Here is a 72,089-nt window from a genome sequence, read left to right as displayed (position 1 = left end):
ATCTCCCTTTTCCTTATCTCTCCATTCTCTCCCTTTTCCTTTCCCCTACCCTTTCCTTCGCTCTCCCTCTCCCTTCTCTCTCTCTCCACTCCCTTCTCTCTCTCCCCCTGCCTTCTCTCTCCCTCTCCCTTATAACTCCCTCGTCATTCCCTCTCCCTCTCCCTTCTCTCTCTCAACCATTCCTTTCTCTCTCACCCTCTTCCTTCTCTCTGTCTCTCCCTCTCTCTTCTCTCTCTCCCTTCTCTCTCCTCTCTCCCTCTCCCTTCTCTCTCACTCTCCCTTCTCTCTCCATTTTCCTTGTCACTCCCTCATCTCTCTCTCTCTCTCTCTCTCTCTCTCTCTCTCTCCCTTCTCCATCTTCCTTCTTCTCCATCTCCCTTCTCTCTACATCTACCTTCTCTCTCTCCGTATCCCTTCTCTCTCTCCCTCTTCCTTCTCTCTCTCCCTCTTCCTTCTCTCTCTCCCTCTTCCTTCTCTCTCTCCCTCTTCCTTCTCTCTCCCTATCCCTTGTCGCTCCCTCTCCCTTGTTTCTACCTCTCCCTTGTCTCTCCATTCTCTCTCCCTCTTCCTTCTCTCTCCCTCTTCCTTCTCTCTCCCTCTTCCTTCTCTCTCCCTCTTCCTTCTCTCTCCCTCTTCCTTCTCTCTCCCTCTTCCTTCTCTCTCCCTCTTCCTTCTCTCTCCCTCTTCCTTCTCTCTCCCTCTTCCTTCTCTCTCCCTCTTCCTTCTCTCTCCATCTTCCTTCTCTCTCCATCTTCCTTCTCTCTCCCTTTTCCTTTCCCCTCCCTTTTCCTTCTCTCTCCCTCTCCCTTCTCTCTCCCTCCTCTCTCCCTTGTCACCCCCTTCTCTCTCCCTCTCCCTTCTCTCTCCCTATCCCTTCTCTCTCCCTTTCCTTGTCTCTCCCTCTCCCTTGTCTCTCCATTCTCTCTCCCTATCCCTTCTCTCTCCCTCTTCCTTCTCTCTCCCTCTTACTTCTCTCTCCCTTTCCATGCTCTCTCCCTTTCCATGCTCTCTCCCTTTTCCTTATCTCTCCATTCTCTCCCTTTTCCTTGCCTCCCCTTTCCTTCGCTCTCCCTCTCCCTTCTCTCTCTCTCCACTCCCTTCTCTCTCTCTCCCCCTCCCTTCTCTCTCTCTCCCCCTCCCTTCTCTCTCCCTCTCCCTTATAACTCCCTCGTCATTCCCTCTACCTCTCTCTCTCCCTCTCCCTTCTCTCTCTCTCCCTTTTCTCTCTCCTCTCTCCCTCTCCCTTCTCTCTCCCTCTCCCTTCTCTCTCCCTTTTCCTTGTCACTCCCTCATCACTCTCTTTCTCTCCCTTCTCTCTCTCTCTCCCTTTTCTCTCTCCCTCTTCCTTCGCTCTCCCTTTCCTTCTCTCTCCCTTTTCCTTCTCTCTCCCTTTTCCTTCTCTCTCCTTTTCCCTTCTCTCTCCCTTTTCTTTCTCTCTCCCTTTTCTCACTCCCTTCTCTATCCCTCTGCCTTTCTCTCCCTTCTCTCTCCCTATCCCTTCTCTCTCCCTCTTCCTTCTCTCTCCCTCTTCCGTCTCTCTCCCTTTCCATGCTATCTCCCTTTTCCTTATCTCTCCATTCTCTCCCTTTTCCTTTCCCCTACCCTTTCCTTCGCTCTCCCTCTCCCTTCTCTCTCTCTCCACTCCCTTCTCTCTCTCCCCCTCCCTTCTCTCTCCCTCTCCCTTATAACTCCCTCGTCATTCCCTCTCCCTCTCCCTTCTCTCTCTCAACCATTCCTTTCTCTCTCACCCTCTTCCTTCTCTCTGTCTCTCCCTCTCTCTTCTCTCTCTCCCTTCTCTCTCCTCTCTCCCTCTCCCTTCTCTCTCACTCTCCCTTCTCTCTCCATTTTCCTTGTCACTCCCTCATCTCTCTCTCTCTCTCTCTCTCTCTCTCTCTCTCTCTCTCTCTCTCTCTCTCTCTCTCTCTCTCTCTCCCTTCTCCATCTTCCTTCTTCTCCATCTCCCTTCTCTCTACATCTACCTTCTCTCTCTCCGTATCCCTTCTCTCTCTCCCTCTTCCTTCTCTCTCTCCCTCTTCCTTCTCTCTCTCCCTCTTCCTTCTCTCTCTCCCTCTTCCTTCTCTCTCCCTATCCCTTGTCGCTCCCTCTCCCTTGTTTCTACCTCTCCCTTGTCTCTCCATTCTCTCTCCCTCTTCCTTCTCTCTCCCTCTTCCTTCTCTCTCCCTCTTCCTTCTCTCTCCCTCTTCCTTCCCTCTCCCTCTCCCTTCTCTCTCTCCCTTCTCTCTCTCCTCTCTCCCTCTACCTTCTCTCTCCCTCTCCCTTCTCAATCCCTTTTCCTTGTCACTCCCTCATCACTCTCTCTCTCTCCCTTCTCTCTCTCTCCCTTCTCCATCTTCCTTCTTTCTCCATCTCCCTTCTCTCTACATCTACCTTCTCTCTCTCCCTATCCCTTCTCTCTCTCCCTATCCCTTCTCTCTCTCCCTATCCCTTCTCTCTCTCCCTATCCCTTCTCTCTCTCCCTCTTCCTTCTCTCTCCCTATCCCTTGTCGCTCCCTCTCCCTTGTTTCTACCTCTCCCTTGTCTCTCCATTCTCTCTCCCTCTTCCTTCCCTCTCCCTCTTCCTTCTCTCCCCATCTTCCTTCTCTCTCCATCTTCCTTCTCTCTCCATCTTCCTTCTCTCTCCATCTTCCTTCTCTCTCCCTTTCCATTCTCTCTTTCCATTTTCCTTTTCCCTCCCTTTTCCTTCTCTCTCCCTCTCCCTTCTCTCTCCCTCCTCTCTCCCTTGTCACCCCCTTCTATCTCCCTCTCCCTTCTCTCTCCCTATACCTTCTCTCTCCCTCTTCCTTCTCTCTCCCTCTTACTTCTCTCTCCCTTTCCATGCTCTCTCCCTTTTCCTTATCTTTCCATTCTCTCCCTTTTCCTTTCCCCTCCCCTTTCCTTCGCTCTCCCTCTCCCTTCTCTCTCTCTCTCCACTCCCTTCTCTCTCTCTCTCCCCCTCCCTTCTCTCTCCCTCTCCCTTATAACTCCCTCGTCATTCCCTCTACCTCTCTCTCTCCCTCTCCCTTCTCTCTCTCTCTCCCTTTCCCTTCTCACTCACCCTCTTCCTTCTCTCTGTCTCTCCCTCTCCCTTCTCTCACTCTCCCTTCTCTCTCTCCTCTCTCCCTCTCCCTTCTCTCTCCCTCTCCATGCTCTCTCCCTTTTCCTTATCTCTCCATTCTCTCCCTTTTCCTTTCCCCTCCCCTTTCCTTCGCTCTCCCTCTCCCTTCTCTCTCTCTCCACTCCCTTCTCTCTCTCTCCCCCTCCCTTCTCTCTCCCTCTCCCTTATAACTCCCTCGTCATTCCCTCTACCTCTCTCTCTCCCTCCCTTCTCTCTCTCCCTTCTCTCTCTCTCCCTTTCCCTTCTCTCTCACCCTCTTCCTTCTCTCTGTCTCTCCCTCTCCCTTCTCTCTCTCTCCCTTCTCTCTCTCCTCTCTCCCTCTCCCTTCTCTCTCCCTTCTCTCTCCCTTTTCCTTGTCACTCCCTCATCACTCTCTCTCTCTCCCTCTCTCTCTCTCTCTCCCTTCTCTCTCTCTCCCTTCTCCATCTTCCTTCTTTCTCCATCTCCCTTCTCTCTACATCTACCTTCTCTCTCTCCGTATCCCTTCTCTCTCTCCGTATCCCTTCTCTCTCTCCGTATCCCTTCTCTCTCTCCCTATCCCTTTTCTCTCTCCCTCTTCCTTCTCTCTCCCTATCCCTTGTCGCTCCCTCTGCCTTGTTTCTACCTCTCCCTTGTCTCTCCATTCTCTCTCCCTCTTCCTTCCCTCTCCCTCTTCCTTCCCTCTCCCTCTTCCTTCTCTCTCCATCTTCCTTCTCTCTCCATCTTCCTTCTCTCTCCATCTTCCTTCTCTCTCCCTTTCCATTCTCTCTCCCTTTTCCTTTCCGCTCCCTTTTCCTTCTCTCTCCCTCTCCCTTCTCTCTCCCTCCTCTCTCCCTTGTCACCCCCTCCTCTCTCCCTCTCCCTTCTCTCTCCCTATCCCTTCTCTCTCCCTTTCCTTGTCTCTCCCTCTCCCTTGTCTCTCCATTCTCTCTCCCTTTTCCTTCCCTCTCCCTTTCATTCTCTCTCCCTTTTCCTTCTCTCTCCCTTTTCCTTCTCTCTCCTTTTCCCTTCTCTCTCCCTTTTCTTTCTCTCTCCCTTTTCTCACTCCCTTCTCTATCCCTCTGCCTTTCTCTCCCTTCTCTCTCCCTATCCCTTCTCTCTCCCTCTTCCTTCTCTCTCCCTCTTCCGTCTCTCTCCCTTTCCATGCTATCTCCCTTTTCCTTATCTCTCCATTCTCTCCCTTTTCCTTTCCCCTACCCTTTCCTTCGCTCTCCCTCTCCCTTCTCTCTCTCTCCACTCCCTTCTCTCTCTCCCCCTCCCTTCTCTCTCCTTCTCCCTTATAACTCCCTCGTCATTCCCTCTCCCTCTCCCTTCTCTCTCTCAACCATTCCTTTCTCTCTCACCCTCTTCCTTCTCTCTGTCTCTCCCTCTCTCTTCTCTCTCTCCCTTCTCTCTCCTCTCTCCCTCTCCCTTCTCTCTCACTCTCCCTTCTCTCTCCATTTTCCTTGTCACTCCCTCATCTCTCTCTCTCTCTCTCTCTCTCTCTCCCTTCTCCATCTTCCTTCTTCTCCATCTCCCTTCTCTCTACATCTACCTTCTCTCTCTCCGTATCCCTTCTCTCTCTCCCTCTTCCTTCTCTCTCTCCCTCTTCCTTCTCTCTCTCCCTCTTCCTTCTCTCTCTCCCTCTTCCTTCTCTCTCCCTATCCCTTGTCGCTCCCTCTCCCTTGTTTCTACCTCTCCCTTGTCTCTCCATTCTCTCTCCCTCTTCCTTCTCTCTCCCTCTTCCTTCTCTCTCCCTCTTCCTTCTCTCTCCCTCTTCCTTCTCTCTCCCTCTTCCTTCTCTCTCCCTCTTCCTTCTCTCTCCCTCTTCCTTCTCTCTCCCTCTTCCTTCTCTCTCCCTCTTCCTTCTCTCTCCCTCTTCCTTCTCTCTCCATCTTCCTTCTCTCTCCATCTTCCTTCTCTCTCCATCTTCCTTCTCCCTCCCTCTTCCTTCTCTCTCCCTTTTCCTTTCCCCTCCCTTTTCCTTCTCTCTCCCTCTCCCTTCTCTCTCCCTCCTCTCTCCCTTGTCACCCCCTTCTCTCTCCCTCTCCCTTCTCTCTCCCTATCCCTTCTCTCTCCCTTTCCTTGTCTCTCCCTCTCCCTTGTCTCTCCATTCTCTCTCCCTATCCCTTCTCTCTCCCTCTTCCTTCTCTCTCCCTCTTACTTCTCACTCCCTTTCCATGCTCTCTCCCTTTCCATGCTCTCTCCCTTTTCCTTATCTCTCCATTCTCTCCCTTTTCCTTGCCTCCCCTTTCCTTCGCTCTCCCTCTCCCTTCTCTCTCTCTCCACTCCCTTCTCTCTCTCTCCACTCCCTTCTCTCTCTCTCCCCCTCCCTTCTCTCTCCCTCTCCCTTATAACTCCCTCGTCATTCCCTCTACCTCTCTCTCTCCCTCTCCCTTCTCTCTCTCTCCCTTTTCTCTCTCCTCTCTCCCTCTCCCTTCTCTCTCCCTCTCCCTTCTCTCTCCCTTTTCCTTGTCACTCCCTCATCACTCTCTTTCTCTCCCTTCTCTCTCTCTCTCCCTTTTCTCTCTCCCTCTTCCTTCGCTCTCCCTATCCCTTCTCTCTCCCTTTCCTTGTCTCTCCCTTTTCCTTCTCTCTCCCTTTTCCTTCTCTCTCCCTTTTCTTTCTCTCTCCATTTTCTCACTCCCTTCTCTATCCCTCTGCCTTCTCTCTCCCTACTCTCTCCCTATCCATTCTCTCTCCCTCTTCCTTCTCTCTCCCTCTTCCTTCTCTCTCCCTTTCCAATCTCTCTCCCTTTTCCTTGTCTCTCCATTCTCTCCCTTTTCCTTTCCCCTCCCCTTTCCTTTGCTCTCCCTCTCCCTTCTCTCTCTCTCCACTCCCTTCTCTCTCTCTCTCCCCCTCCCTTCTCTATCCCTCTCCCTTATAACTCCCTGATCATTCCCTCTACCTCTCTCTCCCCCTCTCCCTTCTCTCTCTCTCCCTTTCCCTTCTCTCGCACCCTCTTCCTTCTCTCTGTCTATCCCTCTCCCTTCTCTCTCTCCCTTCTCTCTCTCCTCTCTCCCTCTCCCTTCTCTCTCCCTCTCCCTTCTCTCTCCCTTTTCCTTGTCACTCCCTCATCACTCTCTCCCTCTCCCTTCTCTCTCCCTCTCCCTTCTCTCTCCCTATCCCTTCTCTCTCCCTATCCCTTCTCTCTCCCTTTCCTTGTCTCTCCCTCTCCCTTGTCTCTCCATTCTCTCTCCCTCTTCCTTCTCTCTCCCTCTTCCTTCTCTCTCCCTTTTCCTTCTATCTCCCTTTCCTTCTCTCTCCCTTTTCCTTCTCTCTCCCTTTACCTTCTCTCTCATTTTGCCTTTTCTCTCCCTTTTCTCTCCCTTTTCTCTCCCTTTTCTCTCCCTTTTCTCTCCCTTTTCTCTCCCTTTTCTTTTCCTTTTCTCTCCCTTTTCCTTTTCTCTCCCTTTTCCTTTTCTCTCCCTTTTCCTTTTCTCTCCCTTTTCCTTTTCTTTCCCTTTTCCTTTTCTCTCCCTCACCCTTCTCTCTCCCTCTCCCTTCTCTCTCCCTCTCCCTTCTCTCTCCATCTCCCTTCTCTCTACATCTACCTTCTCTCTCTCCGTATCCCTTCTTCCTCTCCCTATCCCTTCTCTCTCTCCCTATCCCTTCTCTCTCCCTATCCCTTATCTCTCCCTTTCCTTGTCTCTCCCTCTCCCTTCTCTCTCCCTTTTCTTTCTCTCTCCCTTCTCTCTCCCTTTTCTCACTCCCTTCTCTATCCCTCTGCCTTCTCTCTCCCTTCTCTCTCCCTATCCCATCTCTCTCCCTCTTCCTTCTCTCTCCTTCTTCCTTCTCTCTCACTTTCCATGCTCTCTCCCTTTTCCTTGTCTCTCCATTCTCTCCCTTTTCCTTTCCCCTCTCCTTTCCTTCGCTCTCCCTCTCCCTTCTCTCTCCCTCCTCTCTCCCTTGTCACTTCCATCTCTCTCCCTCTCCCTTTTCTCTCACTATCCCTTCTCTCTCCCTTTCCTTGTCTCTCCCTCTCCCTTGTCTCTCCATTCTCTCTCCCTCTTCCTTCTCTCTCCCTTTTCCTTCTATCTCCATTTCCTTCTCTCTCCCTTTTCATTTTCTCTCCCTTTTCCTTTTCTCTCCCTCTCCCTTCTCTCTCCCTCTCCCTTCTCTGTCCCTCCTCTCACACTTGTCTCTCCCTGCTTTCTCTCTCTCCCTTCTCTCTCTCTCCCTTCTCTCTCCCTCTCTTCTCTCTCCCTCTCCCTTCTCTCTCCCTCTCCCTTCTCTCAATTTTTTTCTCTCTTACTCCCACTCTATCTCTTTCACTTCAACCCGTCTCTTGCTCTCACACACATTTCTTTCTTCCACTTCTCTCTCTCTCTTTTTCTTTCTCACACCCTCTCTTTCTCTCCCTGCTCTCTATTACTCTCCCTGACTAGCATCCCTGCTCCTTCTAAATCACCTGTATTTTACTCTCACAAATGTCCTTTCTTTCTCTCTCTCTTTCAAGGACTACCACTCTCCCCTCTCTCTCACAAACCCCTCTCTCACTCAGTCTAAGCATTGTTTATTTAGTCCATCAGTGAAAGAGGGTCCTCAACTGCATTGCTCTAAAGGGGATTGCATTATATTTTTTCACTTATCTTGGGTAAAATTTATTTGCAGTATGAAAATAGGTAAGTTCGTCTATCAAGATGATGTTCACAAAGGACATACTAACAAGGAGGTAAGTAGTTGAGGTAAGTGAGTACACCTACACAATGCATTGCTTTTATCTCTCAGGATATAAAGCTTTGAGTTGATTTCTCTCCCTTTACACGAGTGTGCCCTTTTAGAGTCAGGCAGTGAACTCTTTGCTACTGTCCCATCTGCAGCGCTAGCTCGACTGTAAATTGGGGGAAGAAAGCATACCCCTTTACGGACGATAGACAGTAGTGCTTCTTCACTCCTAGCATACGGCAGAGGAGAAGCTCCGCTCTGTACAAAACGGATCTAGTCCTCAATGTCCAAGTACTTAGTAGTGAGGTAAAAGCTAGCTCTTTACCTCTAAGGGTGCCTCTCGCTAACATGCAACGAATGCAAGAGTTTTCAAAATTTTGAATGACTAACTGCATATAAATGCAACATGTCAATTGGATAGGGAATAGAATATATACAACAAAATAGAAAGGGCAGGCTCACAGACTGATTCCATGCCCTCCCTCACCCGCTCTTGACCCATGTTCACTATCACCCACCACCTCATCAACCTTCACCCTCACACTCATCCACCTTCACCCACCCACCATTGCCCCCTCACCAACACCTTCACTCACCCACACCTTCACTCATCCCCCTACCTCACCTACATTCACCAACCTTTAACCCCACTTAAACACACCCTCCCTCTTCCACCTTAATCTTCACCCTCCCTCACCCATGTTCACTCTACCTTACTGGCCTCAACCTTACCTACAAAGCCTCCTATACCCATATTAACCATCCCTCACCCACCTTCAACATCACCTTCCCACACCCTCCTTCACCCAACCTCCCTCACCCACCTTCTACCCTCATCATCCATATTAAAATTCACCTTCACCACCCTTACCTGCACACCAATACCCAGCCTCACCCTTGCCCACTCACCCATACCTGAACTGACCCACACTTTTTTCACCCACCTTCATCCTCACCCTCCCAGACACATTTACTCACCCTCCCTAATCCACCTTCAACACCACCTACCCACTCTCTTCATCATCCACCTTCCCTCAAAAACCTTCAACCTCCTTACCCACACCCACCATACATCCCTAAACCTCCCTCACCCACCTACCCACAACCTCCCTCACGTTCTTACCCACTTACACTTTTTCTTACCACACTTTCAACCCCAAACCACACCCTCCCTAAATTGTTCAGAACTTAACTCTCATTGGCCAAGTACCTAAATGAGTCACATAACTAAAAATGTTCTATTCTTTTTTCACCAAACACAAATACAAAAATAATCGTAAGGGTCAACCCTAACCCTAACTTTCAACGCTAACCCTAACTCTTCTCTGATTGGTTAGTACCCAAATGAGTCACATACCTAAATTTTCGTATTCCCCTATAACCCTGGGCCAAACAAAAATAGAAAAATAATCCTAAGTGTCAACCCTAACTTTCAACCCTAACTTTCAACCCTAACTTTCAACCCTAACTCTTCTCTGATTGGTTAGTACCCAAATGAGTCACATACCTAAATTTTCGTATTCCCCTATAACCCTGGGCCAAATAAAAATAGAAAAATAATCCTAACTTTCAACCCTAACTTTCAACCCTAACTTTCAACCCTAACTTTCAACCCTAACTCTTCTCTGATTGGTTAGTACCCAAATGAGTCACATACCTAAATTTTCGTATTCCCCTATAACCCAGGGCCAAACAAAAATAGAAAAATAATCCTAAGTGTCAACCCTAACTTTCAACCCTAACTTTCAACCCTAACTTTCAACCCTAACTTTCAACCCTAACTTTCAACCCTAACTTTCAACCCTAACTTTCAACCCTAACTTTCAACCCTAACTTTCAACCCTAACTTTCAACCCTAACTCTTCACTGATTTGTTAGTACCCAAATGAGTCACATACCTAAATTTTCGTATTCCCCTATAACCCTAACCCTAACCCTAACCCAAATAATCCTAAGTGTCAACCCTAACTTTCAACCCTAACTTTCAACCCTAACTTTCAACCCTAACTTTCAACCCTAACTTTCAACCCTAACTTTCAACCCTAACTTTCAACCCTAACTTTCAACCCTAACTCTTCTCTGATTGGTTAGTACCCAAATGAGTCACATACCTAAATTTTCGTATTCCCCTATAACCCTAACCCTAACCCTAACCCTAACCCTAACTTTCAACCCTAACTTTCAACCCTAACTTTCAACCCTAACTTTCAACCCTAACTCTTCTCTGATTGGTTAGTACCCAAATGAGTCACATACCTAAATTTTCGTATTCCCCTATAACCCTGGGCCAAACAAAAATAGAAAAATAATCCTAACTTTCAACCCTAACTTTCAACCCTAACTTTCAACCCTAACTTTCAACCCTAACTTTCAACCCTAACTCTTCTCTGATTGGTTAGTACCCAAATGAGTCACATACCTAAATTTTCGTATTCCCCTATAACCCTGGGCCAAACAAAAATAGAAAAATAATCCTAAGTGTCAACCCTAACTTTCAACCCTAACTTTCAACCCTAACTTTCAACCCTAACTTTCAACCCTAACTCTTCTCTGATTGGTTAGTACCCAAATGAGTCACATACCTAAATTTTCGTATTCCCCTATAACCCTGGGCCAAACAAAAATAGAAAAATAATCCTAAGTGTCAACCCTAACTTTCAACCCTAACTTTCAACCCTAACTTTCAACCCTAACTTTCAACCCTAACTTTCAACCCTAACTTTCAACCCTAACTTTCAACCCTAACTCTTCTCTGATTGGTTAGTACCCAAATGAGTCACATACCTAAATTTTCGTATTCCCCTATAACCCTGGGCCAAACAAAAATAGAAAAATAATCCTAAGTGTCAACCCTAACTTTCAACCCTAACTTTCAACCCTAACTTTCAACCCTAACTTTCAACCCTAATTCTTCTCTGATTGGTTAGTACCCAAATGAGTCACATACCTAAATTTTCGTATTCCCCTATAACCCTGGGCCAAACAAAAATAGAAAAATAATCCTAAGTGTCAACCCTAACTTTCAACCCTAACTTTCAACCCTAACTTTCAACCCTAACTCTTCTCTGATTGGTTAGTACCCAAATGAGTCACATACCTAAATTTTCGTATTCCCCTATAACCCTAACCCTAACCCTAACCCTAACCCTAACCCTAACCCTAACCCTAAATTTTCGTATTCCCCTATAACCCTGGGCCAAACAAAAATAGAAAAATAATCCTAAGTGTCAACCCTAACTTTCAACCCTAACTTTCAACCCTAACTTTCAACCCTAACTTTCAACCCTAACTTTCAACCCTAACTTTCAACCCTAACTCTTCTCTGATTGGTTAGTACCCAAATGAGTCACATACCTAAATTTTCGTATTCCCCTATAACCCTGGGCCAAACAAAAATAGAAAAATAATCCTAAGTGTCAACCCTAACTTTCAACCCTAACTTTCAACCCTAACTTTCAACCCTAACTCTTCTCTGATTGGTTAGTACCCAAATGAGTCACATACCTAAATTTTCGTATTCCCCTATAACCCTGGGCCAAACAAAAATAGAAAAATAATCCAAAGTGTCAACCCTAACTTTCAACCCTAACTTTCAACCCTAACTTTCAACCCTAACTTTCAACCCTAACTTTCAACCCTAACTTTCAACCCTAACTTTCAACCCTAACTCTTCTCTGATTGGTTAGTACCCAAATGAGTCACATACCTAAATTTTCGTATTCCCCTATAACCCTGGGCCAAACAAAAATAGAAAAATAATCCTAAGTGTCAACCCTAACTTTCAACCCAAACTTTCAACCCTAACTTTCAACCCTAACTCTTCTCTGATTGGTTAGTACCCAAATGAGTCACATACCTAAATTTTCGTATTCCCCTATAACCCTGGGCCAAACAAAAATAGAAAAATAATCCTAAGTGTCAACCCTAACTTTCAACCCTTACTTTCAACCCTAACTTTCAACCCTAACTTTCAACCCTAACTTTCAACCCTAACTCTTCTCTGATTGGTTAGTACCCAAATGAGTCACATACCTAAATTTTCGTATTCCCCTATAACCCTAACCCTAACCCTAACCCTAATACCCTAACCCTAACCCTAACCCTAACCCTAACCCTAACCCTAACCCTAACCCTAACCCTAACCCTAACCCTAACCCTAACCCTAACCCTAACCCTAACTTTCAACCCTAACTTTCAACCCTAACTTTCAACCCTAACTTTCAACCCTAACTCTTCTCTGATTGGTTAGTACCCAAATGAGTCACATACCTAAATTTTCGTATTCCCCTATAACCCTAACCCTAACCCTAACCCTAACCCTAACCCTAACTTTCAACCCTAACTTTCAACCCTAACTTTCAACCCTAACTTTCAACCCTAACTCTTCTCTGATTGGTTAGTACCCAAATGAGTCACATACCTAAATTTTCGTATTCCCCTATAACCCTGGGCCAAACAAAAATAGAAAAATAATCCTAACTTTCAACCCTAACTTTCAACCCTAACTTTCAACCCTAACTTTCAACCCTAACTTTCAACCCTAACTCTTCTCTGATTGGTTAGTACCCAAATGAGTCACATACCTAAATTTTCGTATTCCCCTATAACCCTGGGCCAAACAAAAATAGAAAAATAATCCTAAGTGTCAACCCTAACTTTCAACCCTAACTTTCAACCCTAACTTTCAACCCTAACTTTCAACCCTAACTCTTCTCTGATTGGTTAGTACCCAAATGAGTCACATACCTAAATTTTCGTATTCCCCTATAACCCTGGGCCAAACAAAAATAGAAAAATAATCCTAAGTGTCAACCCTAACTTTCAACCCTAACTTTCAACCCTAACTTTCAACCCTAACTTTCAACCCTAACTTTCAACCCTAACTTTCAACCCTAACTTTCAACCCTAACTCTTCTCTGATTGGTTAGTACCCAAATGAGTCACATACCTAAATTTTCGTATTCCCCTATAACCCTGGGCCAAACAAAAATAGAAAAATAATCCTAAGTGTCAACCCTAACTTTCAACCCTAACTTTCAACCCTAACTTTCAACCCTAACTTTCAACCCTAACTCTTCTCTGATTGGTTAGTACCCAAATGAGTCACATACCTAAATTTTCGTATTCCCCTATAACCCTGGGCCAAACAAAAATAGAAAAATAATCCTAAGTGTCAACCCTAACTTTCAACCCTAACTTTCAACCCTAACTTTCAACCCTAACTCTTCTCTGATTGGTTAGTACCCAAATGAGTCACATACCTAAATTTTCGTATTCCCCTATAACCCTAACCCTAACCCTAACCCTAACCCTAACCCTAACCCTAACCCTAACCCTAACCCTAAATTTTCGTATTCCCCTATAACCCTGGGCCAAACAAAAATAGAAAAATAATCCTAAGTGTCAACCCTAACTTTCAACCCTAACTTTCAACCCTAACTTTCAACCCTAACTTTCAACCCTAACTTTCAACCCTAACTTTCAACCCTAACTCTTCTCTGATTGGTTAGTACCCAAATGAGTCACATACCTAAATTTTCGTATTCCCCTATAACCCTGGGCCAAACAAAAATAGAAAAATAATCCTAAGTGTCAACCCTAACTTTCAACCCTAACTTTCAACCCTAACTTTCAACCCTAACTCTTCTCTGATTGGTTAGTACCCAAATGAGTCACATACCTAAATTTTCGTATTCCCCTATAACCCTGGGCCAAACAAAAATAGAAAAATAATCCAAAGTGTCAACCCTAACTTTCAACCCTAACTTTCAACCCTAACTTTCAACCCTAACTTTCAACCCTAACTTTCAACCCTAACTTTCAACCCTAACTTTCAACCCTAACTCTTCTCTGATTGGTTAGTACCCAAATGAGTCACATACCTAAATTTTCGTATTCCCCTATAACCCTGGGCCAAACAAAAATAGAAAAATAATCCTAAGTGTCAACCCTAACTTTCAACCCAAACTTTCAACCCTAACTTTCAACCCTAACTCTTCTCTGATTGGTTAGTACCCAAATGAGTCACATACCTAAATTTTCGTATTCCCCTATAACCCTGGGCCAAACAAAAATAGAAAAATAATCCTAAGTGTCAACCCTAACTTTCAACCCTTACTTTCAACCCTAACTTTCAACCCTAACTTTCAACCCTAACTTTCAACCCTAACTCTTCTCTGATTGGTTAGTACCCAAATGAGTCACATACCTAAATTTTCGTATTCCCCTATAACCCTAACCCTAACCCTAACCCTAACCCTAACCCTAACCCTAACCCTAACCCTAACCCTAACCCTTCTCTGATTGGTTAGTACCCAAATGAGTCACATACCTAAATTTTCGTATTCCCCTATAACCCTGGGCCAAACAAAAATAGAAAAATAATCCTAAGTGTCAACCCTAACTTTCAACCCTAACTTTCAACCCTAACTTTCAACCCTAACTTTCAACCCTAACTCTTCTCTGATTGGTTAGTACCCAAATGAGTCACATACCTAAATTTTCGTATTCCCCTATAACCCTGGGCCAAACAAAAATAGAAAAATAATCCTAACTTTCAACCCTAACTTTCAACCCTAACTTTCAACCCTAACTTTCAACCCTAACTTTCAACCCTAACTCTTCTCTGATTGGTTAGTACCCAAATGAGTCACATACCTAAATTTTCGTATTCCCCTATAACCCTGGGCCAAACAAAAATAGAAAAATAATCCTAAGTGTCAACCCTAACTTTCAACCCTAACTTTCAACCCTAACTTTCAACCCTAACTTTCAACCCTAACTCTTCTCTGATTGGTTAGTACCCAAATGAGTCACATACCTAAATTTTCGTATTCCCCTATAACCCTGGGCCAAACAAAAATAGAAAAATAATCCTAAGTGTCAACCCTAACTTTCAACCCTAACTTTCAACCCTAACTTTCAACCCTAACTTTCAACCCTAACTTTCAACCCTAACTTTCAACCCTAACTTTCAACCCTAACTCTTCTCTGATTGGTTAGTACCCAAATGAGTCACATACCTAAATTTTCGTATTCCCCTATAACCCTGGGCCAAACAAAAATAGAAAAATAATCCTAAGTGTCAACCCTAACTTTCAACCCTAACTTTCAACCCTAACTTTCAACCCTAACTTTCAACCCTAACTCTTCTCTGATTGGTTAGTACCCAAATGAGTCACATACCTAAATTTTCGTATTCCCCTATAACCCTGGGCCAAACAAAAATAGAAAAATAATCCTAAGTGTCAACCCTAACTTTCAACCCTAACTTTCAACCCTAACTTTCAACCCTAACTCTTCTCTGATTGGTTAGTACCCAAATGAGTCACATACCTAAATTTTCGTATTCCCCTATAACCCTAACCCTAACCCTAACCCTAACCCTAACCCTAACCCTAACCCTAAATTTTCGTATTCCCCTATAACCCTGGGCCAAACAAAAATAGAAAAATAATCCTAAGTGTCAACCCTAACTTTCAACCCTAACTTTCAACCCTAACTTTCAACCCTAACTTTCAACCCTAACTTTCAACCCTAACTTTCAACCCTAACTCTTCTCTGATTGGTTAGTACCCAAATGAGTCACATACCTAAATTTTCGTATTCCCCTATAACCCTAACCCTAACCCTAACCCTAACCCTAACCCTAACCCTAACCCTAACCCTAACCCTAACCCTAACCCTAACCCTAACCCTAACCCTAACCCCCTAACCCTAACCCCCTAACCCTAACCCTAACCCTAACCCTAACCCCCTAACCCTAACCCCCTAACCCTAACCCCCTAACCCTAACCCTAACCCTAACCCTAACCCTAATGAGTCACATACCTAAATTTTCGTATTCCCCTATAACCCTGGGCCAAACAAAAATAGAAAAATAATCCTAAGTGTCAACCCTAACTTTCAACCCTAACTTTCAACCCTAACTTTCAACCCTAACTTTCAACCCTAACTCTTCTCTGATTGGTTAGTACCCAAATGAGTCACATACCTAAATTTTCGTATTCCCCTATAACCCTGGGCCAAACAAAAATAGAAAAATAATCCTAAGTGTCAACCCTAACTTTCAACCCTAACTTTCAACCCTAACTTTCAACCCTAACTCTTCTCTGATTGGTTAGTACCCAAATGAGTCACATACCTAAATTTTCGTATTCCCCTATAACCCTGGGCCAAACAAAAATAGAAAAATAATCCTAAGTGTCAACCCTAACTTTCAACCCTAACTTTCAACCCTAACTTTCAACCCTAACTTTCAACCCTAACTTTCAACCCTAACTCTTCTCTGATTGGTTAGTACCCAAATGAGTCACATACCTAAATTTTCGTATTCCCCTATAACCCTGGGCCAAACAAAAATAGAAAAATAATCCTAAGTGTCAACCCTAACTTTCAACCCTAACTTTCAACCCTAACTTTCAACCCTAACTTTCAACCCTAACTTTCAATCCTAACTTTCAACCCTAACTCTTCTCTGATTGGTTAGTACCCAACTGAGTCACATACCTAAATTTTCGTATTCCCCTATAACCCTAACCCTAACCCTAACCCTAACGTTTATCTCTATGGCAATGAACAGACCCGCTTATTGCCCCCCGGTCCGACCCCCCAGAGATGGACTCCAACTGGACAAGCACAGTCTCACCAAGTATGTGGAGGGCACTGATCGGATTGACATGTTTCTAAGGAACTTTGAAACGCAGTGCCGGCGGTACGGGGTGCTTCCCCAGCATAGGGTTGCACGCCTGGACCCGCTACTCTCCAGCTTGGCTAAACAGACTTTGATGGCGCTTACAGAGGAGTTTGCTGATGACTATGACCACCTGAAAGAACTTTTGCTGTTTCAGCATGGTTTTACCCCTGAAGCTTACCGGGGTAAGTTCCGGCTGGAGGAGAGGCACCCTCAGGAGACCTATGTCACTTATGTGACCCGCATGGCTTTGTATGGGTTACACTGGGTGGAGGGCTCTGAGGCCAAGACTTACCAACGCCTGCTGGACCTCATCTTTCAGGAGCAGCTCATGCAGCAGTGCCCGCCGGCGGTGAGGGCTTTTGTGTATGATAAAAAGCCCAAGACCTACACCGAGGCGGCGAGGATGGCAGATGACTATGTGGTCAGCCGGTCCCAGATGACCGCCAAGGTACCAGCCAAAGCGGTAACCCCACCGGCGCCGGCCAAGAAAGCTGTGAGTACCCCCCAGTGGACCCAAAAGCCGCCTGCGGGCAGCGGGTCACAGAAGGCGGGAGAGCTCCGGCATGAGCGCCGGTGCTACAATTGCAACAGCACTGGTCACATCAGACCAGATTGCCCGGAACCCCTGCGTTCCAACGGACCCTATCGAGGGCAACGCACCCCAGCTGCAAAGCCGGTAGCCCGCGTGCGGGTGGCTTCCACCAAAGAACCAGGACCGGTCATGGAAACAACTCCCAGCGAGACGTCCCATGTCACCCCTACCCCGGTTTCTTCAGTGCCTACAGCCAGGAGCGGAGGACATCACAGCGCAGACCTGCAGCAGACGGACGGCAGGAGCAAGCATCTCACCCCGGTCACAGTCGGTGACCGGCAAGCAGTTGGCTTACTTGATTCAGGAGCTGCAGTGACCCTGGTCCGACCTGATATGGTCCGGCCAGAGGAATTGATCCCAGGCCCTGGGATACAGATCACTGTGGCTGACGGAGAGCCACGTTTCCTGCAGGTGGCCCGCATTTTTTTGGATTGGGGGGTGGGCAAGGGTGTGCGGGAGGTGGGGGTTTTACCAGGTTTGGATGCTGAAATTCTTTTGGGCAATGACCTGGGACCGATGACCTGCACCTACAACCGTGTGCCCCAGCCCGCTGCAGTGGCGGCGGTTACCCGGAGCCAGACCGCGGCAATGTCGGCGGTGGCCACCCCAGTCCCCCAGCCTTTGGGACCAACGTTAGCGGAGGGCACAGAGGAGCCCAGGGAGGTAAGCCAGGATCAGTTGCAACCACAGGCTGACTTACTGTTCCCCCTTACCGTGTCCCCTTCCCCTGACAATGACATGACTGGGGGGGGGGGCAGATTTAGGAGCCCAGTTTAGGGAGGCAGTGAAGGCAGACCCTACCCTGGCCGGCGTGAGACTTCGGGTGTCCGAATCTCAGGCAGGGGAGGGCACTGAGCGCTGCCTATGGCATAAGGGACTCCTATACAGAGAAGAAGGGAACCCGAGAATAGAGAAGGGATTGACCGGTAAGCGACAGCTAGTAGTACCCCAGGGGTACCGACAGCAATTGTTACGGGTAGCTCACTCTATTCCGTTAGCGGGACATCAGGGGGTCACCAGAACGCGAGCCCGGTTATTGCAGCGTTATTTCTGGCCGGGGGCATCCAGGGATGCGGCTGATTTCTGCCGCTCCTGTGATGCCTGCCAGCGAGTAGGTAAGGCGGGCGACCGTGTGAAGGCACCCCTGAGACCCCTACCGATAATAGGGGAACCCTTCCAGAAGGTAGCGATGGACCTGATAGGACCCCTCATGATTCCTAGCAGGTCAGGGAAGTGCTACATCCTCACGGTGGTGGATTTTGCCACCCGGTACCCTGAGGCGGTAGCGCTGGGCACCATAAGTGCCAAGACAGTGGCAGCAGCTTTGCTGAACATTTTTGCTAGGGTAGGTTTCCCTAGTGAGATCCTAACTGATCAGGGGTCGCAGTTCATGAGTGAACTGTTACATTGTCTCTGGGATGCCTGCGGTGTACAGCACCAGCGCACTTCCCCTTACCATCCCCAAACAAACGGATTATGTGAGAGGTTTAATGGTACCCTGAAGCAGATGCTTCGGACCTTTATAGAGGCGGAGGGGAAAGACTGGGAGATTCACCTGCAGCACTTGCTGTTTGCATACCGAGAGGTACCGCAAGAATCTACAGGCTTCTCCCCCTTCGAGCTACTATATGGCCGCAGGGTACGTGGACCTCTGGACCTCTTCCGTGAGGGATGGGAGGGGGAGACTACTGCTACTGATGCTTCAGTGATCCAGTATGTAGTAGATCTCAGAGACCGGTTAGAGATGCTTATGGGGGTGGCCCAGGACCACCTCAGGGCTGCTCAGACCAAGCAGAAGCAATGGTATGACCAGCAGGCCGTAGCAGAGAATTCATCCCAGGACAGCAGGTGCTTGTTCTCAAACCCACTCGGGAGAACAAGCTGATGGCTGCCTGGTCGGGACCGTACCCGGTTATCCGAAAGGTGAATGAGTGCAACTATGTTGTACAGGTAGCGCCTGAGAGGCACAAGACATATCACATTAATATGTTAAAGGAATACAGAGCACCGAGTATGGGAGCAGTAATGGCCATTTGTAGCCCACTGCTGGAGGATCCGGCGAGCAATGCTCTGCCTGATCTCCTAGGGGAGGCAAAGCAAGGAAACACTGTTGAGCAGGTAGAGATCGGGGCACAGTTGAGTGCTAGGCAGAAGGGAGAAGCCAGGGACATGCTAGCTCAGTATAGCGCCCTCTTCACTGACATGCCAGGGACCACACATCTCACCAAACACCCAGTACACACAGGGGACCTGCAGCCTCTGCATAAGCACGCTTATAGAGTGTCAGCAGAGGTCAAGACAAGTATGGAGAGAGAGATTGAGGAGATGCTGACCCTAGGGGTAATTACTCCGTCCCAGAGCCCTTGGGCAAGTCCAGTAGTCCTAGTGCCTAAGAAGGACAAAACCACCCGGTTTTGTGTGGACTACCGGTTGCTCAACGCTGGGACGGTGTCAGATGCTTACCCCATGCCCCGCATGGATGAGTTACTAGATGAACTCGCGGGGGCAAAGTATCTGACCACCATGGATCTGAGCAAAGGCTACTGGCAGATTCCCCTGACCCTGGAGGCTAGGGAGAAGTCAGCATTCTTCACTCCAAGTGGCCTCTATGAGTTTTTGGTGATGCCATTTGGGATGAAGAATGCCCCGGCTACCTTCCAACGCCTGGTCAATAGGTTACTGGAAGGGATGCAGAGCTATGCCAGGGCTTACTTAGATGACATTGCTGTCTTTAGTAATTCCTGGGAATCCCACATAGGACATGTAGCTGCGGTGCTGGATAGAATCAGGGAGGCTGGGCTTACCTTAAAACCCACTAAGTGTATGGTAGGTATGGCAGAAGTCCTGTACTTAGGGCACAGGGTGGGTGGAGGGCATTTCAAGCCAGAGCCAGCCAAGGTAGAAGCCATAGTTCAGTGGCCTGTTCCAAAAACCAAGAAACAGGTCATGGCCTTTTTGGGCACCGCAGGGTACTACAGGAAATTTGTCCCACAGTACAGCGCCGTGGCCAAACCCCTGACTGATCTGACTAAGAAGCAACTGCCTGTGCTTATTACCTGGTCTCCTGCTGTGAAACTGCTTTCCAGGCACTGAAAGCTGCGCTTGCTGAGGCCCCCATCCTGGCTGCCCCAGATTATACCAAGCATTTTCTTATTCAGACTGATGCCTCAGACTTTGGTGTGGGGGCTGTGTTGAGCCAGGTGGGGGACGACGGCAAAGAGCACCCTGTGGTGTATCTCAGTCGCAAACTGCTCCCCAGGGAGGTGGCATATGCCACCATTGAAAAGGAGTGCTTGGCCATTGTGTGGGCACTCAAAAAGCTCCAGCCCTATGTCTATGGGAGCGCTTTCACGGTCATTACCGACCACAATCCCCTGAGCTGGCTACAGAGGGTATCAGGGGAAAATGCCAAACTGCTGAGATGGAGCTTGGCTTTGCAAGAATTTGAATTCACCATTCAGCACAAAAAGGGTAGTGAAAACAGCAATGCTGATGGACTTTCACGCCAGGACTATCCCTCTGAGACTGAATTCATTAATGGTGCCAGCAGTGCCCCACTCCCCGTCAGGGCCAGTGGGCCACAGGACACGCATTAAGAAGGGGAGGTGTAGAGGGAGAGAGGGGGTGGCCCGGTATTAAAGGGGTTGCACCCCATTTGGCCACCCCTGACCGCACCAGGGAGACAAGGGGTTAACTGGGCTGAGGTCCAGAAATGTGATGTAACCCTTGTTATGACATGTAAATGTATTTTCCCCTGTTCCATTGTAATGTCTGGTTACTCAGTGTTTGCATCACACACACACTAGAATCCATCCGGGAGCACAAGGGTTAATAATTCTTTAATGATTATAGCTCTTTGTGTAAGTTTCCCGCCTTTTCGGGCACCATTTTGCAGGTCCCCATTGGCCGCCATTAGGGCTCAATGCATTTCAATAGGAATTTGTGCTGTTTTCGTCCTGTTTCCTGTAGTGACCAGCAGGTGGCGTCCGAGAGGGAGAGCGGCGGTTTCCCATTGAAAGTCAATGGGCTCATTGAATTCAATGGAGATGCCTCGAGGTAACCTAGTTGGCTGCCGTCCAGACCGCAAACCGCAAAGCGGATACAATGTCCTTCAAAAGAGCTAAAATCACTGGGTCAAGTTCAACGTCAATTAACGGGGAAATAAACTGTTTTAGGGCACCTAGGGATAAAATTATTTTTGCCCCTAGTTCCTAAGCGTCCCCCCACTCGACCACCACCGGGTCCCCGAATCCTGGACCCCCGATAAGGGTCGAACCAGATAGAGCGGGTCGCGCCATAGGCTTTGCCGGCGGCGGCAGAAACGGCTCAGAAAAATGACTAAGTGAGAAATGCTGAATTTTAGGAATCCATATCTCCGGTTCCGGAGGGTTCAGCGGATCAGGGTTTGGGGTATCTGTAGCCACTGCTCCGGCATCGCTGCAGAACCATCCTTGACCCGCTTGGACCAACCCGACGGAGTATGGACCCCCTTGAAGTTCGGGACTTTTCCCATAAACTTCAATGGCAGAAAACCCCCATTGACTTCAATGGCGGCGATTTACCATTGAAAGTCTATGGCGGAGCTGCCCGTTGTTTTCAATGGGGATTTAGTGAAAAGCTGAGATTTCTTTTTCAATGGAGATTTTTGTATTAAAATGATTTAATGTGCATTGGTGTAACTTCGGTTTCTTAGGTCGTAGCAAGTCGCTTTTTGGACCATATGGTGTCCCAGTTCTGGCAATGCGAACTGGGAAGTTTGGACCTGCTAAACCTAACGGAACCGGATATTTTAATACGTTTATGTTTTATGCTTAATAGTGTATCTTAAGGTATGGACAAAGACCCAGAAGAGATTCTTTTGGGCCATAAGGTAGCAGATGGCCCTGGGGACGCCGCTATGTCTAGGATTTAAGTGCTGTTCAAAGAGTTTTATCACCCTCACTGTTTATCCGAAGCCCAAACCAGGGCAGGTCTTAAGTGTTCCAGTTAACACCTTTCAACAAAGGTTTTCCTGCCAGAACTCCAAATGGTAGACTGTCTGGCATTCCTGACGTAAATGTGGGGCTTCAGAAATGAGACCCCCAGAGTTCTACTGCGCATGTGCCAACTAGCAGGGGGGCATGGGTCAGAATGCTTTCCCACGTTAGTGAGTGGCTGGAGGTAATTGTAAACCAATCCCCTGTGCTTAAGGTTAAGAATAGAAGGAGAATGGTTTATAAACTGCTGTCCACCCATATATCCTTTGTCTTCGTTTGCTGATATGGTTACCTGATATCACCTGAATGATTTCCTCACTGCTGAAAGAAATGCTACATCATACTTCTCATTCCCCAACCCTTAAGTAAGTGTACTTCTTGTTCGTTACTGTATTATCTGTTGTGTTCACCTATATTCTAAGGAATAAATACAATTTATTATATCTTAAGCCTCGTTCAGTTCAAACCCAATTATTTTTGTGTAATATTAATAAGCCTGTGGAAGCTATCGTCACAAGGAGGTATTATAGTGTGTATTGTGGGGAGAATTAGTGTGTGTGTTGTTTGGGAGTGATATTCGGGAGGATTGTGTGTGCAGAAGGAAGAATGAGTGAGGGGGGAGTAAGGGAGCAGGATTGAATGAGAGGGGGTCATTGAGTGATAGCGGGGAGGGGAGGGAAGAGTGAGGAGAGTGGGTGTAGGAGGGAGCAGTGCAAGAGACCGTCGGGGGCAGAATACATGGTGAGAAGGGAGGCTGCCTAGAAGCATAAAAATCTACTTCACCACTGTTCTGTACTCTCTTCAATACTCTGTGTTACAGATCTCTCTGGCAAGAAATGGGGTCCAATGGCAAAGACTGCTCTAAATAAGATAGTATAAATGAACACAGAGAGAAATTCCAAAGAGTAACCCAAGAAAATACAAGTGAAATCTAATCGTAAGGTAATTAGTCCCATTAAGTGAAATACATAAAGGAATAGTCCATAAAAAAGCACAAAGGAAAAAAATAGGAGTACTTTATTGTGATGTTACATTTCAGAGAATATAAAATTATAGGAAAACAATTCCACTTTGTTCAGAAAACCAGAAAGTCTTGGTCCCAGGTGGACTGAATTTTTATTGCAAATAAGTTCCTTAATACACAAGTAAAGAATATAGTTACTTATTCTATTCTCTACTGTAAGACGTGCCACATTGCCCAATATTTGGGTACAGTGCCCAGATTGTGACCATGCACTACAGAGGTGAGATTCCCCCAACTCCAATTTGCTACACACTCCAAGAGAGATTATTGTGATCAGAGGTGGAATGAGAGGGGTGAGAAGGGTCGCTGCCCAGGGAGTAGCCTGACAGGGGGTACAGAAATCTCTTTTGGTGCATATATTGCGGAGCTGCATTGATTGACTTGTCAATCAGCTCTGCTGCCTATCCCATTGACATCATGATCCGGCACTGTGATCAGCTGCAGCGCTGACCCAGGTGTGTTAGTGCAGCACTTTACAGGGAGGGAACAGAGGTTGTGGATGACAGATGCTGGGGATAGGCCATGAGTACGGGCCAGAGTAAGGTGGAGACTTTCTGTACTCTGCATACAGGACACTGCATGCATGACAGTGTCTGTGTGTGTGTGTGTGTGTGTGTGTGTGTGTGTGTATTCCAAGTGTCAGTGTGCATAAGTAAGTGTGCTCTGTAAGTATGCCTGTGTGGCAGGTATAGGGGGGTGGTTCAGCTGGAGGAACTTATCCAGGCACAAAAGCACATAGATGCCCCAGATTATACCACCCCAAATGCTGATAATATCCTGCTGCACTTTACAGAAGATGATGCAGATGTCAGTGGGTGGTGGGTTCATTAAATCCATCCATCATATCATAGCCACACTGTGCATATGATGTACTGAATCAATCACAGGAAGACATCTCCATGGTAGGGGTAGAAGTTAACAGAATATGTCCAGCACTGTGGTGTGTAGCCCATAAATAATAATTGTGCACATTACAGAACATACTTGCAACTGCAAGATCATTTTGCTGCTTGTAGTGTTTGCTCTTGTCCTGTGCAGTGTTGTCGTAGATCCGTCTCTTCAGTGTTCACTGCAATAAAAGTAAGACATTGCATTAATATTACAGAAGTTTGGGAGCTGAAATCCCACTATGCTGCAGACATTTTCCCTTTGCATAAGATTCTTGTGATTATATCTCAATGATGATCAATAACAACTACATCATAACACAGCCGCTCAATACAAAATATGTATTTGCTATCAATGGTCATGGAGGCCAAACGTCACACAATGTACAGATATACTGCTGCGGCCGAGTTTATTCGAGCATTTGCCCGTTCTTGGCCGCAGCAGTAACCTGGCGCGCGCCGGAGGGTGCCGGGCGCACGCCGAAGCAGCGGAGGAGCGCCCTCCGATCGGGGCTTTCTCCCTTCCGCTGCCGGGTCCGTCGGGTCCCCCGGAACTCCCTGCCGCTGTCCCCCACATCGCGGGACACCAGTGCTCCCTCGGGGAGCCCTGGACGCGCGTGCAGGGGGCGCAGGCACCCGATGACGCGTGACCGTGCATCGGTGATGCGCGGCACGCTGAGGGAGTGCGGCTAGCACGCCGGGGCATCCCCCGGCTTGCGGTGCTAGCCGTGCTTCAATAAAACGTGTCGGTAGTGTAGCAAGGATTATTTCTTCCTCTGGTGCATTATGATGGGATGTGTTGTAAGATTCTGCATTATTAGCATCACTGAATCTTTTGGAAACTGAGTAATATTCTATGTTTTAATGCAATATTATGGATGATCAGCCGGTAAAATAAAGCTTACTGTATCTGTAGCCATGCTCTACCCATGATGTGCTGAATCAATGACTGCAGAGTGATTCAGAGTGGTAAACATGACTGGAACTCATCTCTGAATAGAGGACAGAACAGCAGTGCAGAGTAGGAGGTGAATGTATCTCAAATGGAAGACTTAGTAGCTGTGTGGGGAGTAGACAGTACAGACTGATCAAATAAATAGTTAAAGGAGTATCTTCAACATTACTTGGCTTTGTTATCAACATTGAAGTTTCTCTTGTTTTTTCTGTTCTTTAAATCACTACTACTGATGCCATGTGTAACCTGTACTGAGAGATATACTCTACTGGCCTAGATGAAACCATATGATGCAAACAGGATTCATCCCACTCCAGATTCATATGATTGCACCACTTCAACCTTTAATAAAACACATAGAACTACAGCAGTGCGCTACTGCACATGTTCTTGTTATGAATGGTAGTAGATGTGGTCCTTGGGTCAATACTTCATACAGCAGCCACACTCTACTCATGATGTATTGAATCAACAAAAACCTGCATGGTACAGATCACAGGAAGGGTAGAGTAGAGGGGAATATGTCCAATGCGAAACCCTTAGCAGCTGGATTGTGTGGAGTCAACAAAACGACAAATACTAAATGAGAAATATACACATTGCTTATCTGTCTCTGTGTAGTCATTTTCCTCCTCTTCAACTGTCTTTCAAAATTTCTCTTCTGACAGAAAAGAAACACATGGCTTCAATATTCACTGTTCTTCCCTCCTGAAATAAAAGTTAAGCATTGCATGGTTATGATCATACATACAATGAACCTTGCGCCAAACCATGTGATCCAAAGTAAATCCACCTCCCTCCCATAGCTGTGTTCCTTCTAGAGCTTCTACCACACAAGTCATTAATGTTCGTGACACTGTACTGCAGTCACAGTCTGCACACAAAGTACTGAATCAATTACATCACACTGAAAAGGCAGTCTACATGATGCAATAGTTAACCATAATAACTCTGTCATGCAAATGACAGGAAAACCTATATGTATATCATTAGGGGAGAGGGGAAAAATAATTAAAAAATAAGTGCGACAAATAAAAACAGATTATAGGAAAGTAAATCCTTGCCCTGGGAACTTTACAATCTAATAGAAATGTTAGAAGACTTAAAGAGAGGCAGCAGTTGGGGGAAGAAGTGCAGTAGATGACAATGCTTGTCCTTAATGGTGGGTACAATTAGTAGAAAGCACATCTTGGGAACAATAGTTGTTAGCAGTGACTGTGGGTGTGGGACAGTAGCCACGAGTCAAAGTTTTTTAAATGCTTGATTTAAGTCGTGAATTTTAAGATTGGTCTTACATGTGGGTGGAAGAGGTTATGTTGGCATATACTGAGTGTGAGGAAGTTTCACATGTACGGTGCAGTGATGGAAAATGGTTTCAGGCAAGTGAGAGAACAGTAGAGGTGAATGAAGTTTACAGGAGACAGTTATGGTTATAGTGCAAGAGACAAGCAAGGGCATAACGAGAGATCAAAGATGATATGCAAGAAGGAGCAGATTAATGGAGAGCCTTAACAAAAAGGTAAGGAGGAGAACTTTGTAGGTGATACAAAAACTTGATGGGATGCCAGGACAGGGATTTAAGGAGATGAGCAGAGACTGTTGTGGGAGAAAGTGAGATAATTCAAGCAGCAGAGTTTTGCATAGGAGAAAGTTGTGAAGCATGGAGGCCTGTTAGTAGTATGTTAAAATAACCTATAGGATAACAGTATACATTGGAGTTTTAGCAGTAGGTTGAGAGGGGAAAGGGAAGATCTTGGCAATATTACAGAGAAAGAGGCAACACATTTTACCCATAGCCGTGCATGTGAATGGAGATGGAATTGAAGAGCCAAATGTTACTCCTATGCAACATGTTTGATGACAAGATAGATGGTAGTACTGTTTACTGTGATGGAGAAAGGGGATAATATGAGCCCAGTGTTAGACATTAAGTTTAAGGCAGTGGAGTGCCATCCATGAGCATATAGCCAGGAGACAACCCAAGAGTAGGGACTGGATTGCAGGAGTGAGAACAGGGGTGGATAGATTTGTGTGTGTATCATCCGCATAGAGATTATATCTAAGGCCAAAAGCATTGATGAAGTCACCAAATGATAGTATGTAGAGAGAAAGAGAGATCTCAGAACAGAGCCCTGATGTATACCCACAGACAGATCAATAGAAGACGAAGACATGTTAGCAACAGAGATGGAGAATGTGTGATAGGAAAGTTATGATGAAAACCAGGATAGAACTTTGTTACTGATACCAAGAGAGAGTTTAGAATATGAAGGAGGAGAGTGATTGAGAGCATCAAACGCAGCCGATAGATCAAGTAGGATTAGCAGGGAAAAACCTTGGGAATTAGCTTTAAGCACAGTCTGTAGAACGTGCTGTACGAAAGGCAGGTTGTAAAGGATCCAGGAGGGCATGTGATTTAAGAATGTTGACACTAGCAATTAGAAGGCAAACAGCATGAGGGATACAGAGCGGTAGTTAGTAAGGCACATAGGGTGTAGTTTGTTTCTGACAAAAGGGTGACCGCTACAGGCTTAAAGTAAGAGGGCAAAAATCCAGAGAATAGGGAGAAATTGAAGATGTGGGTGAGAGTGGGGACTAAGAGATGCAGTAAGGTGTGAGGGGATACGATCTAGAGGGCATGTGGTAGAGGGAGAATAGAAGATGATTAGCATCCAGCTCTGTAAGAGAAGAAAAGGAGTCAAGTGCAGAAGGAGATTTGGGTAGAAGGAGAGAAGGGGGAAGGGACAGAAGGAATCTCCTTTTGGGTGGCATCCACCTTGCCTCTGAAGTAGTCAAATGCTTGAGGAGAAGTGAAGGAAGGATGGCAAGTGGGAGGAGAAGGTCAGTGGAGGGAGTCAAATACAGAGAAAAAAAACAGCGTAAATTAAATTTGAGTGTTGATGAGTGTGGAAAAAAGTAGTGTATTTAGCCCTAGAGAGCAGCTTTATACAGGACAGGAGACATTTTTACTGTAGAAAAATCAAACAAAGTGTGAGATTTCCTCCGTAGGTATTAAGAACAGCGAGTGGAAGTGTGATGAGTGTGTTTGGGAATTTAGCCAAAGGTGTGGGTTAGAGGGATGAGTGTGTCAGAGCCTATAGGGGGCATATAGATAGGAGGATAGCATTGTAAGAGTTAATAAGATTGTTAGTTTAAGCAGAAAGAAAGAGAGAGAAGAGAGAAGAGAGGTTAGAGTAGATGTCAGAGGAGAGTTTAATTAAGCAGAGGCAAATCAGTGGGACAGGTAAGATGCGGTGAGGGGAATGACTGATTGTGACTGATGAGAGCAGAAGAGGTTATGTACAACTAGAGCCTTGTTAGTAAGAGTGGACATTCCAGAGGGCACAGGAGAAGGGAAGAGAAAAGTAAGGAAAGGAATGTGGATTACATTAGATAGGTTAACACTCTTAGTAGGGAGGCCTGATGTGTATATGAGCCGGTCCAAGATTATAAGAGATATCCCCCAACATCAGCGAGCATAGAAGGAGACACAGAGATAGGTGTAGAGAGAGACAGAGATAGGGATATGTAGAGAGAGAAGGGCGTCAAGAGAATGAGACAGATAGGCGTAGAGAGAGGAGACATAGAGAGAGGGGGCTTTGAGAGGGGGGCGTAGAGAATGAGGGAAGGTGGAAGAGAATAGGATGTGCAGGAGTGCATTTCATTGAGCAGTGCAGAAATAGCTGCAATAGAGGTCTGTACAAATGGTGCTTTGTGTAGACACATGCAAAGGTAGGGGAAGGAAAGTGTATAGAACATGTGGATAAAAGCAGGAGTGTGGAAGTTAGAGAAATTAGAAAAGTTTTACAGAGGAGTGAGGAAACAGTAAACAGAAAGAACAAGAGAGAGGTTACATTGGGATGACGTGCTGTGGTAGAGAGAAATGCTAGGAGAGAGCCTCCAGATATTAGAGGACATGAATTGAGAGAGCAAATGTATAAATCAAAACCGGAGGGGGAGGTATAGCACGAAAGCTTGCACAGCAGTTGATGAAGATTATAGTCTTAAAGTTGCGTGTACCTGTCAGGGCACTCAAGAAGGTCAATGCTCACAAGTGCAGAGTTCATGAAGAAATGCTGAATCCAGTTCCCCTCCAATTTAATTTTAATATAACTTTTTCATTCTTCATTACTGCAAAAAGCAAACAAAACAAAACCACATTGCATTACTATTTTCAAAATGGATTGAATGACATATTCAACAGTAACTGTGTGATGCCAATATTGCCTTCTCACTCGTAGGCCAGTACGGTCAGGTACCCAGTACTGATAAAACAATAAGTGCCCGTACTAAGTACCAATATGAATTATAAGGAAATGTAAAATCTCCAGGTCTCTCTCCATCTCTGCAACAGATATATGGATAAGCCCATATTAAGGCATCACGTGACCGGAGCCGTCACTGACTGGGTATACGCAAAGATGCAGGGAGATGCAAAGAAAGGGAGGGAGAGAGACAGGGAGAAGATGGGAAACGGAGGGAGGCACGGATGGCAGGCCTCTCTCTTTCACTGGTGCATGCAAGGAGCTGGTCCCAACATCCACAAAGTGTGTGTGTATTATTGGTTGTGTTTTATGGCGGTAGGAGGATAGTGTGTATATTGTGTGTGTGTGGGAGTATTATATTGTGTGTAGGGTATTATAGTGTGTATATTATGTTGAGGTGCAGAGGAGAGTGTTAGATTGGGTATCTTGTGTTAGGGGGTATTGTGTATATTGTGTTTAAGACTATAATATTATTGGGGAGATTATTATTGAGGAGGTATTAAAGTGTGTATTGTGGGGAGTATTAGTGTATGTATTATTTGTGGGTGACAGATGCTGTGGGTAGGCCAAGAGTACGGGCCAGACTAAGGTGGAGACTTTCTGTACTCTGCATACAGGACTCTACATGCACTGCAGAGGTGAAATTCCCCCAACTCCAATTTGCTACACTCTCCAAGAGAGAATATTGTGATCAGAGGTGGAAGATGAGCAGGGTCACTGCCCAGGGAGTAGCCTGTCAGGGGGCATGGAAATCTCTTTTGGTGCGTATGTTGCCACGTGGCATTGATTGACCGGTCAATTAGCACTGCTTCCTATCACAGTGACATGATCCGGTGCTGTGATCGGTTGCAGCGCTGACCAAGGTGTGTTAGTGCAGCAATTTACAGGGAGGGAACAGAGGTTGTGGGTGACAGATGCTGGGGGTAGGCCAAGAGTACGGGCCAGAGCAAGGTGGAGATATTCTGTACTCTGCATGCCCATCCTGCATGCCCAGGACTCTGCATGCATGCCAGTGGCTGTGGGGTGTGTGTGTGTAGGTATGCCAAGTGTCAGTGTGCATAAGTAAGTGTGTTGTGTGTGTAAGTAAGTTTGCCTGTGTGGCAGGAGGTGTAGGGGGGTGGGGGGCGGGGGGCGGTTCAGCTGGAGGACTTTACCCAGCACAAAAGCACATAGATGCCTCTGATTATATCACCCCAAATGCTGATAATATCCTGCTGTAGATGCACTTTACAGAAGATGATACAGATGTCATCAGTGTTTGGTGGGTTCATTAAATCAATCCATCATATAATAGCCACACTATGCATATGATGTACTGAATCAGTAACACCAATCACAGGAAGACATCTCCATGGTAGGGGTAGTGTTGAAGTTAACAAAATATGTCCAGCACTGTGGTGTGGAGCCCATACATAATAATTGTGCACATTACCAGAACAACATATTGTCAACTGCATGATCATTTTGCTGCTTGTAGTGTATACTCTTGTCCTGTGCAGTGTTGTAGTAGACCCGTCTCTTCGGTGTTCACTGCAATAAAAGTAAGACATTGCATTAATATTACAGAAGTTTGGGGGCTGAAATCCCACTATGCTAATGACAGTTTCCCTTTGCATAAGATTCTTGTGATTATATCTCAATGATGATCAATAACAACTACATCATAACACAGCTGCTCTATACAGAATATGTATTTGCCATCAATGGTCATGGAGGCAATATGTCACACAATGTACATATATAGCAAGGATTATTTCTTCCTCTGGTGTATTATGATGGGAGGGTGAGATTCTGCATTATCAGCATCAGTAAATCTGTAGGAAACTGAGTGATATTCTATTTTTTAATGCAATATTAGGGTAAAATAAAGCTTGCTGTATCTATAGCCATGCTCTACCCATGATGTGCTGAATCAATGACTGCAGAGCGATTTAGAGTGGTAAACATGACTTGAACTCATCTCTGAATAGAGGGTAGCACAGTAGTGCAGAGTAGAAGGTGAATGTATCTCAAATGGAAACCCTTAGCAGCTGTGTGGGGAGTAGACAGTACAGACTGACCAAGTAAATAGTAAAAAGTAGTAACTTCAACATTACTTGGTTTTGTTCTCCACTCCTGTTTTTCTGTTCTTTAAATCACTAATACTGATGCCATATGTAACCTGTACTGAGAGTTATATACTCTACTGGCCTAGATCAAATTAAATGATGCAAACAGGATCCCTCCCACTCAAGATTCATATGATTGCACCACCTCAACCTTTCATAGCAATAACATAGAACTGCAGCAGTGCGCTACTGCACATGTTCTTGTTATGAATGGTAGTAGATGTGGTCCTTGGGTCAGTACTTCATACTGTAGCCACACTCTATTCATGATGTATTGAATCAACAAAAATCTGCATGGTACAGATCACAGGAAGGGGTGGAGTAGAGGTGAATATGTCCAATGCGAAACCCTTAGCAGCCGGATTTTTTGAAGTCAATAAAACGACAAATACTAAATGAGAAATATACACATTGCTTATCTGTCTCTGTGTAGTCATTTTCCTCCTCTTCAACTGTCCTTCAATTTTCTATTTTGCAAGAAAATGAACACATGGCTTCAATATTCACTTCTGTTCTGCAGTCTTTCCTCTTGAAATAAAAAAGTTAAGCATTGCATTATTATTATTATAATTATTATTGACGATACATACAATGAACCTTGCTCCAAACCATGTGATACAAAGCAAATCCACCTCCCTCCCACAGCTGTGCTCCTTCTAGAGCTTCTACCACACAAGTTATTCATGTCAGTGAAACTGTACTGCAGTCCCGGTCTGCACACAATCTACTGAATCAATGACATCACACTGTGTCACACAATGTCATGCTAACGACAGGAAACAATCTTTGTATATATCTTTGTATATATAATAATAATAATAATAATAAAAAAAATAAGACAGGACAGACACTCCTACATTGCAATCAATAGAAAATAACTGGGACAGGCACTTCAAGGATGCATACGGTCCCGGATAAACTGTAGCTACCTATACACGTGTGCCTTGTCTCTAGACTCTGCATATATCTCTATTTATATACCACCCATTGTGTACTCAGCGCTTTACAAGAGAGACCAAAAAGTACAGGAAATTATTATACAATAAGTTCAACAAACAAAAACAGACAATAGGAAAGTAAATCCCTGTCCTGGGTAGTTTACAATCTAAGAGAAATGTAAGGAGACTTACAGAGAGACAACAGGTGGGGGAACAAGTGCAGTAGATGACAATGCTTGTCCTTAATGGTGGGTACTTGTAGTATAAAGCACTTCTTGGGAACAATAGTTAGTGACTGAATGAGTGACAGTAGCAACGAGTAAAAGCTATTGAAATGCTTCATTTAAGTTGTGAATTTTAAGGTTGATCTTAAATGTGGGTGGAAGAGGGTATGTTGGCATATACTGAGTGTGTGTGAGTTTCACAGGTAAATTGATGGGAAAGGGTTTCAGGCAAGAGAGCGAGTGCGCAGTAGAGGTGTAAGAAGTATAATGGAGACAGCTATTAGTAGAGCTTAGGAGACGAGGAAGGGCATAACGAGACCAAAGATGATATGTAGGAAGGAGCAGATGAATAGAGAATAGTGTTGGACTGGGTCCTCAACTATAAAAAAATGGGTAACGGGTACCCGGCCAAAATGAAAGGTTCTACCCGGTCGGGTACACGGTTTGGCACTTACCTTCCGGGTGGCGGTGACATCTAGGATCAGCAGCAGTCCTGTGACGGTGGCAGCATCTGTGGTGTCTTCAGCCGGCGGGGGAGCTGCAGGCTCACAGACACAGCTTACCTGCTTCGGTGCTGTGGAAGTGATTCCTGCAGCTCCCCCCGCCAGGTGAAGACACCTCTGATGCTGCCAACATCAGAGGACTGCTGCTGCTGATCCTAGATGTCTTAGGAAAGGTAAGTATAAAAGATTATTTCCAGCTGCCCTGACATTACCCGACGCCGGGTATTACCCGGCCAAGTCCACTTCTCAGTGGCCGGTTTCGAGTAATGTCCGGGTAGCTGGAAATGTGTCGGGTAACGCCGGGTACTCGGTACACCACTAATAGAGAACCTTAACAAAAAGGTAAGGAGGAGAACTTTGTAGGTGATCTGAAACTTGATGGGAAGCAAGGAGAGGGATTTAAGGAGGAGGAGGAGATGAGCAGATACTGTTGTGGGAGAAAGGGAAATTATTCAAGCAGCAGAGTTTTGGATAGATTGCAAATGAGAAAGTTGTGAAGCAGGGAGCCCTGTTAGCAGTATGTTAACCCATACGATAAGGGCATGCATTGGCGTTTTAGCAGTAGATTGACAGAGAAAAGGGCAAATCTTGGAAATATTACAGAGAAAGAATCGACAAACTTTAGCCAGTGTCGTGAATGAAGATGGAAAGGGAAGAGTCAAATGTTACTCCTAGGCAATGTGCTTTCATGACAGGATGATGGTAGTACTGTTTACTGCGATGGAGAAAGGTGATATTAGGCCAGATTTAGGGGGAAATATGAGGAGCTCAGTTTTAGACATTAGGTTTAAGGCAGAAGAGTGTCATCCATGGAGGATATAGCCAGGAGGCGACCCGAAACTAGGAACTAAATTGCAGGAGTGACGGTAGGGTGGATAGGTGTGTGTATCATCTGCATAGAGATGATATCAAGGGTCAAAATAGTTGATAAGGTCAACTAGTGATAGTATGTAGTGAGAGAGGTCCCAGAACAGAGTCCTGAGGTATACCAACAGACAAAACAACAGGAGACAAAGACACGTTAGCAACAGAGATGGAGAATGTGTGATGGAGAAGTATGATGAAAACCAGGATATAAGTTTGCTGCGGATACGAAGAAAGAGTTTAGAATATGAATGAGAAGAGTGATTGACAGTATCAAAAGCAGAAGAGAGATCAAGCAGGATTAGTAAGTAAAATGGACCTTGGGAATTTTCTTTATGTACATAATTGGTTACATTGGGAAAGGCAGATTGTGAAGGGCCCAGAGGAGCATGTGATTTAAGAATGTTGATCAAACGGGAGATCACAAGACGTTCTAGCAATTAGGAGGCAAATGGTAGGACGGATACAGGGCGATAGTTAGAAATTCACACAAGGTCAAGGTTATTTTTGAGAATAGGGGTGACCACTGCATGCTTAAAAGGAAGAGTTGAAAGAGCCAAAGGATATGGAGGAATTGAAGATGTGGGTGAGAGTGAGAATATAGGATTGAGAGGGCATGTGGTAGAGGGAGAAGAGAAGATCAGGTTCCAGCTTTGTGACAGGAGAAAAGGAGTCAAGAGTGCAATGAGATCTAGATAGAAAAAGAGAGAGGGGGAAGGGAGAGAACGAATCTACTTGTGGATGGCATCCACCTTGCCTCAAGTGAGCAAAGGCTTGAGGAGAAATAAAGGATGGATGTTAAGTGGGAGGAGAAAGTCAGTGGTGGGACTCAAATACATAGAAGACAGTGTGAATGAAATTGGAGTGTTGATGAGTGAGGAAAAAGTAGTGTTTGACCTTAAAAAAAGGAGCAGAGTTTTACAGAACAGGACAAAGGTTTAGTGTAGAAAATCAGACTGTGAGATTTCCTCCATAGGTGTTAAGAGCAGCAGTGTGATGTGATGAAGTGTGATGAGAGCGTGCTTGTGAATTAAACCAATGCATGGGTTAGGCTGCGTCTATAGTAAGCACGCAACAGATGGCAAAGTTAGCGCATGCCTGTCGCTCCAGCAATCCCTGCACTGAGGTCCGAGGCGACGGGGAGGCCCTGCATCGCTCGCACGCACTGTGGACAACCAAGCGTGTGCCCATGATAATCACGGCCTTAGAGGGATGAGTGTGTCAGAGCCTAGAAGGGGCATATAGATGATGGAGGAGGAGGGAGGAGGAGATGATAGCATTGTAAGAGTTAACAAGATAGCTAGTTTAAGCAGAAAGTGAGGAGAGGTTAGAGATAAGGGTAGATGTCAGAGGAGAGAGTTCAATTAAGCTGAGGTATCGAGTAGGACAGGGGTGAGGGGAATGAGAAGTGGTGGATGATGAGAGCAGAAGAGGTCATGTACAAATAGACCATGTTAGTCGTAGAGCAGACATTCCAGAGGGCACGTGAGAAGGGAAGAGTAAAGTGAGACAAGGAATGTGGATTACATTAGATGGGTTAATACGCTTAGCAGGGAGGTGGAGAGAGAGGCAAGAGGCAGAGGGTGGTGTAGGGGTAGAGGAAGAGATGTTGCATGTACCTTGTCAGAACATTAAAGAACGTCAATTCACACTGGTGCAGAGTTGATGATGAAATGCTGAATCCAGTTCACGTCCAATTCAATTTTAACAGAACTTTTTCATTCTTCATTACTGCAAAAAAAAAAGTAAAAAACAATGCATTACTATTTTCAAAATGGATTGAATTCCCCCACCAATGACTATGTGTTACCAATATATCCCTCTCAGTCCCACTGCAGCACATACTGTACCAGTGTGAAAGTAAGAAGGTACACAGTACCGGTAAAACAATACGTGCCGGTACTATGCACCATATGAATTATAAGGGGATGTAAATCTCCCAGTCTCTCTCCATATCCGCAACAGAGCGGGCTCCGGTCAGTGGCATGGATGCCCATATATGGGTATGCTCATATTTGGGCATCCCATGTCACTGACCGGAGCCGGCTCTGAGTATAGGGATATATGCGGAGACGCACAGGTGCAAGGAAATGGGAGGAGGCACGGTGAGAAACAGGGAGAGACCACAGGAAGATAGAGGGCAACAACTTCCACAAGGTACTTGTATGGGTATAATTGTTTGTATTTTGTGCAGAGGGGGTAATTTCAGATAAAATACAATTCTCCACCCTCTACGAAACAATTCCACTTTGTTCAGTAAGCCAGAAAGTCTTGGTCCCATGTGGACTGAATTTAATGCAAATAAGGTCCTTAATACACAAGTAAAGAATAAAGTTACTTATTCTCTACTGTAAGAAGTGCCACATTGCCCACTATTTGGGTCCTGTGCCCAGATTGTGACCATGCATGGCAGAGGTGAGATTCCCCCAACTCCAATTTGCTACACTCTCCAAGAGAGATAATTGTGATCAGAGGTGGAACTAGGGGAGGGTGTGAGCAGGGTCACTGCCCAGGGAGTAACCTGACTGGGGGCACGGAAATCTCATTTAGTGCATATGTTGCGGCACTGCATTGATTGACCGGTCAATCTGCACTGCTGCCTGTCACAGTGACATCCTGATCGGGTACTGTGATCAGCTATAGCACTGACCCAGGTGAGATAGTTCAGCACTTTACAAGGAGGGAACAGATGTTGTGGGTGACAGATGCTGGGGGTAGGCCAAGACTGTTGGCCAGAGTAACGTGGAGACTTACTGCACTCTGCATGCCCATCCTCTCCCTGACATCAGGGGAAGGAAGTGGCCCTGGGGTGTGTGTAGGTATGCCAGATGTCAGTGTATGCATAAGTAAGTATGCCTGTGTAGTGGGAGGTGTAGGGGCGTTAAGCTGGAGGACTTAAAACAGGCACAAAAGCACATAGATACCTCTGATTATACCGCACCAAATGCTGATAATATCATGCTGTAGCTGCACTTTACAGAAGATGATGCAGATGTCATCATTGGTTGGTGGGTTCATTAAATCAATCCATCATATCATAACCACACTGTGCATATGATGTACTGAATCAGTAACACCAGGAAGACATCTCCATGTTAGGAGTAGAGTTGAAGTTAACAGAATATGTCCAGCACTGTGGTGTGTAGCCCATAAATAATAATTGTGCACATTACCAGAACAACATACTGTCAACTGCAAGATCATTTTGCTGCTTGTAGCGTATGCTCATCCTGTACAGTGTTGTAGTAGATCCGTCTCTTCAGTGTTCACTGCAACAAAAGTAAGACATTGCATTAATATTACAGACGTTTGGGGGCTGAAATCTCACTTCGCTGCGGACAATTTCCCTTTGCATAAGATTCTTGTGATTATGTCAATGATGATCAATAACTGCATCATAACACAGCCGCTCTATACAGAAGATGTACTTGCTCTCATTGGTCATTGAGGTAATACGTCACACAATGTACAGATATAGCAAGGATTATTTCTCCCACTTGTGCATTATGGCATTATGATGGGAAATGTTGTGAGATTCTGCATTATCAGCATCACTGAATCTTTTGGAAATTAAGTGATATTCTATGTTTTAATGCAATATTATGGGTGATCAGCCGGTAAAATAATAATAGCTTGCTGTATCTGTAGCCATGCTCTACCCATGATGTGCTGAACCAATGACTGCAGAGAGATTCAGAGTGCTAAACATGACTGGAACGCATCTCTGAATAATGGGCAGCAAAGCAGTGCAGAATAGGAGGTGAAAGTATTTAAAATGGAAGATCCTTAGCAGCTGTGTGGAGAGTAGACAGTACAGACTGACCAAGTAAATGGTAAAAGGAGTAACTTCAACATTACTTGGCTTTGTTCTCCACATTGAAGCTTTCCTCCTCTTTAAATCACTAATACTGATGCCATGTGTAACCTGTACTGAGAGTTATATAATCTACTGGCCTAGATGAAACCATATGATGCAAACAGGATCCATCCCACTCCAGATTCATAGAATTGAACCACCTCAACCTTTCATAACAATCACATAGAACTGCAGCTGTGCGCTACTGCACATGTTCTTGTTATGAATGGTAGTAGATGTGGTCCTTGGGTCTTTACTTCATACTGTAGCCACACTCTACTCATGATGTATTGAATCAACGAAAACTTGCATGGTTCAGATCACAGGAAGGGGTAGAGTAGAGATGAAAATATTCAATGTGAAACCCGTAGCAGCCGGATTGTGTGGAGTCAATAAAACGACAAATACTAAATGGTAAATGAGAAATATACACATTGCTTATCTGTCTCTGTGTAGTAATTTTCCTTCTCTTCAACTGTCCTTCAAATTTTCTCTTTTGCAAGAAAAGGAACACATGGCTTCAATATTCACTTCTGTTCTGCAGTCATCCCTCCTGAAATAAAAGTTAAGCATTGCATTGTTATTATGATAATACATACAATAAACCTTGCTCCAAACCATTTGATGCAAAGCAAATCCACCTCCCACCCACAGCTGTGCTCCTTCTAGAGCATGCATGTCAAACTCCAGTCCTCGAGGGTCCCAAACAGGCCAGGTTTTCAGTAGGGATATCCTGAAAACCTGGCCTGTTTGCGGCCCTCGAGGACTGGAGTTTGACATCCTTGTTCTTGAGCTTCTACCACGCAAGTCATCCATGTGAGTGACACTGTACTGCAGTCCTGGTCTGCACACAATCTACTGAATCAATGACATCACACTGTAAAGGCAATCTACAAGATGTATTAGTTGTCCACACTTCCGAAATGTTACTTTTATGTCCAAATCACTTATTCCCATGACCTGATATTTGTATTTGTTATTTATAGGATTGTCACAAAGAGTTGATGAGGTCACCAAATGATAGTATGTAGAGAGAAAGAGAGATCTCAGAACAGAGCCCTGATGTATACCCACAGACAGATCAATAGAAGACGAAGACATGTTAGCAACAGAGATGGAGAATGTGTGACAGGAAAGTTATGATGAAAACCAGGATAGAACTGTGTTACGGATACCAAGAGAGAGTTTAGAATATGAAGGAGGAGAGTGATTGAGAGCATCAAACGCAGCAGATAGATCAAGTAGGATTAGTAGGGAAAAGTGACCTTGGGAATTTGCTTTAAGCACAGTCTGTAGAACGAGCTGTACGAAAGGCAGGTTGTAAAGGATCCAGGAGGGAATGTGATTTAAGAATGTTGACATTCTAGCAATTAGGAGACAAACAGCAGGAGGGATACAGGGCGGTAGTTAGTAAGGCACATAGGGTGTAGGTTGTTTCTGAGAAAAGGGTGACCACTACAGGCTTAAAGTAAGAGGGTAAAGAGCCAGAGAATAGGGAGGAATTGAAGATGTGGGTGAGAGTGGGGACTAAGAGATGCAGTAAGGTGTGAGGGGATACGATCTAGAGGGCATGTGGTAGAGGGAGAAGAGAAGATGATTTGCTTCCAGCTCTGTAAGAGAAGAAAAAGAGTCAAATGCAGAAGGAGAATTAGGTAGAAGGAGAGAAGGGGGAAGGGGGAAGGGACAGAAGGAATCTCCTTGTGGGTGGCATCCACCTTGCCTCTGAAGTAGTCAAATGCTTGAGGAGAAGTGAAGGAAGGATGGCAAGTGTGAGGAGAAGGTTAGTGGAGGGAGTCAAATACAGGGAAAAAAAGACAGCGTAAATTAAATTTGAGTGTTGATGAATGTGAAAAAAAAGTAGTGTGGTTTGGCCCCAGAGAGCAGCTTTATACAGGACTGGAGACATTTTTACTGTAGAAAAATCAAATATCAATTGTGTGATTTCCTTCATAGGCATTAAGAACAGCGAGTGGAAGTGTGATGAACATGTTTGGGAATTTAGCCAAGGGTGTGGGCTAAAGGGACAAGTGTGTCAGAGCCTAGAGGGGGCATATAGATAGGAGGATAGCATTGTAAGAGTTAATAAGATTGTTAGTTTAAGCGGAAAGAGAGAGAGAGCAGAGAGGTTAGAGTAGATGTCAGAGGAGAGTTTAATTAAGCAGAGGCAAATCAGTGGGACAGGTAAGATGGGGTGAGGGGAATGACTGATTGTGAATGATGAGAGCAGAAGAGGTCATGTACAACTAGAGCCTTGTTAGTCAGAGAACGGACATTCCAGATGGCATAGGAGAAGGGAAGAGAAAAGTAAGGAAAGGAATGTGGATTACATTAGATAGGTTAACACTCTTAGCAGGGAGGCAGAGGCAGGGAGGCCCGATGTGTATATGAGCAGGTTCAAGATTATAAGAGATATCCCACACATCAGCAAACATAGAAGGAGACACAGAGATAGGTGTAGAGAGAGACAGAGATAGCTCTATGTAGAGAGAGAGGGACGTAGAGAGAATGAGACAGATAGGCGCAGAGAGAGGGGGCGCAGAGAGAGGAGGCGCCAAAAGAGGGGGCGCAGAGAGAGGGGGCACAGAGAATAGGATATTAAAGAGTGCTTTTCATTGAGCAGTGCAGAAATAGCTGCAATAGAGGTCTGTACAAATGGTGCAGTGTGTAGACACATGCAAAGGTAGGGGAAGGAAAGAGGAGAACATGTGGATAAAAGCAGGGGTGTGGAAGTTAGAGAAATTAGAAAAGTTTAACAGAGGAGTGAGGAAACAGCCAGCAGAAAGAACAAGAGAGAGGTTACATTGGGATGACGTTCTGTGGTAAAGAGAAAATGCTAGGAGAGAGCTTTCAAATATTAGAGGACATGAATTGAGGGAGCAAATGTATAAATCAAAACCTGAGGGGGAGGTATAGCACGAAAGCTTGCACAGCAGATTATAGTCTTAATGTTGCGTGTACCTGTCAGGGTATTCAAGAAGTTAAATTCTCACAAGTGCAGAGTTCATGATGAAATGCTGAATCTAGTCCCCCTCCAATTTAATTTTAATATAACTTTTCCATTCTTCATTACTGCAAAAAGCAAACAAAACAAAACCACATTGCATTACTATTTTCAAAATGGATTGAATGGCATATTCAACAGTGACTGTGTGATGCCAATATTCCCCACTCACTCGTAGTGAAGCACATATTGTACTAGTGTTGAAAGTAGGCCGGTAGAGTCAGGTACGCAGTACTGATAAAACAATAAGTGCCCGTCGTAAGTACCAGCTCCGCAACAGTGCGGGCATCACATTAGTGACGTGGATGAACATATATGGATAAGCCCATATTAAGGCATCACGTGACCAGAGCCGTCACTGACTGGGTATACGTAAAGACGCAGGGAGATGCAAGGAAAGGGAGGGAGAGAGACAGGGAGAAGATGTGAAACGGAGGAAGGCACGGATGGAGGGAGTTCTTCCGAGCTTCTGCGGGCCTCTCTCTTTCACTGGTGCATGCCGGGAGCTGGTCCCAACATCCACAAAGTGTGTGTGTATTATTGGTTGTATTTTATGGGGGTAGGAGGGTAGTGTGTATATTGTGTGTGTGGGAGTATTATATTGTGTGTAGAGGTGCAGAGGAGAGTACTAGATTGTGTATCTTGTGTAAGGGTGTTGTGTATATTGTGTTTGGAGCTATAATATTATTGGGGAGATTAGTATTGAGGAGGTATTATAGTGTGTATTGTGGGGAGTATTAGTGTGTGTATTGTTTGTGGGTGACAGATGCTGGGGGTATGCAGCAATCCCTGCACTGAGGTCCGAGGCGGCTCTGCATCGCTCGCACGCACTGTGGATGACCAAGCATGTGCCCATGATAATCATGGCCTTACAGGGATGAGTGTGTCAGAGCCTAGAAGGGGCATATATATGATGGAGGAGGGAGGAGGAGGAGGGAGGAGGAGGAGATGATAGCATTGTAAAAGTTAACAAGATAGTTAGTTTAAGCAGAAAGTGAGGAGAGGTTAGAGATAAGGGTAGATGTCAGAGGAGAGAGTTCAATTAAGCTGAGGTATCGAGTAGGACAGGGGTGAGGGGAATGAGAGGTGGTGGATGATGAGAGCAGAAGAGGTCATGTACAAATAGACCTTGTTAGTCAGAGAGCAGTCATTCCAGAGGGCACGTGAGAAGTGAAGAGTAAAGTGAGACATGGAATGTGGATTACATTAGATGGGTTAATACGCTTAGCAGGGAGGTGGAGAGAGAGAGGCAAGAGGCAGAGAGTGGTGCAGGGGTTGAGGAAGAGATGTTGCATGTACCTTATCAGAACATTAAAGAACATCAATTCACACTGGTGCAGAGTTGATGATGAATCCAGTTCACCTCCAATTCAATTTTAACAGAAATGTTTCATTCTTCATTACTGAAAAAAAAGAAAAGTAAAAAACATTTCATTACTATTTTCAAAATGGATTGAATTCCCCCAACAATGACTATGTGTTACCAATATATCCCTCTCAGTCCCACTGCAGCATATACTGTACCAGTGTGAAAGTAGGAAGGTACACAGTACCGGTAAAACAATACGTGCCGGTACTATGCACCATATGAATTATAAGGGGATGTAAATCTCCCAGTCTCTCTCCATATCCGCAACAGAGCGGGCTCCGGTCAGTGGCATGGATGCCCATATATGGGTATGCTCATATTTGGGCATCCCATGTCACTGACCGGAGCCGGCTCTGAGTATAGGGATATATGCGGAGACGCACAGGTGCAAGGAAATGGGAGGAGACACGGTGAGAAACAGGGAGAGACCACAGGAAGATAGAGGGCAACAACTTCCACAAGGTACTTGTATGGGTATAATTGTTTGTATTTTGTGCAGAGGGGGTAATTTCAGATAAAATACAATTCTCCACCCTCTACGAAACAATTCCACTTTGTTCAGTAAGCCAGAAAGTCTTGGTCCCATGTGGACTGAATTTAATGCAAATAAGGTCCTTAATACACAAGTAAAGAATAAAGTTACTTATTCTCTACTGTAAGAAGTGCCACATTGCCCACTATTTGGGTCCTGTGCCCAGATTGTGACCATGCATGGCAGAGGTGAGATTCCCCCAACTCCAATTTGCTACACTCTCCAAGAGAGATAATTGTGATCAGAGGTGGAACTAGGGGAGGGTGTGAGCAGGGTCACTGCCCAGGGAGTAACCTGACTGGGGGCACGGAAATCTCATTTAGTGCATATGTTGCGGCACTGCATTGATTGACCGGTCAATCTGCACTGCTGCCTGTCACAGTGACATCCTGATCGGGCACTGTGATCAGCTATAGCACTGACCCAGGTGAGATAGTTCAGCACTTTACAAGGAGGGAACAGATGTTGTGGGTGACAGATGCTGGAGGTAGGCCAAGACTGTTGGCCAGAGTAACGTGGAGACTTACTGCACTCTGCATGCCCATCCTCTCCCTGACATCAGGGGAAGGAAGTGGCCCTGGGGTGTGTGTAGGTATGCCAGATGTCAGTGTATGCATAAGTAAGTATGCCTGTGTAGTGGGAGGTGTAGGGGCGTTAAGCTGGAGGACTTAAAACAGGCACAAAAGCACATAGATACCTCTGATTATACCGCACCAAATGCTGATAATATCATGCTGTAGCTGCACTTTACAGAAGATGATGCAGATGTCATCATTGGTTGGTGGGTTCATTAAATCAATCCATCATATCATAACCACACTGTGCATATGATGTACTGAATCAGTAACACCAGGAAGACATCTCCATGTTAGGAGTAGAGTTGAAGTTAACAGAATATGTCCAGCACTGTGGTGTGTAGCCCATAAATAATAATTGTGCACATTACCAGAACAACATACTGTCAACTGCAAGATCATTTTGCTGCTTGTAGCGTATGCTCATCCTGTACAGTGTTGTAGTAGATCCGTCTCTTCAGTGTTCACTGCAACAAAAGTAAGACATTGCATTAATATTACAGACGTTTGGGGGCTGAAATCTCACTTCGCTGCGGACAATTTCCCTTTGCATAAGATTCTTGTGATTATGTCAATGATGATCAATAACTGCATCATAACACAGCCGCTCTATACAGAAGATGTACTTGCTCTCATCGGTCATTGAGGTAATACGTCACACAATGTACAGATATAGCAAGGATTATTTCTCCCACTTGTGCATTATGGCATTATGATGGGAAATGTTGTGAGATTCTGCATTATCAGCATCACTGAATCTTTTGGAAATTAAGTGATATTCTATGTTTTAATGCAATATTATGGGTGATCAGCCGGTAAAATAATAATAGCTTGCTGTATCTGTAGCCATGCTCTACCCATGATGTGCTGAACCAATGACTGCAGAGAGATTCAGAGTGCTAAACATGACTGGAACGCATCTCTGAATAATGGGCAGCAAAGCAGTGCAGAATAGGAGGTGAAAGTATTTAAAATGGAAGATCCTTAGCAGCTGTGTGGAGAGTAGACAGTACAGACTGACCAAGTAAATGGTAAAAGGAGTAACTTCAACATTACTTGACTTTGTTCTCCACATTGAAGCTTTCCTCCTCTTTAAATCACTAATACTGATGCCATGTGTAACCTGTACTGAGAGTTATATAATCTACTGGCCTAGATGAAACCATATGATGCAAACAGGATCCATCCCACTCCAGATTCATAAAATTGAACCACCTCAACCTTTCATAACAATCACATAGAACTGCAGCTGTGCGCTACTGCACATGTTCTTGTTATGAATGGTAGTAGATGTGGTCCTTGGGTCTTTACTTCATACTGTAGCCACCCTCTACTCATGATGTATTGAATCAACGAAAACTTGCATGGTTCAGATCACAGGAAGGGGTAGAGTAGAGATGAAAATATTCAATGTGAAACCCGTAGCAGCCGGATTGTGTGGAGTCAATAAAACGACAAATACTAAATGGTAAATGAGAAATATACACATTGCTTATCTGTCTCTGTGTAGTAATTTTCCTTCTCTTCAACTGTCCTTCAAATTTTCTCTTTTGCAAGAAAAGGAACACATGGCTTCAATATTCACTTCTGTTCTGCAGTCATCCCTCCTGAAATAAAAGTTAAGCATTGCATTGTTATTATGATAATACATACAATAAACCTTGCTCCAAACCATTTGATGCAAAGCAAATCCACCTCCCACCCACAGCTGTGCTCCTTCTAGAGCATGCATGTCAAACTCCAGTCCTCGAGGGTCCCAAACAGGCCAGGTTTTCAGTAGGGATATCCTGAAAACCTGGCCTGTTTGCTGCCCTCGAGGACTGGAGTTTGACATCCTTGTTCTTGAGCTTCTACCACGCAAGTCATCCATGTGAGTGACACTGTACTGCAGTCCTGGTCTGCACACAATCTACTGAATCAATGACATCACACTGTAAAGGCAATCTACAAGATGTATTAGTTGTCCACACTTCCGAAATGTTACTTTTATGTCCAAATCACTTATTCCCATGACCTGATATTTGTATTTGTTATTTATAGGATTGTCACAAAGAGTTGATGAGGTCACCAAATGATAGTATGTAGAGAGAAAGAGAGATCTCAGAACAGAGCCCTGATGTATACCCACAAACAGATCAATAGAAGACGAAGACATGTTAGCAACAGAGATGGAGAATGTGTGACAGGAAAGTTATGATGAAAACCAGGATAGAACTGTGTTACGGATACCAAGAGAGAGTTTAGAATATGAAGGAGGAGAGTGATTGAGAGCATCAAACGCAGCAGATAGATCAAGTAGGATTAGTAGGGAAAAGTGACCTTGGGAATTTGCTTTAAGCACAGTCTGTAGAACGAGCTGTACGAAAGGCAGGTTGTAAAGGATCCAGGAGGGCATGTGATTTAAGAATGTTGACATTCTAGCAATTAGGAGACAAACAGCAGGAGGGATACAGGGCGGTAGTTAGTAAGGCACATAGGGTGTAGGTTGTTTCTGAGAAAAGGGTGACCACTACAGGCTTAAAGTAAGAGGGTAAAGAGCCAGAGAATAGGGAGGAATTGAAGATGTGGGTGAGAGTGGGGACTAAGAGATGCAGTAAGGTGTGAGGGGATACGATCTAGAGGGCATGTGGTAGAGGGAGAAGAGAAGATGATTAGCTTCCAGCTCTGTAAGAGAAGAAAAGGAGTCAAATGCAGAAGGAGAATTAGGTAGAAGGAGAGAAGGGGGAAGGGACAGAAGGAATCTCCTTGTGGGTGGCATCCACCTTGCCTCTGAAGTAGTCAAATGCTTGAGGAGAAGTGAAGGAAGGATGGCAAGTGTGAGGAGAAGGTTAGTGGAGGGAGTCAAATACAGGGAAAAAAAGACAGCGTAAATTAAATTTGAGTGTTGATGAATGTGAAAAAAAAGTAGTGTGGTTTGGCCCCAGAGAGCAGCTTTATACAGGACTGGAGACATTTTTACTGTAGAAAAATCAAATATCAATTGTGTGATTTCCTTCATAGGCATTAAGAACAGCGAGTGGAAGTGTGATGAACATGTTTGGGAATTTAGCCAAGGGTGTGGGCTAGAGGGACAAGTGTGTCAGAGCCTAGAGGGGGCATATAGATAGGAGGATAGCATTGTAAGAGTTAATAAGATTGTTAGTTTAAGCGGAAAGAGAGAGAGAGCAGAGAGGTTAGAGTAGATGTCAGAGGAGAGTTTAATTAAGCAGAGGCAAATCAGTGGGACAGGTAAGATGGGGTGAGGGGAATGACTGATTGTGAATGATGAGAGCAGAAGAGGTCATGTACAACTAGAGCCTTGTTAGTCAGAGAACGGACATTCCAGATGGCATAGGAGAAGGGAAGAGAAAAGTAAGGAAAGGAATGTGGATTACATTAGATAGGTTAACACTCTTAGCAGGGAGGCAGAGGCAGGGAGGCCCGATGTGTATATGAGCAGGTTCAAGATTATAAGAGATATCCCACACATCAGCAAACATAGAAGGAGACATAGAGATAGGTGTAGAGAGAGACAGAGATAGCTCTATGTAGAGAGAGAGGGACGTAGAGAGAATGAGACAGATAGGCGCAGAGAGAGGGGGCGCAGAGAGAGGAGGCGCCAAAAGAGGGGGCGCAGAGAGAGGGGGCACAGAGAATAGGATATTAAAGAGTGCTTTTCATTGAGCAGTGCAGAAATAGCTGCAATAGAGGTCTGTACAAATGGTGCAGTGTGTAGACACATGCAAAGGTAGGGGAAGGAAAGAGGAGAACATGTGGATAAAAGCAGGAGTGTGGAAGTTAGAGAAATTAGAAAAGTTTAACAGAGGAGTGAGGAAACAGCAAGCAGAAAGAACAAGAGAGGTTACATTGGGATGACGTTCTGTGGTAAAGAGAAAATGCTAGGAGAGAGCTTTCAAATATTAGAGGACATGAATTGAGGGAGCAAATGTATAAATCAAAACCTGAGGGGGAGGTATAGCACGAAAGCTTGCACAGCAGATTATAGTCTTAATGTTGCGTGTACCTGTCAGGGTATTCAAGAAGTTAAATTCTCACAAGTGCAGAGTTCATGATGAAATGCTGAATCTAGTCCCCCTCCAATTTAATTTTAATATAACTTTTCCATTCTTCATTACTGCAAAAAGCAAACAAAACAAAACCACATTGCATTACTATTTTCAAAATGGATTGAATGGCATATTCAACAGTGACTGTGTGATGCCAATATTCCCCACTCACTCGTAGTGAAGCACATATTGTACTAGTGTTGAAAGTAGGCCGGTAGAGTCAGGTACGCAGTACTGATAAAACAATAAGTGCCCGTCGTAAGTACCAGCTCCGCAACAGTGCGGGCATCACATTAGTGACGTGGATGAACATATATGGATAAGCCCATATTAAGGCATCACGTGACCAGAGCCGTCACTGACTGGGTATACGTAAAGACGCAGGGAGATGCAAGGAAAGGGAGGGAGAGAGACAGGGAGAAGATGTGAAACGGAGGAAGGCACGGATGGAGGGAGTTCTTCCGAGCTTCTGCGGGCCTCTCTCTTTCACTGGTGCATGCCGGGAGCTGGTCCCAACATCCACAAAGTGTGTGTGTATTATTGGTTGTATTTTATGGGGGTAGGAGGGTAGTGTGTATATTGTGTGTGTGGGAGTATTATATTGTGTGTAGAGGTGCAGAGGAGAGTACTAGATTGTGTATCTTGTGTAAGGGTGTTGTGTATATTGTGTTTGGAGCTATAATATTATTGGGGAGATTAGTATTGAGGAGGTATTATAGTGTGTATTGTGGGGAGTATTAGTGTGTGTATTGTTTGTGGGTGACAGATGCTGGGGGTATGCAGCAATCCCTGCACTGAGGTCCGAGGCGGCTCTGCATCGCTCGCACGCACTGTGGACGACCAAGCATGTGCCCATGATAATCATGGCCTTAGAGGGATGAGTGTGTCAGAGCCTAGAAGGGGTATATATATAATGGAGGGAGGAGGAAGGAGGAGGAGGGAGGAGGAGATGATAGCATTGTAAAAGTTAACAAGATAGTTAGTTTAAGCAGAAAGTGAGGAGAGGTTAGAGATAAGGGTAGATGTCAGAGGAGAGAGTTCAATTAAGCTGAGGTATCGAGTAGGACAGGGGTGAGGGGAATGAGAGGTGGTGGATGATGAGAGCAGAAGAGGTCATGTACAAATAGACCTTGTTAGTCAGAGAGCAGTCATTCCAGAGGGCACGTGAGAAGTGAAGAGTAAAGTGAGACATGGAATGTGGATTACATTAGATGGGTTAATACGCTTAGCAGGGAGGTGGAGAGAGAGAGGCAAGAGGCAGAGAGTGGTGCAGGGGTTGAGGAAGAGATGTTGCATGTACCTTATCAGAACATTAAAGAACATCAATTCACACTGGTGCAGAGTTGATGATGAATCCAGTTCACCTCCAATTCAATTTTAACAGAAATGTTTCATTCTTCATTACTGAAAAAAAAGAAAAGTAAAAAACATTTCATTACTATTTTCAAAATGGATTGAATTCCCCCAACAATGACTATGTGTTACCAATATATCCCTCTCAGTCCCACTGCAGCATATACTGTACCAGTGTGAAAGTAGGAAGGTACACAGTACCGGTAAAACAATACGTGCCGGTACTATGCACCATATGAATTATAAGGGGATGTAAATCTCCCAGTCTCTCTCCATATCCGCAACAGAGCGGGCTCCGGTCAGTGGCATGGATGCCCATATATGGGTATGCTCATATTTGGGCATCCCATGTCACTGACCGGAGCCGGCTCTGAGTATAGGGATATATGCGGAGACGCAGAGGTGCAAGGAAATGGGAGGAGGCACGGTGAGAAACAGGGAGAGACCACAGGAAGATAGAGGGCAACAACTTCCACAAGGTACTTGTATGGGTAGAATTGTTTGTATTTTGTGCAGAGGGGGTAATTTCAGATAAAATACAATTCTCCACCCTCTACGAAACAATTCCACTTTGTTCAGTAAGCCAGAAAGTCTTGGTCCCATGTGGACTGAATTTAATGCAAATAAGGTCCTTAATACACAAGTAAAGAATAAAGTTACTTATTCTCTACTGTAAGAAGTGCCACATTGCCCACTATTTGGGTCCTGTGCCCAGATTGTGACCATGCATGGCAGAGGTGAGATTCCCCCAACTCCAATTTGCTACACTCTCCAAGAGAGATAATTGTGATCAGAGGTGGAACTAGGGGAGGGTGTGAGCAGGGTCACTGCCCAGGGAGTAACCTGACTGGGGGCACGGAAATCTCATTTAGTGCATATGTTGCGGCACTGCATTGATTGACCGGTCAATCTGCACTGCTGCCTGTCACAGTGACATCCTGATCGGGCACTGTGATCAGCTATAGCACTGACCCAGGTGAGATAGTTCAGCACTTTACAAGGAGGGAACAGATGTTGTGGGTGACAGATGCTGGAGGTAGGCCAAGACTGTTGGCCAGAGTAACGTGGAGACTTACTGCACTCTGCATGCCCATCCTCTCCCTGACATCAGGGGAAGGAAGTGGCCCTGGGGTGTGTGTAGGTATGCCAGATGTCAGTGTATGCATAAGTAAGTATGCCTGTGTAGTGGGAGGTGTAGGGGCGTTAAGCTGGAGGACTTAAAACAGGCACAAAAGCACATAGATACCTCTGATTATACCGCACCAAATGCTGATAATATCATGCTGTAGCTGCACTTTACAGAAGATGATGCAGATGTCATCATTGGTTGGTGGGTTCATTAAATCAATCCATCATATCATAACCACACTGTGCATATGATGTACTGAATCAGTAACACCAGGAAGACATCTCCATGTTAGGAGTAGAGTTGAAGTTAACAGAATATGTCCAGCACTGTGGTGTGTAGCCCATAAATAATAATTGTGCACATTACCAGAACAACATACTGTCAACTGCAAGATCATTTTGCTGCTTGTAGCGTATGCTCATCCTGTACAGTGTTGTAGTAGATCCGTCTCTTCAGTGTTCACTGCAACAAAAGTAAGACATTGCATTAATATTACAGACGTTTGGGGGCTGAAATCTCACTTCGCTGCGGACAATTTCCCTTTGCATAAGATTCTTGTGATTATGTCAATGATGATCAATAACTGCATCATAACACAGCCGCTCTATACAGAAGATGTACTTGCTCTCATTGGTCATTGAGGTAATACGTCACACAATGTACAGATATAGCAAGGATTATTTCTCCCACTTGTGCATTATGGCATTATGATGGGAAATGTTGTGAGATTCTGCATTATCAGCATCACTGAATCTTTTGGAAATTAAGTGATATTCTATGTTTTAATGCAATATTATGGGTGATCAGCCGGTAAAATAATAATAGCTTGCTGTATCTGTAGCCATGCTCTACCCATGATGTGCTGAACCAATGACTGCAGAGAGATTCAGAGTGCTAAACATGACTGGAACGCATCTCTGAATAATGGGCAGCAAAGCAGTGCAGAATAGGAGGTGAAAGTATTTAAAATGGAAGATCCTTAGCAGCTGTGTGGAGAGTAGACAGTACAGACTGACCAAGTAAATGGTAAAAGGAGTAACTTCAACATTACTTGGCTTTGTTCTCCACATTGAAGCTTTCCTCCTCTTTAAATCACTAATACTGATGCCATGTGTAACCTGTACTGAGAGTTATATAATCTACTGGCCTAGATGAAACCATATGATGCAAACAGGATCCATCCCACTCCAGATTCATAGAATTGAACCACCTCAACCTTTCATAACAATCACATAGAACTGCAGCTGTGCGCTACTGCACATGTTCTTGTTATGAATGGTAGTAGATGTGGTCCTTGGGTCTTTACTTCATACTGTAGCCACCCTCTACTCATGATGTATTGAATCAACGAAAACTTGCATGGTTCAGATCACAGGAAGGGGTAGAGTAGAGATGAAAATATTCAATGTGAAACCCGTAGCAGCCGGATTGTGTGGAGTCAATAAAACGACAAATACTAAATGGTAAATGAGAAATATACACATTGCTTATCTGTCTCTGTGTAGTAATTTTCCTTCTCTTCAACTGTCCTTCAAATTTTCTCTTTTGCAAGAAAAGGAACACATGGCTTCAATATTCACTTCTGTTCTGCAGTCATCCCTCCTGAAATAAAAGTTAAGCATTGCATTGTTATTATGATAATACATACAATAAACCTTGCTCCAAACCATTTGATGCAAAGCAAATCCACCTCCCACCCACAGCTGTGCTCCTTCTAGAGCATGCATGTCAAACTCCAGTCCTCGAGGGTCCCAAACAGGCCAGGTTTTCAGTAGGGATATCCTGAAAACCTGGCCTGTTTGCTGCCCTCGAGGACTGGAGTTTGACATCCTTGTTCTTGAGCTTCTACCACGCAAGTCATCCATGTGAGTGACACTGTACTGCAGTCCTGGTCTGCACACAATCTACTGAATCAATGACATCACACTGTAAAGGCAATCTACAAGATGTATTAGTTGTCCACACTTCCGAAATGTTACTTTTATGTCCAAATCACTTATTCCCATGACCTGATATTTGTATTTGTTATTTATAGGATTGTCACAAAGAGTTGATGAGGTCACCAAATGATAGTATGTAGAGAGAAAGAGAGATCTCAGAACAGAGCCCTGATGTATACCCACAAACAGATCAATAGAAGACGAAGACATGTTAGCAACAGAGATGGAGAATGTGTGACAGGAAAGTTATGATGAAAACCAGGATAGAACTGTGTTACGGATACCAAGAGAGAGTTTAGAATATGAAGGAGGAGAGTGATTGAGAGCATCAAACGCAGCAGATAGATCAAGTAGGATTAGTAGGGAAAAGTGACCTTGGGAATTTGCTTTAAGCACAGTCTGTAGAACGAGCTGTACGAAAGGCAGGTTGTAAAGGATCCAGGAGGGAATGTGATTTAAGAATGTTGACATTCTAGCAATTAGGAGACAAACAGCAGGAGGGATACAGGGCGGTAGTTAGTATAGGGTTAGTATAGGGTGTAGGTTGTTTCTGAGAAAAGGGTGACCACTACAGGCTTAAAGTAAGAGGGTAAAGAGCCAGAGAATAGGGAGGAATTGAAGATGTGGGTGAGAGTGGGGACTAAGAGATGCAGTAAGGTGTGAGGGGATACGATCTAGAGGGCATGTGGTAGAGGGAGAAGAGAAGATGATTAGCTTCCAGCTCTGTAAGAGAAGAAAAGGAGTCAAATGCAGAAGGAGAATTAGGTAGAAGGAGAGAAGGGGGAAGGGACAGAAGGAATCTCCTTGTGGGTGGCATCCACCTTGCCTCTGAAGTAGTCAAATGCTTGAGGAGAAGTGAAGGAAGGATGGCAAGTGTGAGAAGAAGGTTAGTGGAGGGAGTCAAATACAGGGGAAAAAAGACAGCGTAAATTAAATTTGTGTGTTGATGAATATGGAAAAAAAAGTAGTGTGGTTTGGCCCCAGAGAGCAGCTTTATACAGGACTGGAGACATTTTTACTGTAGAAAAATCAAACATCAAGTGTGAGATTTCCTTCATAGGCATTAAGAACAGCGAGTGGAAGTGTGATGAACATGTTTGGGAATTTAGCCAAGGGTGTGGGTTAGAGGGACGAGTGTGTCAGAGCTTGAAGGGGCATATAGAGGATAGCATTGTAAGAGTTAATAAGATTGTCAGTTTAAGCAGAAAGAGAGAGAGAGAGAGCAGAGAGGTTAGAGTAGATGTCAGAGGAGAGTTTAATTAAGCAGAGGAAAATCAGTGGGACAGGTAAGATGGGGTGAGGGGAATGACTGATTGTGAATGATGAGAGCAGAAGAGGTCATGTACAACTAGACCCTTGTTAGTAAGAGTGGACATTCCAGAGGGCACAGGAGAAGGGAAGAGAAAAGTAAGGAAAGGAATGTGGATTACATTAGATAGGTTAACACTCTTAGCAGGGAGGCAGAGGCAGGGAGGCCCGATGTGTATATGAGCAGGTTCAAGATTATAAGAGATATCCCACACATCAGCAAACATAGAAGGAGACACAGAGATAGGTGTAGAGAGAGACAGAGATAGCTCTATGTAGAGAGAGAGGGACGTAGAGAGAATGAGACAGATAGGCGCAGAGAGAGGGGGCGCAGAGAGAGGAGGCGCCAAAAGAGGGGGCGCAGAGAGAGGGGGCACAGAGAATAGGATATTAAAGAGTGCTTTTCATTGAGCAGTGCAGAAATAGCTGCAATAGAGGTCTGTACAAATGGTGCAGTGTGTAGACACATGCAAAGGTAGGGGAAGGAAAGAGAACATGTGGATAAAAGCAGGAGTGTGGAAGTTAGAGAAATTAGAAAAGTTTAACAGAGGAGTGAGGAAACAGCAAGCAGAGAGAACAAGAGAGAGGTTACATTGGGATGACGTTCTGTGGTAAAGAGAAAATGCTAGGAGAGAGCTTTCAAATATTAGAGGACATGACTTGAGGGAGCAAATGTATAAATCAAAACCTGAGGGGGAGGTATAGCACGAAAGCTTGCACAGCAGATTATAGTCTTAAAGTTGCGTGTACCTGTCAGGGCATTCAAGAAGGTAAATTCTCACAAGTGCAGAGTTCATGATGAAATGCTGAATCCAGTTCCCCTCCAATTTAATTTTAATATAACTTATCCATTCTTCATTACTGCAAAAAGCAAACAAAACAAAACCACATTGCATTACTATTTTCAAAATGGATTGAATGGCATATTCAACAGTGACTGTGTGATGCCAATATTCCCCACTCACTCGTAGTGAAGCACTTATTGTACTAGTGTTGAAAGTAGGCCGGTAGAGTCAGGTACGCAGTACTGATAAAACAATAAGTGCGCGTCGTAAGTACCAGCTCCGCAACAGTGCGGGCATCACATTAGTGACGTGGATGAACATATATGGATAAGCCCATATTAAGGCATCACGTGACCAGAGCCGTCACTGACTGGGTATACGTAAAGACGCAGGGAGATGCAAGGAAAGGGAGGGAGAGAGACAGGGAGAAGATGGGAAACGGAGGGAGGCACGGATGGAGAGAGGGAGTTCTTCCGAGCTTCTGCTGGCCTCTCTCTTTCACTGGTGCATGCCGGGAGCTGGTCCCAACATCCACAAAGTGTGTGTGTATTATTGGTTGTATTTTATGGGGGTAGGAGGGTAGTGTGTATATTGTGTGTGTGGGAGTATTATATTGTGTGTAGAGGTGCAGAGGAGAGTACTAGATTGTGTATCTTGTGTAAGGGTGTTGTGTATATTGTGTTTGGAGCTATAATATTATTGGAGAGATTAGTATTGAGGAGGTATTATAGTGTGTATTGTGGGGAGTATTAGTGTGTGTATTGTTTGTGGGTGACAGATGCTGGGGTATGCAGCAATCCCTGCACTGAGGTCCGAGGCGGCTCTGCATCGCTCGCACGCACTGTGGATGACCAAGCATGTGCCCATGATAATCATGGCCTTAGAGGGATGAGTGTGTCAGAGCCTAGAAGGGGCATATAAATATATAATGGAGGAGGGAGGAGGGAGGAGGAGGGAGGAGGAGGAGGAGATGATAGCATTGTAAAAGTTAACAAGATAGTTAGTTTAAGCAGAAAGTGAGGAGAGGTTAGAGATAAGGGTAGATGTCAGAGGAGAGTTCAATTAAGCTGAGGTATCTAGTAGGACAGGGGTGAGGGGAATGAGAAGTGGTGGATGATGAGAGCAGAAGAGGTCATGTACAAATAGACCTTGTTAGTCAGAGAGCAGACATTCCAGAGGGCACGTGAGAAGTGAAGAGTAAAGTGAGACATGGAATGTGGATTACATTAGATGGGTTAATACGCTTAGCAGGGAGGTGGAGAGAGAGAGGCAAGAGGCAGAGAGTGGTGTAGGGGTTGAGGAAGAGATGTTGCATGTACCTTATCAGAACATTAAAGAACATCAATTCACACTGGTGCAGAGTTGATGATGATTCCAGTTCACCTCCAATTCAATTTTAACAGAACTTTTTCATTCTTCATTACTGCAAAAAAAAAAAAGTATAAAACATTGCATTACTATTTTCAAAATGGATTGAATTCCCCCAACAATAACTATGTGTTACCAATATATCCCTCTCAGTCCCACTGCAGCACATACTGTACCAGTGTGAAAGTAGGAAGGTACACAGTAACGGTAAAACAATACGTGCCGGTACTATGCACCATATGAATTATAAGGGGATGTAAATCTCCCAGTCTCTCTCCATATCCGCAACAGAGTGGGCTCCGGTCAGTGGCATGGATGCCCATGTATGGATATGCTCATATTTGGGCATCCCATGTCACTGACCGGAGCCGGCTCTGAGTATAGGGATATATGCGGAGACGCAGAGGTGCAAGGAAATGGGAGGAGGCACGGTGAGAAACAGGGAGAGACCACAGGAAGATAGAGGGCAACAACTTCCACAAGGTACATGTATGTGTATAATTGTTTGTATTTTGTGCAGAGGGGGTAATTTCAGATAAAATACAATTCTCCACCCTCTACGAAATAATTCCACTTTGTTCAGTAAGCCAGAAAGTCTTGGTCCCATGGGGACTGAATTTTAATGCAAATAAGGTCCTTAATACACAAGTAAAGAATATAGTTACTTATTCTCTACTGTAAGAAGTGCCACATTGCCCACTATTTGGGTCCTGTGCCCAGATTGTGACCATGCATGGCAGAGGTGAGATTCCACCAACACCAATTTGCTACACTCTCCAAGAGAGATAATTGTGGTCAGAGGTGGAACTAGGGGAGGGGGTGAGCAGGGTCACTGCCCAGGGAGTAACCTGACAGGGGGCACGGAAATCTCATTTAGTGCATATGGTGCGGCACTGCATTGATTGACCGGTCAATCTGCACTGCTGCCTGTCACAGTGACATCATGATCGGGCACTGTGATCAGCTATAGCACTGACCCAGGTGAGATAGTTCAGCACTTTACAAGGAGGGAACAGATGTTGTGGGTGACAGATGCTGGGGGTAGGCCAAGACTGTTGGCCAGAGTAACGTGGAGACTTACTGCACTCTGCATGCCCATCCTCTCCCTGACATCAGGGGAAGGAAGTGGCCCTGGGGTGTGTGTAGGTATGCCAGATGTCAGTGTATGCATAAGTAAGTATGTCTGTGTAGTGGGAGGTGTAGGGGCGTTAAGCTGGAGGACTTAAAACAGGCACACATCTCACTTCGCTGCGGACAATTTCCCTTTGCATAAGATTCTTGTGATTATGTCAATGATGATCAATAACTGCATCATAACACAGCCGCTCTATACAGAAGATGTACTTGCTATCAATGGTCATGGAGGTAATACGTCACACAATGTACAGATATAGCAAGGATTATTTCTTCCTCTGGTGCATTATGGCATTATGATGGGAAATGTTGTGAGATTCTGCATTATCAGCATCACTGAATCTTTTGGAAATTAAGTGATATTCTATGTTTTAATGCAATATTATGGGTGATCAGCCGGTAAAATAATAATAGCTTGCTGTATCTGTAGCCATGCTCTACCCATGATGTGCTGAATCAATGACTGCAGAGAGATTCAGAGTGGTAAACATGACTGGAACGCATTTCTAAATAATGGGCAGCAAAGCAGTGCAGAATAGGAGGTGAAAGTATTTAAAATGGAAGACCCTTAGCAGCTGTGTGGGGAGTAGACAGTACAGACTGACCAAGTAAATGGTAAAAGGAGTAACTTCAACATTACTTGGCTTTGTACTCCACATTGAAGCTTTCCTCCTCTTTACATCACTAATACTGATGCCATGTGTAACCTGTACTGAGAGTTATATAATCTACTGGCCTAGATGAAAGAATGTGATGCAAACAGGATCCATCCCACTCCAGATTCATAGAATTGAACCACCTCAACCTTTCATAACAATCACATAGAACTGCAGCTGTGCGCTACTGCACATGTTCTTGTTATGAATGGTAGTAGATGTGGTCCTTGGGTCTTTACTTCATACTGTAGCCACACTCTACTCATGATGTATTGAATCAATGAAAACTTGCATGGTTCAGATCACAGGAAGGGGTAGAGTAGAGATGAAAATGTTCAATGTGAAACCCGTAGCAGCTGGATTGTGTGGAGTCAATAAAACGACAAATACTAAATGGTAAATGAGAAATATACACATTGCTTATCTGTCTCTGTGTAGTAATTTTCATTCTGTTCAACTGTCCTTCAAATTTTCTCTTTTGCAAGAAAAGGAACACATGGCTTCAATATTCACTTCTGTTCTGCAGTCATCCCTCCTGAAATAAAAGTTAAGCATTGCATTGTTATTATGATAATACATACAATAAACCTTGCTCCAAACCATTTGATGCAAAGCAAATCCACCTCCCACCCACAGCTGTGCTCCGTCTAGAGCATGCATGTCAAACTCCAGTCCTCGAGGGTCCCAAACAGGCCAGGTTTTCAGTAGGGATATCCTGAAAACCTGGCCTGTTTGCTGCCCTCGAGGACTGGAGTTTGACATCCTTGTTCTTGAGCTTCTACCACGCAAGTCATCCATGTGAGTGACACTGTACTGCAGTCCTGGTCTGCACACAATCTACTGAATCAATGACATCACACTGTAAAGGCAATCTACAAGATGTATTAGTTGTCCACACTTCCGAAATGTTACTTTTATGTCCAAATCACTTATTCCCATGACCTGATATTTGTATTTGTTATTTATAGGATTTTCACATGTATTACTACTGTGAAACGCTATATACATTAATAGTGCTATATAAATAAATACATACACATTTATATATAATAATAATAACAGCATGTTCTTTTAAAGCGCTGCTAGTTTTACGTAGCGCTATACAGAGACATTTTGCAGACACAAGTCCCTGCCCCATAGAGCTTACAATCTATGACATTGGTGCCTGAGGCACAGAGGATATGAAGTGACTTGCCCAAGGTCACACACACACAAATATATATACATAAATATATACATATATATACACACACACACACACACACACACACACACACACACACACACACATATATATGAAAACTAACACAGAAAAAAAGAATCCCCTGAATAGCACTCTAACATACACAAATTGTATCAATAAAGGTTTATTAATCACATACACATAAATGGTTAAAATGAGGAGCAGTGGTGACCTACAAAGCTGTTATAAACTGAACCTTAAGGTGTGGGGAAAAATGCTACACTGCAGTAATAAGTACAAAGTATGTAAATAAAGTGTAGAGGCAAGAAATATATGGAAATGAGAACACTCAGACCGGCCGGTCAAGTACTACCTAAGTTGAAGCCCCCTGTGTGAAGTGCTTGTATGAAACTAGTGTATAACTAACAAGCAAGGAAATGAATAAGTTAATTATATAAGTTAGTAATATGATCCAAGCCTATAGATATGAAACACACAGATGAGCAAAAAATTGGCAGATATAACTAACAAGCCAAAATAGGTAGCAAAAGTACTTAGACCAGTCCTGAGTGTACAGCAAAGTGTCCAGCAGAGTGATAGCATATATCCACAGCTTAACTGCTCGTAGGTTCAGGGAGAGTGAGTCTCAGCACATGCTCCCAGGGTTGCTTGGAGCACAGACTGCAAGATTCAGCGGAGAGAAGGAGAAACAGCTGAGATCACCACCACATCCTAGATGAGACAGACAAGTCCTGACATGCTTGTTTCACCACTTGCTTGTCCGGGGGCTTAACATATAGACAGTTGATAGATGTATTTGAAGTTGCATATTCTGTGCCGTGGATTAATCAGTATACTGAAAGCAACTGAAGATGGTACAGTAGCTGTGATAGGTTGGCCTCATAGCTCCTCCTTCAATGGAGGAATCGGCTCACAGCAGTACTTAAAGTGAAAGTAAAATGAGAAATGAAATAAACACACACATTGAAAAATCACTCACCCGACTGAGAGCGCCTTCTACAGAGCGCTGTACCACTGCTCAGCTAGCAGCTAAAACTGTCTCATTTTCCCACCATTGAAGTTTACACATGTCCACGCCCCACTCTAACAAGACGCTGTGTACGGAAGCTCGCAGGAGACAAACTAGTGAGAGAAGGTGTAGCTGCTAGCCACACTCCACGAGGTGCATTGTGGGAAATGTAGTTCTTTGCCTGCTAGCTTCTCTGACTGGTTACTGATCAGGTGATGTCACTAGGGGCGGGATTAGTGTGTTGCAATGTAACGGCCCGGCTGTATGATTGTCACAGAAGGGGGGAGCCTGAGAATGTCACGGATTTAATTACACATGTAATGATGTAATAACACAGCCATGAACTAAGTCAGTATACATATGGTCATGTGATATTTATAATGCATTTATTAACATTATTGTGTGGATTTGGGCTGAATTAAACTTGTATGGGATTGTCACTTTAATATCACAGTACCACTACTGTTTTAACACTTATAATGACCTCCTGATTACAGATTATTAGGGACAGACTTAAAAAGGCCTGTGTAAATATTTATTATAGAGTGGCCTCTTTACTTTATAATATCAGGGAGTATCAGACAGGCCTGTGTTTATTTTTAATATACATTAGGGTGACCTGACTCCAGATTATTGGCCTTTCCCTCTGACAAATGCATATTTTCCTATACTGTGTTAATTTTGTTAGAACAAAATAAATATTCATGCGCTAAATGACAGTACCAGTGTGAGTCCCAATAAGAAGTAGTGAGGTAAAAAACCATGGTACCAGCAACATATGTAACTGATGGGGAGGGTGCTAAAATATATGGAGTGTGGCGTCCTGATTGCTAAATGAGGTGTATTATATCATAAGTGCATATAACAATATCCCTCATAGCAATCTATTAAGAACCAACAAGAACTAGGTAGCACAATAATCAGTGCTGCAGTTATAGCCTAATAATAAGTATATATATATATATATATATATATATATATATATACTGCTGCGGCCAAGTTTATTCGAGCATTTGCCCATTCTTGGCCGCAGCAGTAGCCTGGCGCGCGCCCGAGAGTGACGGGCGCGCGCCGAAGCAGCGGAAGAGCGCCCTCCGATCGGGGCGCTCTCCCTACCGCTGCCGGGTCCGCCGGGTCCCCCGGAACCCCCTGCCGCTGTCCCGCGATCGCGGGACACCAGGGCTCCCTCGGGGAGCCCCTGGACGCGCGTGCAGGGGGCGCACGCTCCCGAAGACGCGTGACCGCGCGTCTATGACGCGCGGCACGCCGAGGGGCGGCCACTAGCAAGCCGGGAAATCTCCCGGCTTGCGGTACCGGCCACACTCGAATAAAGTGTGTCGGTACTATATATATATAATATATATATGTAACCCATATTCCCCCACCCAATCGCAGATAGGGTGCATGTGAGGGGAGCTATATGTATTACCAGTGTGGTGCTTTACCTGTGAGGCTCACAGGAGGCCTGAGCCTCCGCCAATGAGAGCCTGGGGTGTATCCTCCTGAACAATACTATATGGTGCAGCGCCTCCACCTGTGATGGCTCCAAGCAGAGCGGGAGTTGTTCCTCACAGGACAATAATATAATATCACGCACACAGCATATAAAAGAACAGTGACTTTTCTAACAGTAACATAACTATGCATGTCATACATTAAGTGTCTCTCTTCTAGGAGACACAGTAACTCACGTGTCTCGCAGGATGCAACCCCTCACCGTGTACCCACACCATGTCCAACTCCCCACACCACAACCCCACCCCCAAAATAAGGTATGTGTGTGTGTGACTGCACAGCCACTATGTACTGATTTATAGTTGGTGCACTTATGGATGTTACCTGCCGAGCGCTCCAGCGCTAGGACCTGCAAACAGACTTCGCAAAGGATCCGACGGTGAAGATACGTCAGGGTTACCTTCCAGGGCGATCCCACCCGGTTGGTTGCTGCTGTGCTTGAAGAGGTCTGATCCTAAACCTCTGTAATGGTGCTGCGACAGTCTCTGCTTCCTTCACTTCTCTCTCTCTCTAAAGTGACAGGTTCCTGTACTAGGGCCTGTCCCTGTGACCACCCACCCTCACTAGTGGGAAGTCAGGGCCTCAACTCTAGCCTGGGGATTTCTGGCCTAGGGCAGAATCTCGCAGCTCTCTGCCCACCTTCTTTCCCCCTTTGTCCCCTAAGTCTCACTCACTCACGTGCTTCCCAGTCTGCTTCCTGACTGCACAAAACAATGTATCAAATTCCCTGCTGCAGAGAATCTGCAAGTCTCAGTGGCTGGTTGGTTGCAGGTGACAGGGAACATAGGGCATTCACCAGAGGCTGCTGGGGGATGTAGTCCACTCAGAACCTCTTTCCTATGGGGACTGTGTGCGCGGTCTCTACTGCACCTGTGCAAAGCTGTAGTGGCCACCGCTACACATAACTGCACCTGCGCAACCTACCAGATCTCCTGTACACTTGTAATGGCCACCACTACCCTTGCCAACCTCTGCGTATTGCGCGAACCTCGCACCAAACACAACATGGCCGCTGTGGCTATCTGCGCATGCTCGAGCATCAGGGCCCCCGACGGCGCCGGCACAGATAGCAGCGCCAACTGGGAAAAGTCGCCATCCCCTTCCCCCACTGCCACAGGGGTAAGGCAAGGGGCAAAGGAACATCAGGGAAGCCGGGAGTGGCCCCCTTACATATATATATATATATATTGTGGTTGACAAATCACCCAAAAATCTACTCGCTGAACAAAAAAATCTACTCATCACCTAGCCCCGCCCCAGGCCCGCTTTAAAAAAAATTGAATAAATTCCTAGTAAGAACAACATTCGTTTTTGACATGTTTATTTATTGTATTACATTATACTACAATTAGTCCTTGTTAAGAGTGTGTGTGTGTGACACAGAGAGAGTGTGCGTGTGTGTGTGACACAGAGAGTGTGTGAGACACAGAGAGTGTGTGAGACACAGAGAGTGTGTGAGACACAGAGAGTGTGTGAGACACAGAGAGTGTGTGAGATAGGGTGAGGCAGAGGGTGACAGGGTGAGGCAGAGGGTGACAGGGTGAGACAGAGAATGACAGGGTGATACCGAGAGATACAGAGGTTGACAGGGAGAAAATGGGTGACATGGTGTGACACAGGGTGACAGGGTGAGACAGAGGGTGACAGGGTGAGACAGAGGGTGACAGGGGGAAACAGAGGGTGACAGAAAGTGAGACAGAGGGTGACAGAAAGTGAGACAGAGGGCGACAGAAAGTGAGACAGAGGGAAACAGGGTGGGTGACACACACACACACACACACACACACACACACACACACACACACACACACACACACACTCTCCCTCTTACACACACACTCTCTCTCCCTCTCACACACACACACACACAGACAGACAGACATCAAACCCCTCCCCTCTGCGAGAGCGAGGGTCCGCCCTCACAAATTCCTCTATGCCTCTTATCAGCGGTGCAGACAGGAGATGAAATACAGCAGTGGCCGCACGACCCTTCTTTTGGCGATGTTACATATATATACTGATAATAGTAAAAAGCAGAACAAATAATATAAAAAGGCAATTGCTTGCTTGGGAAGTAGCTTCTGCTGGGCCCAATTTGAGGAATCCCTTGTCAGTAGGGCCGCCAGCAGAAATCTTGGGGCCCAGGACAAATGCAAGGATCAGGCCCCCCTCCCTACCCCATAGCACACCTACCATGACATTTTTTTTAGGGCACAACTTTTACTCAAATGGTAGTGTTGCAAGGCCTATTTCACACCTCGCAAACCCCCCCATTTTACACTTTTTTATATTTTTATATATATATAAAAAGAGAGAGAGAGAGAGAGAGACAATCAAGTGGTTTCTTCTTCTCTTAGCCAAAGACGTACTACTCTATGTTCCTTTTCTCATTCTCCTATTTTTGTACCTTGGTATAATTGTATATACATACTTCACAGCATATGTTCCACCAAAGTAACTACGTCAGCGATGAAAGCGACCAACAGTGGCACTACTGTGTTTAGGGTTCTACAGTGCACAGCCACCCTACACTACCCATCTGGTATTTCCACAGCCCAGATAGTTGAACAAACTGGCTGCGGTCCATATTACCTCTGACTCCAGCAATGCTTGGACAGTTTCCCCTATCTCTTTCTGCTCAATTTATTGGATACATAGCTTTGGATATATTTCAGCATTCTATGACACTCAGGATAGCGCTCATGATGTCATCAACAACCAGGGGACTCCCAATAGTTGCTATTATGTGATCAATTTTTACTGCACGCAGTCCTGAGTATACTATCAGCTTTGCCACAGTTGAGAGTCTGGCACATTTCTCTGCTGTACAAATGTGTCAGAGAACACATCCAGGCATTCAGTATACATCCCAGTTAGGCAGCGCTTATAGTAAGTGCGACGCGACGGGAGTAACGCTGGCGACTCAAAATTTGGAGCTGGGGAAATCAGATTTTTCAGAGGCTGTCGCCACATGTGACAGCCTCTGAACCAATCAATGCCCATGTCGCCAGCGACATCCCCGAAAGTTAAATTATAACTTTCGCAGGTGACGTCACCCGTCACTTCGCCAGTCGCGTTGCTGGCACTATAAGCATGACCTAGGGGAGGGCCCAGGAGACTCCCATACAACTCTGGAGAGTTTCTCTTAATTAAGGTAACTTTCCACTATGTGTCCTGTTCACAGCAATGCAGTACTAACTACATTTAAGCATGTCTGTAAGATACAAAAGTTAACCCATCATGCACCTTGGCCTAGGGAGGATTTGTTCCTATAAAGTACACCCAGTTTGGCAATGATTTTGGATGTCAGATTATCAATATGCAACTCAAATTTTAAATGGGAGTGAAACCAAATGCCAAGATATTTAAAATTAGTGACACTTTAGTTGGCTTCAATTAATTACTGCATTTATAAAATTCTGCAGAGCATCTAGTAACCTTGTAATATTAAGAGATGGCAGCCTTGGTATGTTATGCCTCTTTTTTCCTGTACACCGCAAAGGATTTTGTGGCCTATTCTAGTAACTCTGAAGTGAGGCAAACCACTTCTAAATAGCTCTCTTTATGTGAATTGGCCTACTTTGCTATGCTGTAAGCCAGGCCTGCACAGTTCCAGTCCTCGAGAGCCGCAAACAGGCCAGGTTTTCAGGATACCCTAACCCTAACTTCTTTCACTGCAGCCATTGCAATCAGACACTGCTAATGGAGGGTATGATACATTCTCTACCACTGAAAGAATATACATCTCAGTGGTAGACGGCTGATAAGAAGCTGTTTCAGTCTGGTTCTGCCAATTCGATCGGTTTAAAAAATCCTCCATTTTCAGGTCTATGTATGTTGATCTGATTTCTTAGGCTTTCAAGACGTTATAGCAGTCCTGTTTTTAGTGCTCATTCTCTCCCCCTTTATCTCTCAACTTTTCTCTCTCCCTTTATCACTCACTCCCCCTTTATCTCCTTCTATATAACCCTTGCCCCACTTCCCCTGACTCAAACTAATCAATCTTTAATCACCTCTCTCTACCTCTTCTCCCTCTCCCACTCCCTTCTCGCTCCCTTCTCTCTCACTCTCCCTTCTCTCCATTTTTTCACTCGGACTCCCACTGGTATTAGTATCTCAGATTTATTTTGATTTTTGGTGTGCAACATTTTTCCACATTACATAGCACTTGTGAGCAAGACATCCAGTCCAGCCACTGCTGATGGGACACTGTTCTTTCACTGATCGCTATATCTGAGCTATTGGGAAACAATTTTAAACACTATTACATTCTCTGCTCTTTCTCTCAGCTGCTATCTCGGTCATTGTGCCCAGCATATGGCGTCATCAGGCATATTAATGCTTCCAACATCCCAGGAGGAAATGGTTATATTGTTTTGAACAAGGGGCCTATTTCTGATGACTTATTCCTGCATTAGTAATATGTGTCATATATCTTGGCTCAATCAGAGGCTTGGTTGAAAACTGAGCCCCTGATGGAACCACATGTGCTTAAGGTGGGATATCCTGAAAACCTGACCTGTTGGACAGGCTTGAGTACTGGAGTTGAGAACCCCTGTTCAAACATTTATCTTCCTACCAGTACATAGGTAATTTCAAGAAATTAAACAAAAAAAGGTAGAAAAACTTTAAACAGCAAAATAACCATACAGTAACTTGTAAACCTTGAGAAATGCATCTTAATAGGGTCATGTCACACTGAAAATATAGTATTCCCAGGTTTAACCCTTGCATTCATCAGCCAGATATGTTGAGTCTTTAAGTTGCATTCATTGTTTTGAAATAGACTTGGTATTTTATGTCTCTTTTTTCCTGTACACCGTAAAGGATTTTGCGGCCTAGTCTAGAAACTCTGAAGTGAGACAAATCACTTCGAAAGAGCACTCTAGATGCGAATTGGCATGGTTTGCTATGCTGCAAGCCCTTCTCCCATGTCCAATCTGTATCTAAAAAGGCTTTGTACGAAGCTGTTTCAGTCTGGTTCTGCCAATTCGATCGGTTTTAAAAAATCCTTCATTTTCAGTGTATGTTGATCTGATTTCTTAGGCTTTAAAAACATTAAAGCAGTCCTGTTTTAAGAGCTCATTCTCTCCCCCTTTCTCTCTCCCTTTATCACTCACTCCCCCTTTATCTCTCTCGATATGACCCTTGCCTTACTTCCCCGACTAAAACTGCCCCCTCTTTAAACACCACTCTTTACCTCTGCTCTCTCTCCCTCTCCCTTCTCTCTCCCTCTCCCTTCTCTCTCATTTTCCCTTCTATCTCACATTCCCTTCTCTCTCACTTTCCCTTCTCTCCATTTTTTCACCCTGACTCCCACTCTATTTCTTTCACTCAACCCGTCTCTTGCTCTCACACATACTGCACCGACACACTTTATTAGAGCAAATACCCGGTATGTACCTGGCAGATACCTGGAATGCGCCGCTCCTCACCTCTGACAAGCCCCGTTGCATTTGCCTTCCCAGCCTGGGTTCATGCCTGGCTGATGGGCGGCTGATCTGTTAAATGATAATGATTAGGATTTAATAGGCTGCAATGCTTCGCGTGTCTGCCAGATGGCATAAATTCATGAATTGTAATGCAGTATATATATATATACTGTGCAGTATTGCAGCCAGCGGGAATAAAATGCTTCAATCCCTGCCTGGAAAATAACTCAATGCACTCGGGCAGAAAACAGTCACAAACCTCAATACACCCGGGTATACCCGAATTCGTGGGGCTAGCCAAGCTCGAATAAAGTGTGTCGCCAGTGTACTCCCAAAGAGTAACCCTAGAAAATACAAGAGATATCTAGAAATCTAATTGCAAGGTAATAAGTCACATTAAGTGAAATGCACAATGGAATAGTCCCCCCCTTTTTTTTAAAAAACGGTAGATTCCTTACATTTTAGCTATTTGCACTTCTATATTTGTAACACTGGTAATTGCTATAATAACACTGTTACTTTTTTTTAGTTTGTACATGCACACACACACAATTAAATGACCTACTGTATCTCAGTACCTCAGATAGACACAGACACACACACACGCCTATGCAGTAAGCGTTCATAAGCCACTTATCAAGCACTTAATGCCTACTGCTATTCAGTAAGCAGTGATAGTGGGTGATAAGGCGGGAAGGTTGGAAGAGATCACGTGCCACTACATGGGTATTCTGAAGTATACACAGCGTGAAGTGTTCGAATAAAGGCCGCTGCTGCTGCAGCTGTACATTCATATGTGCAATAATGAAAGAAAAATCAATGGCGTCTATCCTCATACAATGAGTTTTGGATTCAAATAAGGCATTTCATAGCACAAGGAGAAAAACATATTAGTTAGTAATTTTGCATTTAAAATGGGAAATGCTCAATAATATAATAATATAATTTATAATAATATAATATAGGTCCCTGCCCCATGGAGCTTACAATCTATGTTTTTGGTGCCTGAGGCACAGGGAGATAAAGTGACTTGCCCAAGGTCACAAGGATCTGACACCAGGAATTGAACCAGGCCCCAGGCTTCAAACTCTCAGTGCCACTCAGTGTCTTTTACTCACTGAGCCACTCCCTCTCCACAAGAGTGCAAGAGTGCAAGAGTGCAAGAGTGCAAGAGTGCAAGAGTGCAAGAAAGCAAGAAAGAAAGAAAGCAACTGTCTATACTTCCTAATGTGTGGATTCAGAACCACAAACATGAAAAAATATATAATTAAGCAATAATTAAGAGCGGAGAGAAAAATACTAAAATAATTCAGTCAATTCATAGTGAATTAAAAGAAATTAGAGAATTAGTACATGTAAAATATTTTTATTTGTTAAGAATAGATTGATTTAAGATGACACACACACATACACACACACACACACACACACACACACAATTAAATGACATATCCCTGGACCTCAGACACACACACTGACATTACAATAAGCAGAATAGATACATTTAGTTTTTGTTACAATTTGTCTCACTCCCAGTTGTAAGACATCAATCATTGTAAACTCTTGAACTCCAGGATGAGTTTGCAGCAAAGCTTCATGGGCACTGTAGTTTTTTTGTCTGCTACAAATTCTCTAATTGGTCACTGATCATGTGATGTCAGATGGGCCTGGGCTTTAATTCAAAGTGTTTAACCGAGTGGTGTGTGTCTCAAATACAGTAAGTTGCTTTATTTTTTTATCTCTGGGAATCTTCTGTGATTAAAGAGGGTCTGTTACTGAAAAAGCACAAAGCTGCTGATTACTTTCTGTTTAATAGAGAAATATTCATAAGGTATCAGTGTTTATTTGAGATGTGTCTGTACCTGAAAGGCTCAACCACCCCTGTTTGTGGGGCTCTTGTGTATGAAATAGCCCAGAGCAACTACCCCTAGAGATAATATACACACATACACACCCACATACTGTAATGTGTGTGTGTGTGTGTGTGTGTGTGTGTGTGTGTGTGTGTGTGTGTGTGTGTGTGTGTGTGTGTGTGTATATATATCCACTTTTTATTGTCTCTATAAGAGTTCTGATAAAGATTGTAAATACTGTAAATGTTTATCAGTTGATCAAAAAAGATTTGATCAGAAGAGTTGCCCTGTAAATTATCTATTCAGAGCAGCAATACCAGTATATATGTTAGACAGTGATTGTGGTTTGAATGGTGAATTTTGCAAGTATCTATCTGCGAGTTAATAACATACAAAACATTTACAGACCTGCTGTTATTACTCTGTGAGTTATGATATGATCTCAAACTGTGATTTTTGCCAACATTTGTTTGCTAGCTAGCCACATACAAATCAATTACAGACCTGCTGTTATTACTCTGAGAGTCATGATATGATGATATATGGCAAGAGATCCAAATAATCCTCATCCTATTTACATATCAGCCACAAAAAGGGATTTTTAATAATGTATATGTGTTTTTAATTATCTATGTAGAATTAATAAAATGTTATTATTTTCTGATATCCGCAGTGATTCTGGCCAACCTGACAGATCTGCAGTAATATACTGCAAGACCAATTTGTTTGCTAGCTAGCCACATGCAAATCAATTACAGACCTGCTGTTATTACTCTGAGAGTCATGATATGATGATATATGGCAATAGATTCAAATAATCCTCATCCTATTTACATATCAGCCACAAAAAGGGATTTTTAATAATGTATATGTGTTTTTAATTATCTATGTAGAATTAATAAAATTTTATTATTTTCTGATATCCGCAGTGATTCTGGCCAACCTGACAGATCTGCAGTAATATACTGCAAGACCAATTTGTTTGCTAGCTAGCCACATACAAATCAATTACAGACCTGCTGTTATTACTCTGAGAGTCATGATATGATGATATATGGCAATAGATCCAAATAATCCTCATCCTATTTACATATCAGCCACAAAAAGGGATTTTTAATCATGTATATGTGTTTTTAATTATCTATGTAGAATTAATAACATTTTATTATTTTCTGATATCCGCAGTGATTCTGGCCAACCTGACAGATCTGCAGTAATATACTGCAAGACCAATTTGTTTGCTAGCTAGCCACATACAAATCAATTACAGACCTGCTGTTATTACTCTGAGAGTCATGATATGATGATATATGGCAATAGATCCAAATAATCCTCATCCTATTTACATATCAACCACAAAAAGGGATTTTTAATCATGTATATGTGTTTTTAATTATCTATGTAGAATTAATAACATTTTATTATTTTCTGATATCCGCAGTGATTCTGGCCAACCTGACAGATCTGCAGTAATATACTGCAAGACCAATTTGTTTGCTAGCTAGCCACATACAAATCAATTACAGACCTGCTGTTATTACTCTGAGAGTCATGATATGATGATATATGGCAATAGATCCAAATAATCCTCATCCTATTTACATATCAGCCACAAAAAGGGATTTTTAATCATGTATATGTGTTTTTAATTATCTATGTAGAATTAATAAAATTTTATTATTTTCTGATATCCGCAGTGATTCTGGCCAACCTGACAGATCTGCAGTAATATACTGCAAGACCAATTTGTTTGCTAGCTAGCCACATACAGTAGCGACATTGCTTATTGAAGCAAAAGCCGCCGGCTCCATGCGGCTGGGAAGCGGGTAGCCGCGGCGCGTGGCGGCGCACTGTGACGTCACAGTAACATGCGCGCCCGTCTTCCCCGTCTTCCCCAGGCTTCCCCGACACCCCTGGAGATCAAATGAAGGTAAGCGGGGGTGCGGGGAAGCAGAGGGGCAGAGCAGGAGCCGGGTACGGTGTCGGGAAGGGAGGTAAATTGCGCGCGAAGTGGAGGGGGGGTGCGTGGGGGAAACGCGGCGGCGCGCGGTTGTTACTGGCGGCAGCTGGGGTAGATCTCGGCGTGCCGTCGTGATTTAGTGCAATAAACAATGTCGGTGCTGTACAAATCAATTACAGACCTGCTGTTATTACTCTGAGAGTCATGATATGATGATATATGGCAATAGATCCAAATAATCCTCATCCTATTTACATATCAGCCACAAAAAGGGATTTTTAATCATGTATATGTGTTTTTAATTATCTATGTAGAATTAATAAAATTTTATTATTTTCTGATATCCGCAGTGATTCTGGCCAACCTGACAGATCTGCAGTAATATACTGCAAGACCAATTGTTGTCTACCTTTACCATACGAATGACAATAGAGTGCTGTATATAAGGGGAACTCTTCTGATCAAATCTTTTTTGATCAACACTGATAAACATTATATCTATACCCCTTGAGCACCTGTCGTTTGATCCTATATACCTATTCATAACGGTGATTGCGGTCACATTCACGTACTTTAAATACTGTACATGTTAATTTTTCTTTGGTTTGAAATATGGTATTCATTGGTTTATCATCAACCAGCCCTGTTTGTGGGTGGCTCTTTGCATAGTTCTGTGTATTCTCTGTGTTTTTTCTGTTAAGTTTGCTGAGTAACCTTGTGATATAAAGAGATGGCAGCCTTAGTTTGTTATGCCTCTTTTTTTCCCTGTAAATCTCAATGGCTTTTGCGGCCTATCCTAGCCACTCTGAAGTGAGACAAACCGCTTCTAAAGAGTACTCTAGATGCAAATGTAAATAAAAAGTATAATAGAATTTGAACACATGGCTGCTCAACTCAAGTCCTTAAGCCACGAAACATGTCTGAATTTCAGGATTTTCCAGCTTCAGCACAAGTGGCTCAAACAGAGGCTTGTTTGAAGACAGAGACCCTGATTGAGCCACCTGTGCTGAAGCAGGGACTGATTAAAGCATCTGTGTTGAAGCTTGGATATCCTGAACACCTGACCTCCCTTCTCTCTCTCCCTTTCCCTTCTCTCTCTTTCCATTCTCAACCTCTCCCTTCTCTCTCCTCTCTCCCTCTCCCTTCTCTCTCCTCTCTCCCTCTCCCTTCTCTCTCCTCTCGCCCTTCTCTCTCCTCTCTCTCTCTCTCTCGCCCTTCTCTCTCCTCTCTCTCTCTCGCCCTTCTCTCTCCTCTCTCTCTCTCGCCCTTCTCTCTCCTCTCTCTCTCTCGCCCTTCTCTCTCCTCTCTCTCTCTCGCCCTTCTCTCTCCTCTCTCTCTCTCTCTCGCCCTTCTCTCTCCTCTCTCTCTCTCTCTCGCCCTTCTCTCTCCTCTCTCTCTCTCGCCCTTCTCTCTCCTCTCTCTCTCTCTCTCGCCCTTCTCTCTCCTCTCTCTCTCTCTCTCGCCCTTCTCTCTCCTCTCTCTCTCTCTCTCTCGCCCTTCTCTCTCCTCTCTCTCTCTCTCTCGCCCTTCTCTCTCCTCTCTCTCTCTCTCTCGCCCTTCTCTCTCCTCTCTCTCTCTCTCTCGCCCTTCTCTCTCCTCTCTCTCTCTCTCTCGCCCTTCTCTCTCCTCTCTCTCTCTCTCTCGCCCTTCTCTCTCCTCTCTCTCTCTCTCTCGCCCTTCTCTCTCCTCTCTCTCTCTCGCCCTTCTCTCTCCTCTCTCTCTCTCTCGCCCTTCTCTCTCCTCTCTCTCTCTCGCCCTTCTCTCTCCTCTCTCTCTCTCGCCCTTCTCTCTCCTCTCTCTCTCTCGCCCTTCTCTCTCTCTCTCTCTCTCGCCCTTCTCTCTCCTCTCTCTCTCTCGCCCTTCTCTCTCCTCTCTCTCTCTCGCCCTTCTCTCTCCTCTCTCTCTCTCGCCCTTCTCTCTCCTCTCTCTCTCTCGCCCTTCTCTCTCCTCTCTCTCTCTCGCCCTTCTCTCTCCTCTCTCTCTCTCGCCCTTCTCTCTCCTCTCTCTCTCTCGCCCTTCTCTCTCCTCTCTCTCTCTCGCCCTTCTCTCTCCTCTCTCTCTCTCGCCCTTCTCTCTCCTCTCTCTCTCTCGCCCTTCTCTCTCCTCTCTCTCTCTCGCCCTTCTCTCTCCTCTCTCTCTCTCGCCCTTCTCTCTCCTCTCTCTCTCTCGCCCTTCTCTCTCCTCTCTCTCTCTCGCCCTTCTCTCTCCTCTCTCTCTCTCGCCCTTCTCTCTCCTCTCTCTCTCTCGCCCTTCTCTCTCCTCTCTCTCTCTCGCCCTTCTCTCTCCTCTCTC

The 72,089-nt window shown here is 44.6% G+C and overlaps 1 long non-coding RNA gene across 1 annotated transcript; it reads right to left on the bottom strand.

Moving 5' to 3' along the window:
* Positions 1 to 23,200: 23,200 nt before the first annotated feature.
* Positions 23,201 to 51,229, bottom strand: LOC142476329 (uncharacterized). The gene is made up of 16 exons (XR_012791582.1): positions 51,116 to 51,229; positions 50,000 to 50,095; positions 48,452 to 48,555; positions 47,109 to 47,219; positions 44,593 to 44,712; positions 43,477 to 43,572; positions 41,929 to 42,032; positions 40,587 to 40,697; positions 38,062 to 38,181; positions 36,946 to 37,041; positions 35,392 to 35,503; positions 31,652 to 31,771; positions 30,568 to 30,665; positions 28,891 to 29,001; positions 25,467 to 25,578; positions 23,201 to 24,097 (listed from the first exon to the last, which is right to left on the bottom strand). It is a non-coding gene; the product is annotated as an uncharacterized LOC142476329 (long non-coding RNA).
* Between the last annotated feature and the right edge of the window lie 20,860 nt (positions 51,230 to 72,089).

Source organism: Ascaphus truei, unplaced genomic scaffold (genome assembly GCF_040206685.1).
Source record: "Ascaphus truei isolate aAscTru1 unplaced genomic scaffold, aAscTru1.hap1 HAP1_SCAFFOLD_1570, whole genome shotgun sequence".
Lineage (NCBI taxonomy): Eukaryota > Metazoa > Chordata > Amphibia > Anura > Ascaphidae > Ascaphus > Ascaphus truei.
This window is presented reverse-complemented; position numbering and strand designations above follow the sequence as displayed.